This window comes from Cyclopterus lumpus, chromosome 21 (assembly GCF_009769545.1).
Source record: "Cyclopterus lumpus isolate fCycLum1 chromosome 21, fCycLum1.pri, whole genome shotgun sequence".
Taxonomy (NCBI): Eukaryota; Metazoa; Chordata; class Actinopteri; order Perciformes; family Cyclopteridae; genus Cyclopterus; species Cyclopterus lumpus.
This window is the reverse complement of record NC_046986.1, coordinates 16,561,518-16,627,355: the sequence shown is the minus strand read 5'-3', so window position 1 is coordinate 16,627,355 and position 65,838 is coordinate 16,561,518. Positions and strand designations below refer to the sequence as shown.

Genomic DNA, 65,838 nt, shown 5'->3' with positions numbered 1-65,838 from the left:
TGTTTGGGTTTTTTCTAAGTTTGTTTTAGGGATGTCCATGGCCACCCAAATGGGAGATGGCAGTCAGATAGTGCTGCCATACGGCAGAGTAAGTGAGCCACATTCAAGGAATGAAAGTCTGGAAAATCTTCAAAAATGTAGAAGATATATATATTTTTTTAAACTCACATCAGCCATAAGGTCAGGAGTCGAGCCATTGCTTTATCTAAGATGACTTGATAACAACAAAGTTTCTGTAACTGAAGCACCAGGTGTATTGCATATTTCACTGAATAGATTGCCTTATTTGCATACACCTGGCAACAGGCAACGCTCTAAAGAAAGCAATGTCAGCCTTGGGCAACAGGTTGCCTGACTACTGGAGTCATAATCATTTATCTGAAGGTGATGTGACGAAAAAAATACAAATCCTGGAAGATTAATTGCTAAGATGTTTAAAGACATTGTTCGATGAATACCAACGGAAAAACACAAAATCAGTGATTCAGGTTATCAAGGAAGGACGTTCACAGATAAACAAAAAAAAAGAAGGTAAAAAGATCCAGTTTAAATACTAAAAAAGTAAGATTATGAATTCCAGTCTCAACCATATGTTCATGTAAAACCTGCTCGGTTAGAACAGACGTACCTTTCTGTCCAGTTCAGTAACTGCAAATGAGAGACAGTATACTAATAAAGCTGTAACTGACATGAGGAAAGTGTCCAAGTGATGCTCATCCACTGTTTGTTTTCTAGCGAGAGCTTGAACTCATCTTCATGTGCCTGTCTGAGCTTCCCCTGGACGATTATACGTCCTGAAAAGGTTGACATTTACAACAATAGGGATGATCATCTACGTATCTCCCCTTGGTGCTTTCTCTTTTTTTGATGATCATTTTCCCGTTGGCACATTCATGTTGACAGTATGTATTTTTCCACTGGGGGCCTATTCATTACTGTCCATGCCCTGCGTCATGAACTGAGGCTGCAGGCGGGCAGAGAGATGGGCTCAATGAGAGGCTATGTTAATCATTAACTAAACATTAACCACTCACAAACACACACCAGACATCTGATATGGGCCATCTGCCATTTGGATGCAACGATGCAGCATTCATCAATCACACTTTTACAAGTCATTATATGCATTGTTCCTTATGTTTAGGAGTATATCTTCCTCTCAGAGCCTTATTGTGAGATTTAAATGAATACTGGTGTTTACCTTTTATCCAGCTCTCGGATGACGAGGCTAAGTGTTTTGGATTTCAGACAATAAATTGATGAAGTCTGTGTTGCAGCTACACGACTCCCCCGTACTAAAGAGTGAACTGCCATTTTACACTCCCAGTTTAAATTGATGATTTCACTCTAAAGTCTTTTTCATCTTGTGGAAAAATAGCAATGACATCCAGAGTAACATATGGTGCCCAAACACAATAAACACACACAGATTACTGTCCCCGACCAATTTAGCCATTGACTAATTGTTTTTCTAAATAATCAATGTATATGAAAAACTGAAGTTTCTAATTAAGACTAGGTTCAAACATTTGATATGAGCCAAGAAGGACAAAGCGAACCCATGCTCAAATTGTCTCTGCTTGAAAATGATAAATTACGAAAAGTCTCTGAAAGTCTAGCACTTTATGTTAAAGATGTACATATCTTTAATACCTTTGCTACCCCCTGCTGAATTGTCCTTGTGTTCATGTAGGTAGATCCCCTTCTTTTTTTATTATGTCAGAAAACATCTCATCATCACCTTAGAAGAAGAGACATTAATTGAAAGCCTGCCGCAGCATGTCATCCTTTTCCTGAAAGCATATTTGCCTCTGCTTTGAGCGTGAGTCAATATTTGCTTAACGTCAGAGGAAGGGGAAGCTCACACTCCTCAGTATCCTGGTTACCATGCCCCAATTTAAACTGACTCTCCCAACTGGTCCTGCTGCTGCTACACCCTCCTCCTAGCTCCCGGAGCTGCATGAGCAAGCGGGACATTTGTTAACGATTCACCGTAGAGGCTTCGACAGATGCTCTTTTCTGTCAAATTAAAAGGTCTGAATGTATATATTCAATAGAGGTTGATAAAAAAAGAAGGGAAAAAAAGGTCATTTTGAGAGACCTGAGGAACTTTCAAAGAGGGCAGATACTGTGTGTCATAACTTTAGGATCATTGTGTAGCAGAGCTCACATTAGTGATCCAAGACAAATATTTTCACTGAGAACCCTTTTCTTTATGCCATTACTGTCCTTTCTTTAGAACACACAACAGGAAAGAACCCTGTAGCTCTGAAGGCCAGATGATGCAAAACCACATTTTATATAAACACATTATATAAATGCTCCGCTGTCACAAGGACGGATACAGGAGAACATTCCTGCCAACTGCTATTAGACTTTAGAATAAACCATCTCTGGCCAGATCCTCCTCAAATTGAATAAACATCAATAACCTTTGCACCACTTCACTTTATATACTTTATACTCACTTATATACACGGAATATAGTTAGCATTTTTTACATTTTCTATATTATTTAATTATTTAATTTATGTCCTGCTCTGTTATTTTATTTTATTTTAGTGTATTGTATATATTGTAACCTTGTTTTCTGCTGCTACAAATAAATTTCCCCCTGGGGATGAAAAAAGTAACTATCTATCTTAGACTTTTTTATACTCTACCCTCTGTGTTAATTCAACTGAATTTAATTGTAATTTTACCTTTATTTTATATGGTTTCACCTGTTTAATGAGAACAGAGAAAGCATGAACAACAATTATATAAATATTGAGTTTGGAAAAGAGGATTTACAATGAGCAATTCATGTTAAAGTGCTATTTACTCTTTAATTAATAATGTCATTCTGACTATACAAATTATAATTCTACTACTACACGTATTGCATGTGTGTCTGACCCGGAAGAGGAATCCCTCCTCTTTTGATCTTAATGTGCTTTCTCCCTTTTTTCTTCATTAAAGGGTTTTTGTCCGTCTATATCAAGGGAACAATGACAGATGATGTTGTTTGTATAAAAAGCCCTCTAATGCAAATATTGGGCAACATAATCTCATTTCAAGACTCCTGCTGGCCCGTCCGTGACCCTAACTGTGCCGTACTGTATCAGTATCATTAAGACCACTGTCTGTATCTGAACTGCAGGGACATGATCACATTTGTGCTGCCTGCCAAACTGTTTGCTGCTATCTGTAAATGGTAAAGGGAGTACTTCCCACAGGCTGTGTGTGTTTGTGTGTGTGTGTGTATATGTGTGTGTGTGTGTGTGTGTGTGTGTGTGTGTGTGTATGTGTGCCTGTGGGCTGTGTGCTGTTTCCTTTGACAGTTACCGATAATGAAGAGTCATGCAAATGCCCGAGCCCCGTTCCCTCTCCTGGTTGGCTGCTCCTCACCTTCTCTCTTCCTGATCATATATGGAGGAGTGCTACTGGATGAAAGTGACGTCAACGTTTGAGAGCTCAGAAAGAAATGATCTCTCTAAGCTGTGTGAGGTACTCTTCACGAGAAACGAAAATGTAAGCATCTAACGTGAAAAATAATAACCGTTTTATTTTAGAAATGAATAAAACAAATAAGAATGTCAAATATTCTTGCTCTGTCTAACTATTTTAAGAAAACATGATCTGTCTAGGGTGTCCTCTGCCTTCGCCCTATGTCAGCTGGGATAGGCTCCAGCGCCCCCGCGACCCTAATGAGGATAAGCGGTATTGAAAATGGATGGATGGATGGATGATCTGTGTATGTTTGGCCAACTGCAGTGTGTGTGTTTTGGTCTGCGACTGTCATCACAACTCAATACTCATTGCCTTTCTCTGTGCCCCGTGGACACAAGCATAGAAAGTATTACAATCTACATGGTATTTCTCTATGTCTTTCCTGCAGGTAAATCTAGCTGCTTGAGGGTCCGCGCAGAGATCAGTGGGGACAAGTAGAGGCGGGAGGAGCAGATGTCCTGTTCGCATATCATCCTTACCTGGTTTAATCTCCATGGTAACCTTCCACCTGAAGGAGGGCATTTATTCAGTCCAATCTGTATGTCACGGTGTGGGTGTATGTATGTGTGTCTCTGTGTGTGTTTGTGTGTACGTGCGTGCGTGCGCTCTTGCATGCAAACACATGTGTGTGTGTGTGTGCAGGTGCATTCACTGACTATTCAAATATTTTGGACTCACCCTGACCCAGAAAAAGAAAAAGAAAAAATCTCTCCCAGCAGTGTTAACACACTTGGCTTGTGTGACATTGTGTGGGATTCCATTCAAATGTGCATTCCCTGTATGGGCTTGACAAATATATTAAAACAACAAACAAAAGCTGTACTATTATGATCATTAATTGGATGATGTCGTCATTTAACTGTGTCAAACTGAGTGGTGGAACATAATGGAAAAGCTTGAAAGACGAATCACATAACACTCACAGACGTCTGCACACCAGAACTGACCAAGGAGCAAAGGTATTAATAATGATTAATAATATCAACCAATGAAACAGTGTTTGCAGCATAGGGTGCACCCAGCAGTGTAACATGATCTTATATTCTGTGAACGTAATACCATGTAGTGCAATCACATAATAGATCCCAGTACATGGCTACTTGGTAAACCATTGCAGTGGCCACCCTTTGTGTATTGCATTTGACTGTCTGAGTCGAATGTATATAGATTGACCTTTGACCTGCTGCAAACGTCAACCCATCTGGGTGCGATAATAGGTAAATTACTTATTTTCTGGTGGATCATCCTCAACTTGTGATCCTGTACCTGTAAAGAAGGTGTGTCATGTGACCAGTGAGAATAAAAGAGTAGTTTTTCATACAGAAAGATAAGGATTAAAAGTAGAACAGTATAGCTCTATGCGGAACTACACTGTCCCTGACACATGCAAATCCCCCAGCTGTATTTAACTGGAAAATGAGCTGTGTGTGTGTGTGTGTGTGTGTGTGTGTGTCTGTGTGTGTGTGTGCGTGTGTGTGTGTGTGTGTGTGTGTGTGTGTGTGTGCATGGCCAAGAGGGTAAAGATATACTGCTGATCCATCTTCTCAGACCTGGTGAATAAAAATGAAGGACCTTTGCATGTGTGCTACCTGAACTACATAGTGTGTCTTCATACATACAAAGTGTGTGTGTGTGTGTGTGCATGACGCACACACTTACACACAACATCTGTGTCTATATAAACCTGTCCCTTCACCTGCTCGTCACCTGCTCTGGGGGCAAGCCTCTGATGACACAAACACACACACACACCCACACACACACACATGAAGAGACACATGTAGAGACAAGGACAATGATTGGGTTAACAGAAGACAATGAGAAAGCTGTTCATACAAGTGAACAGCTCACACATGCCCACAGGGGGACAGTACACACACACACACACACAAACACACACACACACACACACACACACACACACACACACACACACACACGTATGTTTACTTAGTTCACTTTTGGGGAGATTATATTGACTACCATTCACTCTCTAGAGTGTTACCCTAACAACAGTGTAATCAGCCCATTAGCCTAAACCTAGACCTCAACCTAACCTTACTTTACCTTTAAGCCAAGTCTTCACCCTGAATATAATGGTTTACATAATGGGGACAAATTAATGTTCCCAAAAGGCAGTTGAGTTCCCACAATGTGACTGTGTGAACGGGTTTATATCCCCACAAACGAGTAATACACAGCCACAAACACGCATACATGCACTGTCATAGTTGTTTCTGATACTTCCAAATAAACTCCATCGCAGTCCTTTGTAAGTTCTTGTTTTGGTGTACTGTAATGCTTGTGCTATAATAATATTGACCATTATCTTTAAGAGCAGACCAATTTGTACAAGTTTCTGCCAATGTTTGCGGTGTAATACACACATTGGCCACCAGATGGGACCAATGATGAATGAAAATACATCTCTAAAATCCTTGTGGTTTTCGCAACGCTGTCGTAACACTGGTGTATTCAAAATTACAAAACGTGCAAGACAAAATAACAGTGAAGTCATATAATAAATATGTGTTCACGCTGAAAAGAAAATCGTGCTTTTTAAACTGTAACTGTGGTACTGATGGTTTGCCAGTGTTGAGTCGGTGGAGTTACAGTTTGTCATTGCATAGCAAATCATCACATATTGAAATATGATGTTTATATTTTGTTTATTTTGTGAATACAATCATATACTGTCTGTTATGTTTGAAATCTAAATATTAATTAAATTAGAATTAATTTGGCTTCACACAAAGATAAATAAATGCAAATAACATGTAATTACTGTTATAAGCACACAAAGTTGTTTGAAGAAATGTAACAATGAAGGCAAATCCATAATCAAATGTGGAAGCAGTAACTGATGACATTCAAATTAAGAACACGGTATTTGAACATGATAACATTCACAATTTAAATCACAGGTCTTTAAATATAGGGACTAACACCATGCCACATTTGACTTATACTGGTGTTTTCTGAAGCTGTAACTATTTAAAATACAGGATAAGAAATTCATACAGACATGATTTGTTCAGAAAAATCTATCATATACCTTTATTTAAAATCATCATTGGAGATTTGAAATTGGTATAAAGCTTTAAAAAAAGATAAATAATAAACAGCAGACAAATTGTATTTGTATTTCAGCCCTTAAATTTCACAATTATTCTCCCCTAAAGATTATTGTTTCCTAATTCTTATATTAAAATACTTTACAATTTTACGTTTTACAATATATGGCCGGCGTGGTTGGAAGTGTAGGTTACCAAAGCTACAGTGCACACCAAGGTCTTTCCTTGGAGCATAACATCCTCCCACCCAGATGAACCCTATGACATTGTGTAGCATCATGTTTATTTGGGGGACGATGGTCCCCATTTGTTTCAAATATGTTTCAAAGCCATAAACAATAGTATAGACCAGTTTCCCTGACAGCCCTGGTCAGATAGTACAACTATAAGTAGCTTTTTACTAGTTCAGACTCAACCATTAGAGGAAGATGAAGACGCCCTTGAGATGAAACTGGCACATGTCCTTGTACTCTCTGTGCGGGATGCCTTGGGCCCTTTCTCCACCTGTAGTTTAGGATCCAGTGTACCTTCAGCCGAGAGGGAGAGAAAGAGAGAGGGGATCAGCTCCCAGAATGCGTCTATTATCCTGCCACACCAATCAAACTGTTGTGTCAGTGCGTTACCATTGTATGGTCCTGGGTCCGTTTGCCACTGACCGTGGCTGCCATATTGATGACTAAGTTAGTTTGGGGCTCTGAGGACAATGGGGCTCTGGAGCCTTCACAAAGCACGAGGATAATGCTCCCCTTTCAGCCGGCCTGCTCAGCTGCTGAGTGTGCAAGGCTGCCGGGCAAATGGAGTGGCGCAGGTCCAGCGGGCCCAGCCCTATAAAAACACAGGCGAGGGTCTCTCCCCTGACATTGAATTCACTGCATCTGTCCCACCTCAGTACTGTCTGTAAGTATCAACACACTGCCTCAGACTCAGCTAAGCAATGGCAATCAGGGGGCAACTATGTGTACTGGGGTGGAGCCCGGCAGCCACCGAGATAGGCAGCCATGCAATTTGATTGAAACTTTAATTTTGCTAAGAAGTAAAAACATTGTAGCCACTTTATAGATTTTCTCTTCGGGTAAAGTAGTTTAGCAGTCGTGCTCGTGGGAACAGCTGGCAAGATTATGCCTCACTGGTGTGCTTGTGTTTGGCATGCAGATATCAAACCAATATTTTGTCAAACCAGTGGGCTAATGTGCTATTTTTTCAAAACTGAAAGTATGCTAAGTATGGCTAGCAACTCCAGTTAGAAGTGATCCATTCTTCAAATGGTACTGGAGGCACATGCATGCTTTTAATCTGTCTCTTGCTGATATGTGATTTGCTGGTGTGGTATTTAATTCATGTAACAGTAGTACAATTTAAAGGGAGGAGACATGTCTGTGGTTCCAGATTGAATCTGTACTACAGAGAAATGGAACAATTATGAATGACATGATTTGTTCCCTTCTAGTTATACCTTTGGGAGAGATATTTCTTTCCAGAGTGAAGGTGCAATAATATACTCTAGATAGAAAGGCACTGGTTTACACCTAGCTAAAATACAAAGATTGACGTTTTGAGTTGATTTAGATAAATGCCAGTTTATTGTGTTATCAGTCTGATTTCTGTCTGATCAAAAAGGAGAATACGCTCTCTGGTAACATTTTTAGTCTATTCATTCACTTTTTCCGATCTTCTTGACACGAGCCATACACAGGACACGCAGGTCTTGTTGGGATTTTGATTTGATTTTTCCATCTATTAACACTAACTGTGTTCTTTAACCTCCCCCCCCACACCCACACCTTTGCCAGAGAGTAACCCCTAAGGGAGAAGCATCAGCCATGAACACTCAACAGATGGAGCAGATGGGCCAGTTCAAGATCACAGTCTGGGAGGAGGAGAACTTCCAGGGAAAGCGCTGTGAGTTCATGCTGGAGTGCCAGAACATCATGGAGAGGGGCTTCAACAAGATCCGCTCCATCAAGGTGGAGAATGGACCGTAAGTCCACGCTGTTGGTGTTCTTTTCCTTCTGCTCTCTCCATCTATCTAGTTCTGTTTTGTGCTGACATCATAGAAATCACTTCTCTTTAACCTCTCGACCTCTTCTTTGTGTGGATCATTACAACATTTGAACATAATTAAGTTATAACGTCTTTATGATAAGGTTTGATCTGAGTCAAGGATTTGTTAGGATCTGGATAGAATTGTATCTTTACTGAATACATAGATAATAATGAGAGTGAGTTTAATTTCTACGCTATGTTGGTCTGTAGTCTTGATCAAACACACATTGCTTCTTAAAAATATAAATTTCTCCAACCATAATAATCAGAATCCCATTATTTGTTATTTGCTTCTCTTGGAATTCTAATTTGATCTGCTTGAAAAAGTCTGATTAAAGCCAAACGACCCAAACACTGACTCAGAATAACAAAAAACATAAATTAGAGCCTAAGATGTTATTGCATCGCTACTTGGCATGTATCGTTTGCATGTGTGTGTGTGTGTGTGTGTGTGTGTGTGCATGCATTCAAGTGTATCCCTGTTGTGATATGAGTTGGATGTGTGCAGCTGCCGGCTACGAGCCAGGATGGCTGACTGACTGGCGATCAGATAAAGAGCCCTGGGTGCAGCAGCAGCAGCAGCAGCAGCAGCAGCAGCAGTATTTCATGTTTGCTTTGTGCTCCCTTTGACAAAAGAAGCCGCATGTCGCTTTCACTCTGGGCCATTCGCTGGGCGTTGGACTCTGTTGTTTAACGAAAAGGACAGTTCCAGTGTTGTAGCACTGGAACTGTCCTTCAACATTGGTTTTATTCTAGAGTTCGATCAATGAATGATTCATTTCTAGATATTTTACATATCGTCTGCTCATTTAATCTCAACATTTCAATTCCGCCTCTCCCCCTCTCATGTCTCTCCACCTCATCTTTCCACTCCAGTTGGGTGGGTTTTGAGTACCCAGAGTTCCAGGGGCAGCAGTTTATCCTGGAGAAGGGAGACTACCCTCGCTACGAGGCCTGGAGCGGAAACAGCAGCTACAGAACCGAGCACATGCTTTCCTTCAGACCCATCAAGTGCGCTGTAAGTTACCACATCCTGCCACTCATCCCGGTCTTGGTATTTTTACTGGTCAGGCTGGCTGACCGCCTTTCTCCTTCTCTCTTTTTCTGCAGAACCACAGTGACAGCAAGGTGACCATGTATGAGTGTGAGGACTTCCAGGGCCGTAAATTTGAGATGTGCGATGACTACCCCTCCCTCCAGGCCATGGGCTGGTGCAGCAAGGAGGTTCCCTCTATCAAAGTCAACTCAGGAGCGTAAGTTACACATCTTCCTCGGTTTATTGGCATCTATCTCCCTTCCATTCCCCCTCCCTTGCAGAATCCAATCACTACCCATAACACATGATAGAACATTATTTTTGTCATTTGTCAACCAAAAGTCTGTTGTAATGTTTTTGTAAATGGAATATTGTATTCTGGGATCTGACCTTGGTTAACTGCCTCTCTCTCTCTCTCTCTCTCTCTCTCTCTCTCTCTTTCTCTGTGTGTGCAGCTGGGTGGCCTACCAGTTCCCTGGTTACCGTGGCTACCAGTACATCCTGGAGAGAGACAGACACCAAGGCGAGTACAGAAACTACAACGAGTACAGCACCCAGGCTCACACCAACCAGGTGCAGTCCATTCGTAGGATCCAGCACTAAGCCTTCTTTCTGCCTGCCGGACCCAACCTGAAAAAAAAAAACTCTCCCGGAACCCCGTTCCTCAACTTGAACCCCGGACAGACTGCTGTCACAGAACAGTAGACGGACAAACTCTTTCTATCACTCTGTGACTCTGCATGTATGGATATAGGTACTACTTCTTCTACCATGCTGAATGACCATGTTCTTGAAATAGGAAATAAAGGCTTTTCTTCAACACTAGAGACTGTTTGTCGGTATCTCTTTTTCTTTTGACATTCTTTTTGCAATCACCAAAATTACATAGATCAAAACATAAATCTGATTGGCTACATTGAGCTGTTGATCAGTTTGCATCTTGGATATGATAGTAGTAGCACAGGTGCACAAACAATGCAACATCAGAGCCCCTTATTCTCTTTTGGCTTCATAGAGCAGGCTGTTATTGGAGATAGCTTTTGCTTTGTTTCTAATTAAAGGACATATTTAGCCTTTTAGATTTGATTCAAATGAATTGAGATGCCAGCAGAGGTCCTCTGAGAGACAAATGTCATGCATTTACAGCCTTTAGTCATTGATTAAAAGTATTTTTCTAACCCTGAACCCTGTTTGAATATTTATCAGATTTATCACCTTTGGACCAACTCTAAAGACATACGTCAAAGTAGGACACTTATGTTCACAAAAACAGTTTGAAAGTTGTGCAACATAAAGCACCAACTTGAATCATTCATATTCATGAAACCCATTGCCTTTTACTCCCAGTCCTTATACAGTGATGCTCCATTTTATATTGTAGCCGGCCTGTGAAAAACCCTTCATGTCCAAAACATCAACCTTCCATGAGTTACAAAACATTTATGTTTTACTACCATTTTATTATATATATATATATATATATATATATATATATATATATATATATATATATATATATATATATTATTATTTCTGATAATCCAATGTTGGTTTTTTCATAGATTATCTATTGATCATCAAAGATATGATATAAAACCCATTAAGTTTCGCTGAAAAATTCACAAAATTTGAATGTGAATTGTTATGACATATTTAAAATACAGTACTTTCACATAGTAAATTGATTAGTTTAACCTATACGTAAAAAACATTATCTCTAATCCATAATCCTTAATGATTCCCTTATTACAGCTTTACATATCCCAAAGATGTTGATATATATGTGGCATGTGGGAGGATTCTTAAGCTGCACCTATTGACACCCTGAGGCCCTCCGTATTCTAAACAGAATACAGACCATGAGGTCATAGAATTCTTCCACAAAAGTAGAAAAAACCTGGATCACACATTCTAATGATTTATCTCCCCGCCCAGCATCCTTTGCACACAACTAACTTCTAAACGCTATCTTAGCATTTGTTTGCTTATTGTAATGCGGCGCCGTCATGTTTATCTTACAGTCACATCACCGCACAGGGATCCTGGAGCGTGTTTACCTCCACACGCACTCCTCCTGTCGGTCCAGGACGTGGGATTCCGTGTCACACGCCCACGCGCATGCACCGGCACACCGTCCCACACCCAAAAAAACAGGATCTTTTAACAAATGTGTAACCATGCACACACACCTTTCTCAAACATGCATTCCTCTGCAGACTGATTAAAGCAGCTCTCACAGGGGCTTGTGGAGGAGTGACACTTGAGCAGCGCAGTAAGCTGCCCACTCTTTGGCCGCACAGCTCGGACCTCCCAGGTAAGTTTGAGGCTTTTTCAGCGGAAGTTTGCATGGATTCTTGATGACAGCTGTACTTTTATCCAGGGTGTTGTGATTTATTGCTTTGCAAGAAATGAATAGAGTTTTTTATTTTATTTTATTTTAAGAATGTGTCAAACAGAGGAAATGATCCCGTTTAGTCTGATTGTATACATCCACCTGGTCACAGAATGACGACACGCAAATCACCTGGTGACACACTCTCGAAGTATTTATGTTTGTTATCGGGATTTATGCAAGATTAAGATGCTTTAGGTTAAAACATTTACTATTTACCACCAGACGCTGACTTAATTTAAATTGCGTACATACATTCTGAATTATATATAGGCTACAAGTAACAACACATTGATGTGATGTGAAAAAAAGAAACAGAAGAAATTAATGCCTTTCTGTGTTATTTGTTTTCTTCTTTCCATCAGTGGATTTCTTGCCTTCTGCACTATTTGCCTCCCACTGCATCATACAGTCCAGCTTTCGAGGCTTGTTTTAAGTTGCCTGTGACTTATATTGGACACAGGCAGCTAAAGCAAGTCTGGGACGCCATGACACACCCACTCCCCCCGGGCCCGAGGAACCGCTGCCATGTGAGGAATGGACAATATATCTTCTCGTCCAGGACATGGGGGAATATTTTCCAATTAATTCTCCAATGATCGGTAGCATGATATTTCCTCCTCTTTGTCTGAGAGGAAATCATACAGTTACAATTTGTAAACTAATGGGACAATCAAAGGCCTTTGTAGTCTGATGCAATCTGCGTCTACAAAGCCTGATCATGTGACCAGAAACTTCTTTTGTACAAAAGTACAAGCGAAGAATAAACATAATAACCTGTCGTACAATATACACCTCATAGCCTGCAGTACATACACATGGCCTGTTTGCATATGGGCGTCACTGAGCTCAGTCAGTTTTCTGTTGGGTACTTGTAGTGTAATTTAATTCCAATGTATCATTTGTATCTTAAAAAAATTAAAGAAATTGTTTGTGAATTCTTCCGCTTAAAATATTGTGTACTTGCAGGATCCCATACATCTCTTTTGAAACTTAAAACAAGGCTATGAAGATCCATGTAATCTGGCTGAAATGATAATGAATTGTGTTTTAGATTCACTGGCAGAGATGTCGGAGTGTTAACCTAATCCTCTTTTTAAATGATTTTAAACTTACTCTGTGGCTTTTTGTTGATGTTGCCTTGATTATGTCCCTCTCATTGAAGGAATAGACAAGTCTTGTCAGGGTTTGTTGTCAAACTATAAATGACATCTATATTTGTGGCTTTTAAACACCCCAAAGTGCTTCAGAGCAGAGACATATGCAGATATAGTCCTGGATTGATCACATTGAACACGAGAGAGATTGTGTGTTAAAGATGATGATATGAATCACGTTACAATTATTCAAATGCCATAATCACAGTTTGGTTCTGTATCATCAGCCAAATGTTATGGGACTTGATATCAACATTATTTGCACCTGTCTTTGTGAATGGAAAAACTGATTGAATTCAAAATAGCACAGTTTAATGATAAGGCTAATAATCACAAAGGATGTGTATACTATATACCCAGACCCATATATATATATATATATATATATATATATATATATATATATATATATATATATATATATATATATATATAGCACACACAGCTTCACACAGTCCACTGCTATATATATATATATATATATATATATATATATATATATATATATATATATATATTAGTTATATTATATATATAATATATTAGTTATTTATATATATATATATATATATAAATATATATATAGCCTACGCAGCTTCATACAGTCCAAAGCCTCTGAAAAACACCAGAATTAGAAAATAAATGATGATAACGTCATGGGCATCAGAAGCCATGGTTTTAAAGTTACAACCCTCCGATTGAGGCTATATAACCTTAAACCCACAAACAGAAGGTCAGGGGGATGACATGTCCTGGCTTTCTCGTGTGCACTGAAGCGTCCCATTCAAGGTAAATATTCTTTTCCCAACATGAAATAGGTCTTCGTTGTTTGCCGAGAGGTAAAGAGGCGGAAAAGTGAGGAGGATCTGAACTGGTTTCCATGTCAAACACTTCAATTCACCATAGAAACTCAGATCTTAACGCGGAAACTTTATTAAACTGTGATGGTGGATTGATAAGGGCCCAATTTCTATCGGCCTCTTTTTATTGTGGGCACCAGGCGGGCTGACAGAGGTAAATTGCTCTTTTAATTAAAGCAATGCACCAGGGGAAATTGCTGTCTGAATATTGTCTCAGAGATGGGGGCCAGTGACAGTTGCCTGGAAACTTCAATCTGTCCACCCCGCATTTATTCCAGATCACAGTTATGAGATAAAGTTTAATAAAAATCTTTTCGTGCGCCACCAACGAAATGAAATCCAACCCATTCTGAACAAGCGAACACAATGAGACAGGACTGCGGAGGAAACCTCATGTTCAACATGTATCTCTCAGGTTCGTCATTTTGTCCAGTATAAAGAATTATAGAAATAGGCGCTTATGATTCTTTAAATTCTGCGGGGTGTCCGCGTGCCGAGGCGACGAGGCTCCGTCTCCGGGGAAGAGCTTTGTTCAGCCTTTTCAATCGGAAAAGCCCGTCTGCTCTTTTGTCGGAAATCGGAAATCCTTTTTCCTGGACGCGTTTCCTGCGTTTCTCGGAGAGGAGACCGCACCGGCGACGTGATTCTCGCATTAGACTGCGACTGGTTGAGGATACAATTAGGATTTTGTAATCACTTTTTTTAACCATTTGTAGAGATTTTGCCATTTTTTACATTTCAATTCAGTTTGAATCGTATAGGCACGGGTCTGGTCATTTGTACAGCATCGTTGTTGTTGTTTTTAACCAATTTGATATAAGTTGTTGTAGCATTAAATACGTTCTCACTGAAAACAGGTGGGAATATATCCGTCTTTGAAGTTTATTGGATTTAATTCATCTTTTTCCTCTCTTTCATTGTTCCTACTTGGGCGTGCTTGTTAAAGGATGCTCAATTCAATTTTCCAAAATAGAAACAGTGAAGTTGTTGTCTTGACCCAGCAAAGCCAGATTAGAATATAAGAGTATTTAGAATGGCTTCCTAAATAAATTATAGACTATTACAATTAAAATTATAGCTATGAATTAGATAACAGCTAATGGACAGCTGGTGATGCTGACAATGTGTCTGTTTTAATTTCAGATCCAACAGAAAATCTGTTGAAGGAAAGCAAAGGAACATCTTGGGGTCCACTAAACACAGGAGTACAGAAAGGTAAGAGAATTAAAGGACACGTCATATTTGTATTATTGCCATGTAGGGCACAGTTATTTAATATGAATGGTCTTTCTTGTTCATGATATAAGAGAAGTCTTACAATAGGCTACTCTCAAACAATATCTGATGAGAAACCTCGGAGGCTTAAAAATCTTGATAACAAAACTGACTGAAAAATAATTAAATAAAATTCCAAGTAATCATTTTAAGAATCAATTAAGCTTCAGTAATACTAAAAAGTATCCACATATTATAGCAGGATTACAATTGGTTAAGGGGTCATTTACTTTAACTATCTGTTTCTGTTGGAGGTCAAATTGATTTGTACTTTCTTGGTCTCAGTTTGCAGCTGTTTGTTGGTCACAGGTAATGATTTATTTTCAATTACTGACGCCATTCTTCTCAACCCTTAACTGGCTGAGCACCGCACAATGATTTCATCTCAAAATGTGTCTCCTCCATAGGCTCAGAACTGATATGTAAAAATAGAAATACATTAAATCACGAACATACCGATTGTTAAGCCCTCTGATGCAAATTTGGAATTTGTGATATTGGGCTATACAAAATAAACTGAACTGAATTGAACATTAATACGAGATACAATTCTAATTTAAAATCCCTCCAGAATCCGTCTGCCGTTCGTCACGGATTTCATTATATCGTGATAGAGTACAAATAGATCTGAACGGCTGTTAACACCTCTCAATGCCAAATGGTACAATAAAGGTGTTTCTGAGGTAAACAAACTATAATTACTATGAACTGATCTGATCATTTAAATGACATGTAGACTTATTATGTATTATTTGTATAGTGAATTAGTGGAGTAACATGTTGTTTAACAATACACTTGGATGATGCATTTAAATAAAGGCTATTCAAGGGGAAAAAAAGAAGTTATGCTCAATATGCGTTTATATTTTACAAATGGTGGAAAACTGGTGTGCTTAAATTACTAAGTGCACAGTTTATTTCTAAAGAGCATTAACGTTTCTATAAATGCATATAACTCATATTAGACTTCAATTTGCAATTGAACCACACTGCTCTGTCTCTCAAAATGTGCTACCAATGGCCCATTATTATTATTATTATTATTATTATTAGTTAAAAGTGACAAAATAACAAATCTTAAATCTTCCCCAAAACAGACTGTACCATTTATACATGTGGGTTTGCATGTGGTCCCATCCGATATGTTTGGTTATGTGTTCTGATTGGTCGATAAACACGTCTAATCGTTGGTCCTCGTCTCCCCGACAGGTAGCGGGCAGATTCAGCTGTGGCAGTTCCTGCTGGAGCTCCTCTCTGACAGCGCCAACATGTCGTGCATCGGCTGGGAGGGAACCAACGGCGAGTTCAAGCTCATCGACCCGGACGAGGTGGCTCGGCGCTGGGGGGAGCGCAAGAGCAAACCCAACATGAACTACGATAAGCTGAGCCGGGCGCTGCGCTATTATTACGACAAAAACATCATGACCAAAGTCCACGGCAAGCGGTATGCCTACAAGTTTGATTTCCACGGCTTGGCGCAGGTTTGCCAGCCGTCCACCACAGAGCAGGCCATCTACAAGTTTCAGGGTAACTTCTCCCCGATTCCCTTCACCGGGATTTCCAAACTGAACCTCATGGCTCCCGGGGTGGGGCCGCCGGGTTTCTCCTACTGGCCCGGCTCCCCTCCGGCGGCTCTGTATCACAGCCACAGCCTCCAGCCACCAGGGCCCTTTGGCACCGTGTCTCCGTCCCACATCAGCTGTGTCAACAACATCAGCAGCCTCACTAACATCAATAACCATTACAACTGACTCTTAATTCATCATTTAGACAAACACCGAAACGCACCGTAACACAGCAACGAACGAAAAGAGGTGACAGAGGCAAATATAATAATAATAATAATAATAATAATAATAATAATAATAATAATAATAATAATAATAATAATGCATTCTATTTGTAAGGCACTCTCCCAATATAATCGAGGCCTTTTAATCTTTAAACCAAGACATTTTTTCACGAATGAATTATTGAATCCATCAAGGGACGCAAATTACGCAGTGCGTTCAACCTTTACGCGCGGTATTAATACATTACATTAATACATGTAACGTAGAAAATACGAAATCCAGAAAAGTGACGAACAATGTAGATCATTATAAACAAAAGAAAAGACAATTAAATACAGACTCTGTTTTTATGCCTATCAGTTCTCATCCTTTCGTGTTTCCTTGCTGCCTCTCATCCTCTTTCCGTGGGTGCTGTGGTGATTGTACATACAGGTGGGTGTATTTGCTGCAACTTGGGAGCAAATCATCTGCTATTTTCTGGACTATTGGCGTCATCTAGTGGTTGTCGAATGGCCTAATGCCAGTTGGACGTTGTGTTTATTTTTTCCTTTACTAAATATCACCACATGAAAACACCCACTCAACTGAAATATATTGTCACTGTAATCACAGTTTAATTAGAAATGAAACTTGCAATAAAAATAAAACCAGTACAGAGGCACAGGGTTGTCATTTGTGTGAAATAAGACTCTTGAGAGAAATAGTCAGAGAGAAACTGTGAATTTATTAACTACTCTGTAAATATTGTTTCTTTTTTAGTGATGCTGGATTGAATTACACTGCATTCATTCACCCCGCTTCTTACTGTAGACAACACAACTGAACTAATACAAAACTAATGAAGTAAATCGAATTTACTTGAATAAGAATGTTTTAAATAAGTATCTTTGTCAGTATGTGTTTTAATCATATGTGGATTGGCATTTCTTTCAGTCTAAACAGTGTGTGCCCCAGCACCATCCATGCTCGACATGCGCTGTGTTCTTTCACATGTGTACTTTTAAATGTTTGTCTTCATATTCATTTGAAGGTAATAAATATACTGATGAAGATTGTGATGAACAGTGGTTATATGATACGATTATAATTAGTAGACAGTTGAAGCAAGCGTTTGATTTTGCCAGCAGTCAGCCCCAATTATTTGCCTATACAATAACACTCTTGCTGTAACAAAACAACATATTAGCTGTAAATGTGTATCTACTCTACTGATATATTTTGTCCACCCATTCTAGGAAGAAATTACATAATAATCCAATTATCCATCTATTATGTATTACTTTAAAACTGAACTTAAAACGTAATATTTAATAATTAATATTTTCTAATTTGCTTTGCTGGAGAAAAATATTAGGCTAAAGGAGGTAGTTAATGTAGCAAAAACAATACTAATCAGCTATAATATTTTGTATAAAAATTGAATTAAATCCAAACAATTCCCATTCATTGTGTATTCTGAAAGTACAAAGGAATGTTGTTAGTCATCATTACTTCTTATTGCGTAGCTAGGCTAAACTGTACTTATGGCGTATGCTGCTGATGATAGATATAGCATGGAGCGGTGACACACGGGACAGTAGATTTTCCTAACCACACAGGGGCGCCATAACTCTTCCGTCTGATCACTGTTTACATGACGACAGACTTCTTAGGTCCAATATCATAGAAGCATCTACAAATAATAGATTAACCACCAACTGTAACGGGTTGTAAATAGACCCAAATGAAACACACAAGCTTCCAGGGATCTTTGACTTTTATTTCGAACTTCCAGAAACAGCAGGCAGATTTAAACAGTCAGGATGAAAAGGCTGGGTTTACCGGGAGTCAGTACAGTGCTCTGTAGCGCCCCCCAGAGGGGAAGAGTTGGAACAGCTTGTGTCCAGGGTGTGAAGGGTCTGCAGTGATCTTTCCAGCCCGCTTCGTGACTCTGGAGGTGTACAAGTCCAGGATGGAGGGCAGGCTGGAACCAATAGTTCTCTCTGCAGACTTGACTATCCGTTGTAGTCGGTCTCTGTCCTGTTTGGTGGCCGGTCCAAACCACACAGTAAAGGAAGAACAGAGAACAGACTGGATGATAGGGGAGGAGAACAGGATCAGCAGCTCTGCTGGGACCTTTTCCCGGATGGTGTCTATGTTGGAGGCCCAATTCAAGTCCTGGTAGATTGCGGATCCCAGAAACCTGAAGGTCTCCACTGTAGACACAGTGATGGAGGAGGGAGTGACTGACAAGTAGAGTGAGGAGGGTGTGGAGCTGAACTGTGACACCAACTGCACAGTGCAAGTCTTCAAAGATTAAAGTATGTCTGGTCTGAGGATGATCAAACAATGAAATGGACATGCAAGACAAAAATAGTGCCTCCTCAGACAGTCGCCACCTGAGAGCAGTGCTCTGGCTGACTAAGTGGCAGGAGAGGAACAATAAAAAGGGCACATGCTTTATGTGGTGAGGCACCAGTACAAATACATTTTCCAGCATGTAAGGCAACCAAGAGAGCACTGCTTTACGGCAGCCATTATTGCATCATCATATTTGTCTCCACTGAAGGGCACTCTGGAGGCCACTGCATCACATACTCCTCATTACAGAAGCAGTGCTATACATTACATGTTCCCCAGTGGAGGGGCCTTGAATCACATTTTCTCCATTTTAAGGACACCCATTTGTTTACGAAGATCACATTTTCTCCACTGGAAGAGCCCCTTAGAGGGCCCTGGATCATGTTTTCTACATTTAAAGGTCACCAATTAGTGCCCTAAATCAAACCATCTGTGCCCTGCATCACATTTACTGGAGGGGGACAGAAGTGATCTCATTTTATCCATTGGTGCACTGCATTACATTTTCTTCACTTGAAGGGCACCCTAGGGGGCCATGCATTGCATTTGATCAACTGCAAGGGTACACATTGGTGCACTACATTTTCTCCACTGGATCAGTTTTCTCCACTCAAAAGGCACCCTGGAGGGCCCTGCGTGGCGTTTTCTCCAGTATAAGAGCAACCTAGAGATCTTTACACTTTATGTTTCGTAAATAAAAATAATATTTTTTCTTCTGTTTTCATGTTCTGGATGAAAATGAGTATGGATGAAGGAGTGGAAGTATATTCCCCCATTACAGATCCCACTTCAAATGGTTTCTTCTCACGTATCGTTCTGATGTAGAAACAGACAAATAAAGTGTTATGTGTGTGTTTGTAGAAGAAAGAGAGAGTGGGTCACTCATTCACAACAACAACATTTGTGTATGTGTCCTGCATATCAATAGCAAAGACTTGACTACTGGATCTCTCTCTCTCTCTCTTAGTGTGTGTGACAGGCAGGCAGACTTAGACAGCAGCGTGGGTGAAGCCGGAGGGAGAGACTGCAAGTGGTCTGCAAGGACTTGGGCATTAGGAACAGAGAAATGCAGGTGTGTATCCCGGACATGTGGTTCTCCCCACAGGGACTGAGTCACTTCCACTCTACATTGCAATTGTCACTGTCTTCTCTGCCAACCCCCCTGGCACTAATCTGCTGCGCCTTTTGTTGCCGCTAAGCACTCATCCTCTCCCTTCTTGCGTCACAAACTAGGTGGGTGTTTTTGCTGCAAGCCACAGGATTAACAGAGTGAACGTAGAGGACTGAGGAACGGGAAGAAACATGAGGAGGATGAAGAGGAGAGAAGAGGAGAAATATCTTAGTAATAATGTTACTTAGTAGCAGTTATGTTAAAAAGCCATCTGTTATGGTTATGTTAAAACCATCTGTGCAGATATATTTAGAGGAGAAGATTAATTATATGTGTGACTAAAATCAGACATCAGATCTGAGTCTTGGTAAATTAGAGAACATCCGTTTTTTGGATATATATTTATGACAAGACATAGGTTTTTGTTGTAACCAATATTCAACAAAAATAAATCACCATAGGTCACTTTTTCAAAGCATGCCATATTTTATGAAATACTTTTATTGTACATTATTGGCACTTTTTAAGATAAAGATATTGTTGTGTGGTCATGTAGTTTCAAAAGTGCATATTTCTGGGAGGAACATTAAACTCCAAAAAGTGGACATCCCAAAAAACACATAATTTCTTGTATTTCTTGTATATTTCTAACAATACAATGTTGTAACCCCCATACGAGAACATCGCACAGCATAAACTATGGGCGAGCCAGTTGGGTACGCTCACATGCACTAACATGTACTAACATGTAGGCTATGTCAACAAAGCAAGGAGAAGCTTGCATAACAACACACACAGGGATGGGCACTTGATTCTCTACTCAGGTATTATTACTCCACTATATCTTTACATGGCAAATAGTTGCTTGCTGCTGTCACGAATGTTCTGTATGTCGTATATTGTTCCGTTCAAAGGTTAATGTTTCTTCAAGCAACTTTTAAAAAATAAATACATTTGCTCATATTAAATGGGGTTTACATGGGACACATATTTAGGGAAGAAAGTCACGTATCTCCGTCATACATCAGTTTAATATTAGGAGAAAGGGTAACGATGTTAGTGGGCTTCGTGTAGCGATGTGAAGTGTTGCAGTCAGTGAGTCACTCTGCCAGCTGGTGAGAGTGGTAATGAAGGCTCCACTAAATTAGAACAGCACACCTACGTGGTGTTGAACTAGACTTGTGAATAAGAGAGAGAGAGAGAGAGAGATGAGGGGAAAGGTGAAAGACTCAAAGAAGTAGAGAACAGAGAGACAACAGAGGTAAAAGAACAAATTAGAACAATGTATGTTGCCCTCTGTGCAGAGACACCCACTTGTCTGAATATAGACCCAGATTCTGTGAGCTAAGAATAACACGTTTCAAATCTTTGTCTTTTAACCTTGTGAAAGTAAATAGCAGTCAACACTTGAAACCATGACACTATTATGACAATAGTGAGTGTTAAGATGCCACTGAGCATTATACAATTCAAACTTTTCTAGAATATGAAAGCAATATTTTGGTGCAAAATTCTTTGAAAGTGTATTAAATGCAGCAAATGTGAAAACTGGATAAACAGGAAATGGGCAACTGTTTGCTTTTGAAATGGTAATTTGTCAATTTAGATAATGGTCTGGGATTGGAGCAACTCTACACTTTGGATTTTCTCCGTTACATAAAACTAAATGGATGAATAATCATGCAGATTCTTATGATGCACAGTGATTCATTGGCAAATTAAGAGGAGAAAAATAACAATGAACACTGTGTAGGTGTCAGTATACTGGCCCGGGCTTTTATCATATTGGATAACAACTTAAATATAAAAAGTATAATATAACAGTATATATAAGATATACAGTAGAACGACAGTATATGACTCATACCACTGTTCAATGAACTGAACTATGAAGTGAATTGAAATTTGTTGGCTTAGTTTTACCAACTGAGCCTAAAGTCACCATGCGATGTAAAGCGAAGAGCAGTTTCCTCCCACTGGAGTAATCTAGTTAAAGAGATTAGCAGTAGGGTGGTTATGTAACAACAGAATATACCTAATCCCTACAGGAGCAACAGTACATCAGTCAGTCTAGTAAACTTTGGATTGTATACATACTGGTTATAATTTAATTATAAAACAACTAAAACTTCTATTGTCCTGGTCTTTCACCAATCCTTTACTTATTAAAAAATGCCAATATGGCGGCACCTAGAGGTGAATTTGCACATTGCAACCAACTGAAACTTCTTCCGAGTGCCAAGTGTGTGTATAGGTGGCCAACATTGAAAACACAAATGGCTCCATGCTGGTCCACTGTAGAAACATGGTGGCCGGCTCTGTTCTCAGGTGATTAGACATGCATTAAAAAAACATATTTATTAAAATGATATTACGTTTATGTCAATTAACCCTCCTAAATACACTGTACATGTAAGCTCAGTATTTGAGTAGATTTACTTATACACCCTCCACCACTGTCTTTCATTTACTGTCAATAGGAGATGCCATTGAACATATCTTTGTTCTACATCATGTTGCCACCTTTGAAATCAAGAACCCCAAAAGAAGAATATTAGACTGTATGGTATAATACAGCCTTAGGCCTTCACAGATAGTGAGAGAAACACTATCCTAAAACACATTAAGATAGGAGAGGTGTGTGGCTTATGTACGAGAACATAAAACACAGACTTTTAGGAATGACGTACTTTAATATGACAGCTTTAATATACTTTAATATGACAGTGACCTTGACACACTGAGTGTGATAAATGACTGATGAATGAACGATGAAAAAATGTGATTATGATGTTTCAATGGGAGTGAAAGTCTGTCATCGGTAATGCGGGCGGATGAACTGTGGTGTTGCTCTCCTCTTTCATTAATGATGAGAACATAAAGAGGACAAATCCAGAAGATCGGGAAACACATGCAGCACCGAGGCAGAGGTAAGAGTCAGAGACAGACGCTCTCGAGCACTGTGTGCATGTCTTCTATTGATACCCACAGTGTGTATGTGGTTTGCAGTGGTTCAGCCCCCTCACAGACCCACACAGCTCATTTTGTCCATGCAGCTCTCATTCACTTACCCACCCGTTACTATAGAGACACAGTGGAGAAGAATGCAGAAGGCAGGCTGGCAGACAGATATGCAGGAGACCTGGTCTGAATCTTAATAACAAAGAGGAGGCTCACAACACTGCCCTGGGAGGCCTTTACATAACGCCGCTGCAGGATTTTGAACCTGTAAATACTTGTGGAAAAGAGAAAACAAAACAACACTATTGCAAGAGAGCTAATTTGACCATCATGATGTGTCGTTTTCCACCGTTTCCCTAACTATTTGACCTTACAGATCATGTAGGTGAATGCTTTGCTATTTAGTTTACATGAAGTTGAATCTGGATGTGCAACACTAAAATTCCACTAAAATTGATCAAGTGACGATATGTCATGTTAGTACATCCATCCGTCATTGATAAGTCAACATACTGGTACACACTATGAATAACAATATAACAAATGGATTTTAGTATTTGATTAACATACCATTGAAATAGTTTTGATTAATACAATGTGGCTTTGATCATATTCTCTATTATCCCCAGACAGACATTAGATGGACATACATGAATGAAATAGAAACATCTCTATCTGCCTTTGTGTTTTCATTTCCCTTCTTTTTTGTTTCACTTTCTTTCTTCTCTATCCACCTAGCAATATTTTGCTCCTTTTCCATTTCTGTCATGATTTTCTGTGGTATTTTCTGACTGCCTTTCTTTACTTTTACTCTGTAAATACATACTGTATGCCCCTATAACACAGACAGAGAGAGAGAGGGAGAGAGAGAGAGAGAGAGAGAGAGAGAGGGAGAGTCACAGACGGTTCTGAGACTGCAGCAGATTCTAACCAATCACATGAAGGAACCCTCCAACCCACATGGCTTATTCATAAAAAACAGGAGAACATCCTTATCAATTCAGCACCATTCTCTCATCCAACATATCATCAATGTATCCGTGCTCTAAATGAAAGAAGCTTCTGAAACTTAAAAATATGTTACATTTTAATGTAAAATGTAACTCAAATAAAGGGGATATTAAAGTCCTTCCGCAATTTTTCATATCTCTTAAAATTCTTATTGATAATGTGCATTGTAGTGTGAGTTTTTATTACAAAGATGGATGCAGATCCCTTCGAACATATTTTTACAATCGACTTTCTCACTGTTGGGTCCCTGTGTTCCCATTTCAGTATGTGGCCCCGTTTACAATACCCAGGACACACAGACAGGAAACCAAAAATATCCTTCATGTGTCAGATTACTTTGCTGTGCTCCGTGTGCCAAACACATATATCAACTGCAATGCATTCTGGGATGAAATATCGCTGTTCTTACATGTATATATCTGCCATTTGCTTATACACCAATATACCTTTCCGGGTGAAACACCTAAGAAAATTGTATCTTTGTGTCAGTACACTGAAATAAAACAACATATTTTGCATATTAGAATATCTCTATCTTTTGAGTTTGTGTTTCATGGCAACCACTGAAAATCTCATGAGCTTCCATCCCATGGCAACCTGTAGTATTATCCGAGTAAGCATATTTGTCATGGACTTATTTCTGTCGCATAACCATGTCTCAAGGGTTCCTTGCAAATCAACGGATTAGTGGGTGCATGGAGTGAGTGGATAAGAGGATGTCCGAGTTAATTACTGCAAACATGGGCCATAAGTTGTCCGCTCATATATGGAGGCAAGATATATATATATATATATATATATGTTAGTGCACACACGCACATAAACATTAGGATGAAGTTTTAAATTAACAAAACAATAAGAGAGAGAGAGAGAGAGACAAGAGATCCTACAGAAGTTTGGATTTATTTGATCATTGTCACCATAAACAATTATTGTATTGACCTTTTATTAACATGTAGAGAGAGTGAATGCAACTGTGGTGCAACCACAGACAACAAGCACATTTAAATATAACTTTCCGTCGCTGACACAGGAAAAAAAACTACTTACAAAAGATCTAATTCCCAAATGATCTTTGTAGAGCAAAACTTGGTGACTTTAACTGCAAAATGAATGGAAAACACTTCCGTGCCTAACAGCAAACACTGGTACATGACCAATATGTTATACCACTGTTCCAAACATCACATGTTTGTCCACAGCTGTGCAAAATAGCAGCATTATATTCCACTTTGCAAGCAATGGGCTCACAACACAACATCACAATGATCACTTAGAAGCATAATACTGAACAATTACTGTCAAGGTTGCCCTATAAGCTTGGTTTCAGAGTTGGAGTCAAATCACATGTAGCTTATAGAAACTGGAATGATGTGTGCAAATGATAGTCACTTTATAACATTCAATATTTACATCACGAGGAAACATCCTCCCTGAATTGACCACACTGAATGTGAACCCAGCAAACTGAGGATCACAACACATTTACGAAGCAGGGCAGAAATACCATTTGACCATTACGCTCTTGAACTACATCATATACAGCCCCCTTCAAAAACGGGCAGATACAAATAAAATACAGCGCACATCTAAAATGTGGGATATCTACATGTAAACCACAAAGTTTCAGGCCAAGAGTATTTGATAGTTGGCACATATGAGATTTTAAAACAATCTCTTGAAAAACTGTACATTCAATTAAGTCTCTATAGATACGTTGGCCTCTACAATGTATTGGAAAACAATACACAACGGGGGCCTTGGGTTGATAACCTTGCTGTATGACCACCTAGGAGCCCATTTTGTGCGGTTTATCACATGGGAGATACATTTCTGCCACCCACCCTCATGATCAACTTGAACCAACGGCCCATTGAACAGGACATATATGTTGTTTGTCGTCGAAAAACCACTTATTTTAAATATGAGTTGGTTTATATGAATAAATTGGTGGTTTTGATCACAGAAGCTGAAAACAGTTACATTCTAGGCTTTTCAGCAGTAAATGGACTAAACTAGCTGTTCACCTCTGTTAACCTTAGAGGAATATCTACTAATGTGGTGTGTCCCCTTAACTCATGATCATCTGCTGCAAGTTGAACAGCTTACCTATCAGCTGGTAGAGAATCTAAAAAAGCACAATATGCTGTATATACTTGTACTTACAAGGCTTAGGCTTATGCGCTGAAAGTGTGTTGGGCTCACTATGGACCTTATAAGCCACGCTTGGCTCTGTTGTGGCGAGGTGACTCAAATAGCAGGGAGCGGAGGATAAATGGCTGCACAGGTCAGCACCTCGGACAGCTCCGCCTCTCGACTTCTCACACACACACACGCGCGCGCGCGCACAGACACACGCATCTATTCTGGCGCTGCCTCGAAGCTCACCACAATGCGACATCCAGCCGCACAGGAAGTAGGTTAATCATGAATGAAACGGGGAGTGGGGTGTCACGTAGGATGTGATCTGTACCACCAAGTCAATCCCTGCGTCACTCAAACGGGACAAGACAAAAGAGGACAATATTACCATTGGCATGCATGTATGAAGTCTCCTACACTGTATCCTAAACACCACACTGAGGTTGTGTAACATCATTAGAGAGAGAGAGAGAGAGAGAGAGAGAGCGATATTCAGCCCAGGCGCGAGAAGCCTTCAACGTTGGCCTTGTACATTCAAAACCACCGTTGTGTGATTTTGCAAAACATTCATCTTTTTTTAAAAAAAAACCCATCTTGTTTGGTTTGGTTCAGCGGTCCAGGTTCGCCTCGCTCGTATCTCGTTGGTTTTTAAGGTCCTGGAAGACCTGGGTGAAAAAATGCGGGTCTGCATTCAGCTGAAGCATTTTGGCACTCAGCCTGTTGATGATCCGGAGCGACATCTCCCAGAAAACGTCCTTGTTCGACTCGGACATGAACGGCTTGAGCGGGTAGGAGATCTCGTTGCCCATGTAGGAGTAGGCGAGGTAGAGGCACGTCTGAAAGGTGCCCTGCAGCTCGGCCGGGCTGTCGATGCTGTCCGCTATCGTGTCTTCGCACAGCAGGTACACGAACACCACGTTGGCCGGCGTGATGAAGCCTTGGTCCTGCCAGCCCTGGAGCAAAAGAGTCCGGTCGATGTTGCGGAACCAGAGGATCACCTCTCCGCTGTTAAGCTCTTTTAGTTTAAAACACCTGCGGCACATGAAGTCCCCCAAACAGCGAAGCAGCTCCCCGGTGGACGCCTGGATAACTATCCGCCTCGGTGACACCACAGCCAGGCCGCTGGGCTGCTTGTGAACGGTGGAAAGCCTCCCGTTTTGGACGAGGCCATCACCGTTTTTCGTGGGTACCGTGGGCACCGGCACCGGGATCGGCGCTTTGGGTTTCTTCTCTTCGGTTTGGTGCGTCTTCCTGATGTTGTCGCTGTTGAGCTGAGCCACCTGGTTGGACGGGAGCTCGCGCGCGGGCAGCGGGTTCGGGGTCACTTTCTTCGCACTCTTCTTGGCCGAATTCGATACCAGCTTCTTCCAGGAGAGAGAGACGAACATCGAGTGCCGTTTGAGGCTCTTGTCGTTTTTGGCGAGCTCGGCGTCCATAATAGATGCCTTCTTCGTCGCCGGGGATATAGAGAGGACGGTACCCATGTCTGCAGAGGAGAGAGCCGCGGTGGTATGTGGATGCTGCTGCACACTTCAACGCAGTCTTCTGCGGGGTGAGAGGCGGTGGAGAACAGTCACGACAACGATTGGAACTCCATTTACGCGTTTAGTTGCTCCGTGTGACGGCTCCCCGGGCGGCAGGTAACGAGCACGTCGCAGGTGATCAAAGTGAACGTGTCCTCCAACAGATGCTGTCGGCGCCTCAGCAGGGACACGCTGCGACACAAGCTTAAGGCTGGCGCATAGGAGAAAGATGAGTCGCCCTGCGTTAAGTCATGGGTTTGAACGAACCAGCAAGTGCAGCCCGGACTGACGGCCGAGCTAGCCAATAAGAAAGCAAGCCAATAAGCGATCCAATCACTGGGGCTGTTGTTTTTTTAGTTCTACGTGTTGTTTCATAGCTTACAGGTATAAGACGTGCTATTCTGGTTCCCGTGCGTTTCTTCTCCGCTGGTCTAGTTTGGAGTGCTATTTATAAGTAGTTTTCCTGTAATCTTCTCAGCGGTCAGAAAAGTAGGTCCAAACACTGACCAACACAGTGAAGGATCTGGTGTATAGCCCTCTCCTATTCACATTTGCATCTTATTATCATCCTACACTTGTATCTCCATCATTCATTTAAATAATTAATTAATGGTTAATATATCCACCTGTGAAGTGGCGCATTCACACTGGTCAGTCTGCTCTCTGCTAATTAAGAAATGTTGAGCAATCACAGTTATGTTAAAGACAGTCATCCTGGTGACACTCATGTATGGGTAACTGAACGGGGGCAAAGAGACACACCAGGACGAGGCTTAAAATGACCACAACGAAACATAAAACACCTAGAAAGAGACACAATGTAACTAAGCAAGGTAGCAAAACAAGCACAATGTGATAACAAATGACCAAGAAGAGAAACAAAAAAAAAACACAAAGTGACATCAAACAACGTCAAAGACACACAAAACAACAACAAAGTGTGTCAAACAAGTGTAACTAAACTGGTTTTAACAGATTTGAAACCACAAAAACACCTGTCTCCAAATTATCTATGTTTCCCGAAGAGTTGTTGGAAAGAAATCTGTACAAAGTGTTTTTGCCAGCTCTGGCCTTGAACTATGTGCTATGTGAGATGTGATTTTGTTTTGCTTTTATTTATTGTTTTTATTGTAATTTTCGTTTTTATTGTAGAGCTTTTAGGATGTTTTAAATGTTATGTAAAGTGTCTTTGAGTACCTTGAACAGCGCTATATAAATTAAATGCATTATTATTATTATTATTATGTTTGATGCCAGGCATGAGGTCATTTTCAAATAGAAACATCACCTGCATTGAACGAAATATCCCTTTTGGCTTGTCTTTCAAAGATTGTATTAATATTATGGCTAACATAACATCAAGCACTACAGGTTTGCTGCAGTAGTGATTCAATAGACCACAGTTTTAATCCTGCACTCAGCTGCTGTAGCATCACATGTGTGTCTCTGCATGTGTGATCCAATTACCTTCAGCAGGACTGGCACCCCTCCACTAAGTTACATGTCTTCTGCCTGATCTTTCCATTCCGTTTGTACAAACAAATACAAATAGCATTCAAAGTATATGCACTATTCAGAATGGGCTTCACCACTTTGCTGGATTGTAAAGCTTATTTTTTCCCCCTATTTTCCCAATCCCATGGGTATTTTTTTCAGTTTGACTGAATTTCAGTTTGGTCAATCACAGTGTGAATGTATTTAGTTACACTACAGCTAACATATAGGCAATGTGAAATAAAATCAGCTGCAACTCATCTACAAACAGTTATTAAAAGGTGAGCAAGGATCTAGTAATCTGTTAGCATCAATAAAAGCATATTGATATGTGTTCCCCGGGGCCAACTGGTAGGAGGCCCCGGGGAAGACCGAGGACACGCTGGAGGGATTATATCTCCCGGCTGGCCTTGGAACGCCTCGGGATCCCCCAGAATGAGCTGGAAAGTGCTGCGGGTGAGAGGGAAGCCTGGGTCGGCCTGCTGAACCTGCTGCCACCGCGACCCGACCCCGGATAAGCGGGTGATAATGGATGGATGGATGGATATGTGTTGATAAAAACAGACCCACCATCCAACATACACTTATTATGAAGGACAACATATAAACACAGTTTCGCATTTCGTGGAATAGTCACAACATTTTAATCGATTGATTTGTATACATGGACACAACGTTTCCAATTTATTTGTGCTACTCAGTATGACTTTCAAACTGTTGTATTCTAATTGTTAGTTTCCTTTGTGCCTGCACTACTTTTTGTCTGTCTGTTGTGACAACATTATGCAACAAAACAAACATTTGGGGTTGGCTACAAAACAACTTACAGTAGATAGGTTTCGTACAACTGTCACCTCCCAACAACACTTGGATCATCCTCAAACTCAGCTCAGCTCAGTGGTAGAGCAGGTTGTCCTCGTTCAATCCCTCAGCTCCGCTAGTCCATATCAATGTGTCCTTGGGCAAGACACTTATCCCCAAATTGCTCCCACAGGTGGATACAGCAGGCTATGAATGCATATGAATGTAGAGTCCTAATGGGCTGATGACATCTTACATGGTAACCCTTGCCATGAGGGTGTGAATGGGTGTGAAAGGGTGTGAATGGGTGAATGACATGTAGTGTTAAAGCTCTTTGAATGGTCAGAAGAACACATGCATTTACCATTCATCATCATCACTGGTACTTCAACAGACACTGTCAGCAAAATCAATTCATCATCAATACAGGCCTGGTGTCATCATCTCCAGAGGGCTACGAGGCGTCTGATGGTACAATCGTCAACCAAAACAAGTGTGACGGGAGGAGAGACTAAAGTAAGTAGGACATTTAAACATAACGCAGCAAATTCAGATGAAAGACAATGATGTCCCAAAACTGCAGTGCCTACCATTTCACACAAACTCGTTTGATCATGCCAACGTTTGATCCAACACAACATAAATCCCGAGGTGTACAACAGAACCTCTTTCATCAAAAATCAAACAAAACACAACAGGATGTTACAGAGGAATAATCTCAATGTATTAGACATGAAACATCAGGCTTTTCTGACTCAACATCACTGTTTCGGTATAAAGAAATGAAGATGTACAACAATGGCCGCTCCTAAAGCGATGCTGCAATAGCATCCGTTATATCAGAACTGGAGAGCATTCTTTAGTTAAAGAAGAGCAGAGGACGTCGACGAAGGCTTTTGTCGATGGAAAAGATGCACAAACAATTATGTCTTTTTACTTTATATTATGTAAGTTGTTGCTAGATGATGATAAATAGTAATGCTGCTAATTCTGTTTTGCAGAACATATGCTACATGTATGAGGCAGAATAACCAGAATTCAATGCAGTTACTGAAAATGCTGCTTATTTTGGCAATCAACATTATTGATAACATGTTTTCATATAGCACCCAACAGCAACCCTAAATCCAATATCCTCCCAGCTGACTTTCGTAAGCTTTTTGAAAATTAACACAATTCACAATTAAATTGACTTTGAGTTTCTGCTATCTTTCTGAGTTTTATATTCTGGGATTGGTGGCACTGGTGGGTCAAATAACTAAACAGCACATCAGAACATAATGGTCCAACAGGCACAGTACCTGTTTGAGGAGAACTTGCAGAATACGTTTTCATCCAATTACGCCAGACATTGTAGTGACAGGCTGGCAGTCAGACAGAAGTATTTGGGTTTTAAAAATGGCCTTTGCAGGGTAAGACACAGAGAGAAGGATGGAGGTAAGAGTGGAATTATAGATAGACAATACATTATTAACTCATTGTAAACATGTGATGTTGTCGCAGCAATGTCCCATAAATATGGCGCCAAACGAAATAAGTACATAGGAAAATATAGGTAATATAAATAGGTAAGAAAGAAAATGTTAAAAAGAAACCAACGCAGCAAACACTCAAGTACAGCAAATGGAATACGGATGCTAATGTGTAAATTAAGCAGACACAGAGAACACCCAGTGCTGTCAACACACCTGACAACTGAACAGTCATTTCAAAACAGTCAGAGTATAAATTGACAGAATATGCTGCTTTTTTAAATATTGGTATCTTATTGTGGGCTGCACGGTGGTGTAGTGGCTAGCACTGTCGCCTCACAGCAAGAGGGCTGCGGGTTCAATTCCCGGTCGGAGCGGTCCTTCTGTGTGGAGTTTGCATGTTCTCCCCGTGGCAGAGTGGGTTCTCTCCGGGCTCTCCGGCTTCCTCCCACAGTCCAAAGACATGCAGCAGGTTAATTGATCTCTAAATTGCCCATAGGTGTGAATGTGAGAGTGAATGGTTGTATGTCCCTACATGTGCCCTCGATGGACTGGCGGCCTGTCCAGGGTGTCCCCTGCCTTCGCCCTATGTCAGCTGGGATAGGCTCCAGCGCCCCCGCGACCCTAATGAGGATAAGCGGTATTGAAAATGGATGGTATCTTATTGTCATCTTCTCCTCCGTTACATGCACCCTACAATATGCATGTGTCTAATATAGGGTGATTCATGCATATTCCATCACAGCAATATAACATTTAACATCTATGGCATTTTGCCTTAGTTATCAAAGTCTACTGCTAAAACTCTAAAGCTACATTTCAGCTGCTGTGTGCAAATTCTGCATTATGTAAGAAGATACCTAAATGAGAACATATATACATTTAGCTCTCTCCATTTCCTGTGGCAAGTTTGCCTCCTGGTGGTGATTTAGTGGACTTGTAGCAGCTGCAACAAAGGCCATGGTCTTCTTCATTACCATGTTACATTTTTAAGTATTTTTAACCTGATCTGATCATAACACATTGATTCACAAAGCATTGCGCTCTCTCTGAGCAAGTCATTGGGCTATGTGACTATTGTTACAACATGTGTAATTATATACTGTTTATCTAGGATACTTGCTTGATTAATAATACCAACTTGAAAGTTCAAAATAGTCTTATATTGTAAGCTTCCATTTTCAATTGAACAATTTCAGAATCCATTTAGCCTTTTTTTCTGATTCATACTGGAAACAAGGTAATGTATTTTCAAACAGCCAACCAACACTAATACAAACACTCTCCACCTACACACTTGGAGAGGACAGGTAACGAGTTGACCACTAGAGGGCGCTCACATCCAGCTGCAAATCAACCCAGGAAACCCAGTGGAAAACATTATCGTGAAGGGCTTGCTGGTGACATTTCCTGTCAGCAGGCGTCTTCACCACCTCATCCAAACATTTAATTAGTTCTAGTGAAACCGTGGGATGACATATCAGCAGAATAACTGAAGAGAGGAGGAGTGAAGGTTTCTGAGACCTCGGACTGATATTAACTTTAATGACAGCTGCAGTTAGCTGTCTGCCAGCAGGACGATGGGAGTGACCAGGGAAATGCTTTAAAGCCCTTTTGTTTTATTGGTGTACAGATGCAACATAATCACATGTAAAACATGCAGAAGGGGAACAAATAATGGTTATATGTAATGAAAAAAATACTAATTAACATATGTGAGGATGTTAAGTTTACATCAAAATGCGTACCATAACATCACTCAGATAAACTTGACTGACAAGGAGCAAACGTGAGTACAGGGGGAAACAGGTTTATCAAACAGGTTTGTTTTAAAAGTTGGACAAGTTATTAGTCTTAGAAACATATTGATGAAAAATAAAGAACCGGAAATATTTTTTTATGACAGCTGCCTTTTGAACACATTCAAAGGGGAATCTGCTTCTGTATGTATGTATGTGTGTGTGTGTGTGTGTGTGTGTGTGCTACGCAGATCAAACAGCAATGAGGGGATTGGGTGTCGTGTCTTATCGCAGACGTGTCTGTCAAAGCCGGTGGGAGGGATTAGCATGGCCGATGCATGCAGGTGGGGACGAAATGCAATCTAGAGAGGATCGAGTGAGAGAGGGGCAGGTGGGATCACACAGAGACAGGCAGACACACACACACTCATTCACACAAACACACACACACACACACACACACACACACACACACACACACACACACACACACACACACACACACACACACACACACAGGTGGGTCACTGAATGCTGCAGACTCTCTCCTCCTCTCGTCTACAGCTGAGTGGCCATGGAGTTGCTGATAATGGTGCGGTCGCGCGCGCACACACACACACACACACACACACACACCTACACACACACCTACACACACACACACACACACACACAAGCACGCACACACACATACACACAAGCACGCACACACACATACACACACGCACACACACACACACACACACACACACACACACACACACACCTACACACACACACACACACGCAAGCACACACACACACACACACACACACACACACACACACACACACACACACACACACACACACTTACGAGATATTCACATATTTTCCTATCCATGACAAAGCAGGATTGTTCACACCACTGAATGGAGCAGTTCATATATCATAACGAGTCATCCTCTCATTGAGAAATATGCAACTCTCTGTGCAGTTCTTCGTCTACTTCCCAACTGTGATGCTGGGTCGGATGGGTGACATTCAAATAAGCTGTCATTCAAAATGGCAAAGGAATGAAAAAGCACAATAGTGGACTTCTTATGTGCACAATAGTGGACTTCTTATGTGCAATTGTTGATTATTTGCATATTTTGCAGCTCATTATTCTCTGCTACTTTATGCTTCTCCTCCACTTCACTCCAATTAGTTAGTACCTTTTACTCCACTACATTAATCAGCTATTGTTGCTACTATGCTGACAATTAGCTTCACCTCCACCATTCATTCTTTCTTAGTAATAATAACACAACCATCCACTTCTGCAGAATGAATCTGCATTACATTTTATTCTCTGATATTCGGTTGTACTTTTGCTTTATTCCTTTGATCTTTTACAGCATTGCTGTTACTTTTACGACTTAAGTAATGATCTAAAAGCTCCTTCTGTCACTAGAAAAGGGTAATGGTGTTATGTAGAATCTTCATAATGGTCATATTCTGCAGCAGCAAGAGCTCTGCTGGGATGATGCTTGATCTTCCTGTGAGAAAACACATGTATAATGTGGACTGGTTCTGCTTTGAAAAGACTCTCATTGCCCGTGTCAACGAGGACGAATGCAACCCGGAAAACCACCAGACACAGGAACAGCTTCTTCCCACTGGCCGTCACTCTGATGAACAATTAATCGCCTCCATCTGCACTACTTGCACTATCACCACTTTCTGCACTACATCCCCATTTCACTGTTGTTGTTGTTTATATTGCACATACATGTTGCTATTGTTTTTTTAATGTCTTTATATTCATCCTGTTATTTGTAATTTAAATATGAATGTACAATGAGATTGTACGTGCAACCGGAGTCAAATTCCATGTATGTGCACACATACAGTACATGGCCAACAAAGCTGATTCTGATTCTGAAAGAAATACAACTATGGCATGACGAGCAGCTCTGATCACTGAAAACATACATGTTCAGGTTTGTGTATTTAATACACAGATGGATATATTACCAACACCAAATGATGTACCCTAGCTTTGAAGCAGGAGCTGACCAAGTGAATGTGGCCACCCTGTTCAGGCACATGTTACATGTAACGAGACAAAAGCAGCATCTGTTGTTAAACAACCCCACCTGCTGCTTCCTATTGAATCATGGAACAAAAGACAAGAAACAAAGAAACAGCGATACCAAAACAGGGCTTTAATGCTGCAACAATTCAATCAAACAGCAGGTGATCAAAGGCTATGATCTCTCTCTCTCTGTCTCTTTCTCACGCGCACACACAGACACACACACGCACGCGTGCACAAACACATACAGACACACACAGTTACGGGTGGATGTAGGTCTTTCCTCTTGCATAAAACCAGCCTGCAGTTCTGTCCTGTTTTGTTGCGGCTCGCTGCTATAATTAGAACAAGGGGGCGATAAGCATTCGAAACGCTTTGATGATCTTATCTGGAGCAGCCAAAAGACAGATGGACACACACACAGTTGTAAGCTCCATCTCACGCACACACACACACACACACACACACACACACACACACACACACACACACACACACACACACACACACACACACACACACACACACACACACATGCACACACACACACAGGAGGAGGAACATATTCACACGAAGAATTAAACAGACGTGCTCATCTGGAAATAATTTAAAACAATATCTTACTATATTGGGGTCTGATATGACGAGTATGAACTACTCTTGTCTCTTACTCCTTAATGTTCCAAAGTCTTTATCTAATTAATATGGAAAGGGCCTCTTTCTGTATGACTGTCTTTCGACTTTCTTGACAGACGTTCATCCGGTGAGGTCCCGAGGCGGCACAGTGTCGAGCAGGAAGTCGAGTGGGATGAGTGGTTCTTGAGAAAGCTGCCAGCAGCAATACAACAGGCAAAGGTCAGATCCAGACAGGTCACTGTACTAGTATATTATATGGACCTTTCATATGAGTATGATGAGGTTTCTTGTCTAGACATGCTCATTTTTATTAGAGTACAGTATGAAGTGACCATTAATTGAGTCAATCAAATAAAAGAATGACTCAAGAAAGCCTGTTCCTAAAAAAGTCACAGAATTGATCCTTGAAGCCGTCCTGTGATGATGATCTCTGTTGTGCATTCTTTCCGCAAGACCCCAAACGAATAAAAAGTATCCAGTCCTGATTTCTTTGCTCACACCACATATGTGAGAGTCGCCTGATGGATTGCCCTGACAGACATAAGTTGGGGCCAAGCATTGTGCGAACGCGAACTTTAAATTCTACAATCTAGTTTCTGAAGATGCTCTCAATGTCATTTGATGGTAAATGTGTCTAAAATGATGTACAATTGAATGCATCATTTACCTGTAAAAGCAGAATGGGAGTTTCTGTCACAACATCACCTTCCAAAGGGCGTGGAGAAGGTCAAAAGTCTGAAGAGGTCAAAACTCCAGTTACACATGTAGTATACAGAATAACTTAATTGTGCATTTACCTACAATGAAGCGCAGATGGAGACACATTCCATACTGAAATTGAAATTGAAACTTGTGCACATGTTCGTTTCAGCCCCAGAGTTCATAAAATGCAAATGTTGTGATACATTAAAAACATACAGTTTAGGTAACACTTCCCTTTATACCCACCAGGCTGCGCCCTTGTCTGCCTGTTAAGCAATATTCAACAGGATAATCAGCCTTGTGAGTGTGTGTATTGCAGTGTGTCTGTGTGTGTGTATGCGTGTGACAGGGTTGATCCTCAATGTCCTCGCTGGACAAAACCCACACTTCATAAAAGTGCCCAAGTGCTGTAGATAGAGCACATGTGCACCCCCCCCCCCCCCCCCCCCCCCCCACACACACACACGCACACACTCTCTCTCTCTCCCTCTCTCTGCTTGTCATCGACCCCCTGCCTTTGATGGCATGCTGTCTAGTCCCACCAACCCCTCTTTGTTCTTCCAAAATAAACCCTTCTCGCCTCCCCTTGCCCTCTCATTCTCTCCTCTGTGTCTCGAAGACCTTGGTCTCCCAGACAATGAAGACACAATAGATTAAGGGAGGATAAAAACAGCGACGAATGGAAACATATTACTATCCACACAGTTTCATGATTTATCTATTTAGATCTACCCAAAATACTGTAGAGTTAATTGTTTGTACCTGTCCGGCAAAGCTAAACCATTACATAAACACTTGAGATTGATACCATCTCAAATCCTCATCCTAAAAGCTGGTAATCATTCTCCATCAGCTATCTTTGTGCATGAGGTAAATCAGACCCAAAATAGGAAGATTCTCTTTTCGCTCACACCCTAATTTACCTTTGACTGAATATAGTATCGATATTAAGGTTCACACGCATGTTCAAATTCAATCTGTTTCACAGTAGGGAAGGACTGGAGTGCTGTTTACACAGTAGGGAGATTCCTGCTCCATAGGACCAGCGTCTTGAGGCTTTGATGCTCAATAGGAGCTACTGAAAGAGAGCATGAGGAGGACGGAGAGAGAGTTGGGTTGGAGAGAGACAAAGATTGAAGTGCTGACCTTCTTAGAGTAACCTCGGATTGCTCCTCTTGGAAGGTTCACAAAATATGGATAACAGATGTTTTATGTTTTTGTCTGTAGGCTTATCATGCCCACGGGGCAGAGACACTGTGATCTGTCCTGGAGTCTGTGAATTTGTGTGTGAATTCAAAATAAAACAATAGGCATCAGGCAACGCATTTATTAAAGTAAATCTCATTCACTTGGATTGTACTTCAAACAATTATTAAGAACTCACGACACAAAGTAACGTGTTTGCAAAGTCGCAGGTGCAAGTCCATCTCACAAACTTGAAAACCATTAGCTCTCTCGTTGTCAACTGTCAAGAAAAAGAACATAGGCCAATGTAATGTTCATTATAACTGCAACAAAGCACAACGACCCTGTGAGCTGCAATGCAAATAAACGTTTCAGCCCCCATTTAGCCTCTGGCTGTTGTATTTTCTCTGAGCCAGAGATCAGGGAGAGCTCCACAGTTCTGTGGCTGCTGGCCAGCTGGCTGATACATTTCTATCAACTGGTGGCTATCTAACTTCCCCTCCCTCCTACATCCCACTCCCCTCTTTTTTCTCTCTCTCTCTCCATCCCACCATCCCATCAACACACAAACACACACTGAGTTGTCGTGGAAGAACAAAGAACAGTGCAAGTAAAGAATCAGAACCGAAAAATTGTCCTCATGTAAGTACGATGCTTGAATAAATGTATTTCATTATTTTTGTGGTTTGTCACTACGACTAGGCGGGGGGGGGGGGGCAATATTTGGTGAAAAGGCTGTCTCTAGAGGGCCAGAAGTCATATAATCATGTTCCTACGCAACAGTACAGGGCAGCATTGCATTCCCTCAATCTCTCTTTGTGTATTTTTTTCTTTTTCCCGCTCTTAAAGCTGGAACACATGACATCAACCCCTACACTCTCCCATGTGAATGACCAAAGTCCTCACCCAGGGGTAAGGAGTCATCCAAGGAAAACAAACCAAAGCAACCACAAGGCTCTATTACTGGAACGTGGGGTTGTTACACCCACAGGGATCTCGCATCTCTTTAACAGGTGCTGAAAAAATGCGAAAGGCAGTTTTCATTAGTTTGATTATGCTTAGTGATGATTAGTTTTCAATGCAGCTTCATATAGCTGTCACCAAAAATATGAAGATGGAAAGGAAAAAAAAGAGCACTTAAGTCGAAACATTTACACTAGAGTATCAGCTCTAAAAGATGTGTGGTCAAGTATTTGACCTCCTAAAATGTATTTTCAAAGCAGCAAATGCCTGCCAGCCCCTGATATACAGGTCTGTAGATGACCCTGACCACTGACCCATCCTGTTTAAACAGAGAGCCTCCAAACACCAGCATTAATTTAAGCATTAAAACATATATTCTCATATCAGATATCACAGCAAACTACATTCTACAGCTGAACATCACTTGCTCCAATCATGTGTGATTGTCATTGTTTTTCTGCAGTAGCGTCACACATCACACGGTAGGCAGCATAACAGCCTAGCTTAGCAGACAGATCACACGGCTACTGCTAATGTGGATCTTGTTATTGTGAGGGCACCCAGAGGAGCATTTTAGCCCCACACTGGGCCTCCCTCGCTGGGCTGCTATCGTCCCACATCAGTCTCTGCTCCTTGATGTGGTTTGGGAGGACATGACGGGGCCGAGCGGGGCCCGAAGTGATCAGTCGCGCTGTAACATCTGAAACCCATTTCCCCACAATTAAAGAGAGAGAGAAACTATCAGGACCAAACATCGCCCGTTTCCATGGCATCGAGTCAAACATTTGCATGTGTGTCCGTGTGTGTGTGCGTGTGTGTGAGCAGTACCTCTCCGCCACAATTACTCACAGACACACTCACACACTTCTTTCCCACCCTAAACAGTGACATAGCATTTCCAAAAGTGTTTACTTACAAAGAAAAACACACCGATATTAAGACTAATACAGACAGATACATAAATTAGGAGAATAGAAAGCAAGGAAAGGCATGATATGATATGAAGGTTCTAGCAGACAGTGTCAGGCTATTTGTTTATTTCACCTGTGCTGGGAACAACTGAGAGAAAAGACTCAGAATATGGCAGTTAAATGGTGCCCTGTCTGAGATTCCTCTCCATTGTGTGTGTGCGTGCGTGTCCGTGTGTGCATTAGCATGCTATGCGCGTTGAGTTGCTCCGTCTGGATGCTCGTCGGGTATCAAGCAGCGAGTGGTATGGAGCTGATTGCTATCTCCAAATGTAATCAAACCAATTCAACCCACTAAAACACAGGCACACACTCTGCCTCACACACACACAAACACACACATCCTCTCCTACTCCAAACCAAGAGTAAAGGCCATGCTCTTCCACTCCTTTCTCAGTGCCTCCTCCCCGGTTCAGATCATTGGTCATGCTGTGCTCGCCATGTCCTTGGCCCGGGATGTACGGCACAGTCACCGAGTGCTGCTCTTTGCTGTGGTATCAGTGGTCGGACATTTTACAAACATCCTCCAAGAGAACCTGTCAGTGAAGTTCCTATCCAGTCGAGCCAAGAACTGCAGCTTCCCATGACCCTCAGCTTTCATGGGTTGGGTTGGCCTACATTGAACCCCAAGATGACCTTTTGGAGCAACTCAAGGTTTTTTGATCAGTTTATCTGCTATGAATGTGGGATGAATATGATAATATCTGACCACCGTGTAAAGACTGCTTATCATGCTCTTTGGGTTTTTGGGGTTAAGTTGCCCTGTGTTCTCCATAATGTGAGTGTGTGCGGGTAAGAGAGACAGGGAGAATGATTTCTGGTTCGGGGACCTTGGATCTTCGATGTAGGTTTGGTTGACAGGTTCAGATTTTTTTGTCAGTTTAGCCTTTATGAAAATATCTGTGAGAACATCTGAACTTGTCAAATCCCATTTAGCTCTCTGATCAAGTTTGTATCAGCAAGTGTGACTATACAAGTATGTGTGTGTCTGTGCATGCATGCTCTTAGACAAGTAATGTTTGGTTGGCTCTCACATAGTCACAGACTCCTTCAGACAGAACAATCTGTGAACGCACACAGCAGCAACCGACCAGTGACATATGAGGAGGTTAGGAGGACATGAAAGAAACAGAGGCACACAGACAAAGCCAGGGGGAGACAGAGACAAACCAGCAATTTAGTTAAAGTCAAAAAGTTAGAGAGCACTGAGATGAAATGTTGAGAGTGTGAGAGAAGGCACATACCGAGAGACAAGAGCCAAATCATCATTGTTTGACTCCTTGCTAAGACAAGCATGTTCTGAGTATCCAGGAGGGAGCGGTGCTTTCACTAGCCTTTTCTGAAAACACCATCACAGGGAGAGGCATTCCTTAACCTTTCACCTTTTGTATCCTGCAACAATCAGCTATCCTCCATTTGCCAATTGGTGGCGTGGGAAATAAAACCCCTGAAAACAGACAATCTAAACTAACGTTTTATGGGTTTGGATGATACGGTTTGCCTGAACTGGTCAGGCAAACCGTATCATCCAAACCTGTACTGAACTGTTCAGGCAAACCGTAGGTCAGACATTTTGGGGATGATTAAGACTGGTTGTAGTATAGCTTAATCAAAAGAAAACATATATCCAAAGTGTATTTATTTGTACCTAGTCCTTTCTGCCGAGTCAGGTCGATACCACTCTTGTACATCTGTTTATTGCAAGCTACAGCCAACCAGCGTATTCTCATCCCAACTCATCCTGTACTGACCCTTGATTAGGACCTTTGGCATTACTTTATATTCAGTAAACACATGGTTAACATTGTCAATTCAAACAAAATCACTTAGGTTTAGGCAACAGTTAGGTTGAGTAAAAAGTAAGTATTATGGTTGGGCGTAAACAAAGTAAAACAATATAAATGAACAAATAATGTAAAAGAAGTACGGAAAACATCAAACTTCAAAATGACTCAACAGCAGTTCTGTTGTTTCCTTTGGACAGACAGGCTAAACATATATAAACAAATATTCTCTTTTACGTTACATGGTTATTCATTATTCTGTTTTTGTTTTTTTCAACTAAGATCAAATACAAAACTTGCAGGAAGTAGAGAGACATGGTGCTACACCTTTGGTGTTGATCTTTGCAGAGGGCCCCTTTTGCAAAGTCATATTAAACAGATTTACCTGGCCAGAGCAGAGAACTGGCGAGAGAGGAAAAGAAAGAACAAGACAGAGAGGGGAGGGAGGGGAGAAAGAGAAAGGGTTAGAGAAGATCCTCTGAGGGCAGCAGCTCTGGTTTCATCCAACCGCTGATGCTGACTGGCAGCCATGTCAAAAGCTAAGGAGTCAAACGATGCTGATTTGCAAGTTCATCTTAAGGGCACGTCAAAGTAAAGCTTATTAAACATGAGTTTGGAGGGCCAGGAATGTGCAAACACACTAATTCACATACACGAACACACATATGGAAGCACACACACATACATAAATGTGCATACACTATTTGCAAACATATATAACGCATAACCTCAAGTATTTTTTACATGTGCTTGTGATTCGTGTATAGATGCACACACATACTTTGTCATAACTTCATGGCTGTCAGTATTTATTGAGCTGTAAAAACTTTCAGGGTTAATATCCACACATACAGAAGAGCGGATTAAACATAATCACTGTTAAGACATTTTCATGTGGAGATTATCTCTGTGATGTATAGTAAAAAAAGTCAGGCTTATAATGATGTAAGGACACAAGGCTCATAACACAGTAAGGATAGTCACATGTCCTTGTTTTCTTCTGTATGTGAGGTCCAACTCCAAATCTTTAAGTTGGCCACATCGTTCACTTGTAAATTGAGGACAGCTGTCACCATGAAAACAAGGCATCCTCCATCTTCCACATCATTATCAGTCTAAATATCCATATTCAGACACCGACAAAACAAAAGGCCAAACCTTTGGCTGGTGCGTCTTGACCGAAAACACCATCACAAATTGAATAGAATAATTGGATGATTGCATTTGCTGTTTTGTTTGGGGGACAACACATGCACAACAAAAAATACCAATGAAACAGTAACGTTGTATGTTGGAATGTGACAGTTTGATTAAATGTTAAACGTTTCTAATTGAACAAATGGTTGAACTTCAAAGTCCTTACGACCGAGTGACTTCGCTCATACTTGATCAATGCCTAGCAGGGCCTAAGGCACACCATGCTTCATTCAAGGCCTTGATTTACCTGTAACTTTTATTTTTTCTAATTTGGCTGTGATCATTTCATTGTGGTACGGCTGCAAAAGACAAAACTCCCATTCTTTGTGAAACAATTTAAACATTTTAACATTCAACATAGTGATTGACTCGGTTTGTAAAGTAAAGGTCGACGCTTCCTTTGTGACGCTTTCTTTTACGAGGTGGCCGGCTTTGGTACACAGCGGGGGTGTCTCCTGGTGACATTCATCCCGTCCTGATGAACAGCACATGGAGCTCAGGGTCAGCAGGGGCCTATGGCCTTGGGAGTTGGAAAAATTAAGCTCTTCGTGCAATACATGTTTTAAGATGTACAAATAAGGGTTAGTCAGGAATTGTAAATACATACAGAAGAACATCTTTCTTTAAGAGTATATCAAGATTTTGGAGTATATACTTTTAAAGGTTTATTTAAGTGTTTTTTACACTATCTGGGTCACTCCTATTAAAGGTTTGTCTGATGATTTTTTGCCACTATAATACATGATACTTACTATAATACTTATATTTTCTGAATATATAATTTTTTTTCATTCAAATGCTGTATACTGGGAGTTGTATAGAAGAGGAACAACACACACACATGCACACGCATACACACACACACACACGCACACACACACACACACACACACACACACACACCTATAGGACGGGGCAATTTTACTAGATAGAATAAATCTTCAACCGTTGGTATTTTTACTCAGGACATACTGTGTCATGCTGAGACAGTTTTTCTCCATGACTTTAATGTGAATTGCTTGTGTCTCAGCATTGCTGCTAGGGCAACTGGACATGTTTGTATTAAAGAGAACAGAGCGGGGGAAAGGTTCATTCCCTTTTCCAGAGGCATTAACTGTACATCAACCAAATTCTGGAGTGTGTCGAGAGCACATGTCCGCAACATTGAACTATTTTTCGATGAAGCCATAACATTTTTTCATTGTGTTTTACAACATTGCACTCCATTTTATGTTAATTTCCCGATTGGTGGGATGTATAACACTGGCATTACGTCCACTGGGAGCAGGCTGCAGACATGCTTCAATTCTCCAACAATGCTCAGCTTACTGGTGGCTGTGCTCCACGATTTAAAGAAAATATTTGATCTTCACTGAGGTTACTCAAGGTAGGTGATCAGTCTTTGGATTGTATAGTCCTCGTCTGGACATGTCCTGTTCCTTTCATCAACACTAAGCTGCAGTGCTTCAAAACGACCTATAGAGGGAGGAGTTCTCTATGCTCCTCCACCACCTTTCTACGGCAGCTGGCTCTAACACCTGCTCTCCAGATGTCTTCTTCTGCAATAGAAGAAAATGAACTTGATTTTTTTTTTCTTCCTGTCAGCCACTCTCTCTCTCTCTTACTATCCTTATAAAGTGCCCTCACAAGGGCAACCTTCTTCATGAACTCCCCTTATACCTTTCTTTTCTCACCTCTCACTTTCTGTCTCACACTGCCCTACTTTTTCACGCAGGGATTTGTTTACAGAACTTTTTATTACACCCAAGCTGCAAGACACAATGGTAAAGTGAAGGAACTGAAACATCACCTGGTGACAGAATGCAAAAGACACAAGGGGACCTCTTCACGTCACTCCATTATGCCACTGCTCCCATATGCCTTCTCTACGCTCAATATAGCCTCTTAAACCGACAGTGATGAGGCATTTCTTTTTAATGCCTCTTTTATTCACTTCAGCACCTAAGTGCAGTGTGGCTAAATTAGTATATTTTTCTTTGGGGATGATGAGAAGGAGAGACTCAAAATGGTTTATGAGTCACATAACGATTCAGCAAGAAAATTAGTCTGAACTTGAACAATGGATTAAATACATTTCTTCTCAATGTTTCTGTCAAGCCGGCAAAAGGTAACAATGCAACTTTTGCAGCAGTCAGTGGAGTGTCCTGTGATGCTAAGTTATTGGAGTGTAAATCCTTTGCCCTTGGTGCAATTATCCTGTGTGTTTGTAGTAAATCTGCACGCATATGCCCTGCCTTTGAAGAATCAGCTACTAATCCTGTAACCCTGTCAGAGTAAGAGAGGGAGGGAAGACAGATAGAAGCAAGGCCAAAGAGAGGCAGAGATACCTCCACAAGAGAGCACTCAGTTGTAGCCAATGATGGAAATATATGCAATGATTTCTGTCTTTCAGAAAAATGTATTCTCATATTTGAATAGTTGAGGAAGCAGCCTATAACTGGAAAAAATAAATAAAAGGGAGAGTGGTTCCGCAGATGTTGATGCTTCAATGTGTTTTGTTGTATTTTTGGATTTCAACAGATTCTTAGATTTACACACTTTCGAGAGCAAGATTATATATATATATATATATTTTAATTTTTTTATTTACACCACCACGAAATGGCATGCCAATAAAGGATAGCAGACATGGCCAAAGAGGAAGGCCAGGTCTTTAATATTTGTCAGAAGAGGGAAGCCACAGGGAGGGTGTTTCCCTCTGGCCCAGGGGCCGGTGCTGTGGTGACCGCTGCCTGCCTGTTAGCAACGATGTTTGATCCCGGGAGCTCGAGATCCCTGGAAAAGCTGAACTCCAGTTGCCTGGGTTGGTTGACTTCTGGAAGCAGAACAATCAAGTCCGCGGCGGATTGGCCTCAATTCTGTGCAGCTGCTCGGAGAGCGAACACCACGAGAACCGCTCGGGGAACCGCTCGGGGAACCGCCACGGAACCGCGCGGAGAACCTCGACATGTGTCATAGCCACAATTTACAGAGTTGTGTGTTGTGAAACAGATATATGATACCACGACACTTAACAAAGTTATTTTGGAAATGGTATATAAGTCCTACCATCTACGGGCTCGACTGCAGCAATGTCGATTTTATCATTATAGCGTGCGCTCTGCTTTCGCACACATGCTGTTGCAATAATTAATTTCAATGTATACTAAACACTGCAGAAACATGTACACCATGACATACATGGGACTGCTCTGTCTAGACAACCACACTGTAATGTGCAGTGTATTAGCACACACAGGGATGCTAGTGCTCGCTGAAGAGCAGTACGTAGTCAAAAGATGAGCTCAGGGTCATGTTTTATTAAGTTACATTTTTATGTATTGTATGTGATGGTTTCTATCCACCATGGAATGACCAATACTCCTCAGTATCAGTCAATCCCACCGGTTTGTGGTAATGCGACGTCTTTTTAGAACACAGAGACGACAGCTGTTATGTAGATATCTGTCCAAAAACAGGCCATCTCCATTGTGATTGTTTCTTCTCTATTTATGTGGTTTGCTGGTGTATTTGTATCAATAAACAGCACATTCATGTTCCAAAAGGCTCACCAAGGTGGTTTGCATATGTAATGCATGAGTCAAAACTTATAAAACTTTGAAGAAAGAGGAAACAAGTCAACCTAATATTACAGATAGTGTGTTACACGGAAACATGGGATGGCATACACCCCACCGCCACAATGAAAACAAGCTGGACTTGAGTCACGCTGTTGCTACATAGGAAAACACAACACGACTAAACAAAAGGCAAAACAATGGAATGAATTAAGACATATTACTGACTAAAATCAAATCACTAATGTTGTAAGACAATACGACACTGATTTCTTACAGGACCCAGACACACTTCTGCTAAGTGTATGTCCTGAAGGACAGAGACAGACAATGAGGAACCAATGTCTGTGAAATTGTACCTCCACATATAACAATATATATGTTGTGCATTGTTTTATTGTGCTGTGTTGTTTCTTTGATATGCAGAGGGGATTGCTCCTCGTGTGAAAACATGACAAACATATGAACACAGAAGGCAACGTCCATATGCATGTAGTAAAAAAGAGATACATTTCCAGAGAGATTGATAGTGATGGCGGTGTACCATTGGGGGTTAGAGGGAGCACATATTCCCATGAAATCGTCATGACACACAAATATATAATGATCAGTATGGCCACATCGGCCCGTCAAAAATCATAGTGTACATACAGAGGATTCCCAGACATTCTTGGTCTCATGCCCCCGACACCATGTGTTGAAGTAGCGCAGAGGCAACCACATCAGGGTCCTTTGCCCCACCCTGCTCACCCACAGCATCTAACACACACACACACAAGCACAAACACACACACGCCTGTGAGCCTTTTGTAACATAAATGTAACACGAATGAACACTAATATGCAAGTAAAACACACACACACACACACACACATACATACAACTGTATATGCAAATACACACACGCACACACACGCACGCACACACATGCACACATACACACACACATGCACACATACACACACACACGCTCACACACAGATGCATGCTGAGGCTTACCATGGACATATGGAACCATGCAGGGGTTGAAAGCAATAATGTTTTTTCAACTAAGATCTTTTTGCTGGTTGAACCTGGTTGATGTTACTGTGGTCTTGGTTGGTTTTAGAATTTTTGGGAAATCTAAAAAAGATGTTGTGGGAAAGGAATGCAGCAAGAATTTGAATTGTCATCAAAGACAAGCATTAAATACCATTTTGTTTATCGAATGTTGATTCATGCAGCTGGTTTGGTGACTGTGTTCTATTTCTTGACTTTGTCACAGAAGCGCTGTAATGCAGGACTCTCCAGATTTGACTTACTTTATAATTTCCCTCAAGACACAAATACGATTTATTTGCTATTTCATAACAGAACTCATATTTGTTCTTCATTAGCACACGACTTAACTCAACCAAAAACATATCTATTACAGAACAAATAAGGTATGATTTCATCCTACAGACCTCCTAGGGTCTCCTGACCCACTATTGAATACAACTAATAATTATCTTCAACAACAAGTATATGTATATTGTGCTACACCTGATTTAATTTGTATCTTGTACTCCCTATTTGAAGTTCAAAGCTTTCATTTACTCTCTACAAGGGAGTCCAAGCAGCTTCAGTATTTTGGCCTAATAAGTCATTTTGAATAATGTATCATTTTTGGATAGAAGAGCAAACTTTTTCAATATCACATGTTGCTTCTGTAGTTTTCACCTCAAACTCAAACCTGTGACGCCTTGAATTCGCTTCATATTCCCAGGCCCTGACCCCGTTTAGTGAAGAGTGATGGTGACCCTCTTTGACCCTGCAGGGGTCACACCTATTAGAGTGGTAATAAACTCTTTCTGGTATTCTTTCTGTCTGTAATTAAAGCAATAAATTACCTGCTGATGGTGGCAGGGTGTTAACGGTGGCTTTATGGAGCCAATAACATGCAGGTGCTGCCTTTGGGCAGCTAGCTGTCTTATGGACAATTGTTTTCATACACATTATGACATGATTTTTACATGATCTTTAAATGTGCTGTAGTTTATTTATAAATTTGAGTTCCACATGGACTTAAAAAAAGCTATAATGAATATACACAATTTAAAATATTATTTCATTTTGATTAATTCAACTTTTTATGGCATTGATATTTCTACTTTATTAAATATAAGTATAAGTGCAAGAAAGATTGAAGCGAAAATGGGAAACACGTAATAGCTGGAATCCGTAATTCTACAGAACAATAATGATTGTTAATTTTGGAATTAAAAAACATCTTTCAAATAGTTCTTGACATTAAAATATCTAACATTAACACAAAAAGCAGATATTCTTGATTCATAACAGTACAATCTCTATGTAAAGCAGTGATAAGTATGCATGTTTGTGTTGAATATAGTTGTAATTATTAAGAAGTAATTTGTTACACGTTCCTGCAGGTATCTGTCAGTGTTAGCTCTCCAAGGCCAAAGCTACACTACACTCATGGAAGCTAAATGTCAGGCCAGTGAAGTAACCGTTTGACTTAATGGAAATATTGACCAACTTTTCAACGTCTCACCCCTCAGTCTGGACCTCTAGCCCGCTCGATAAAACCTTCCCATGATACCACATGTGCGCACACACTCCGCACAGCCAAGATCCCATTTTCATCAGCGTCCCTGTCTTGTATGGCTGCCATGTCTACAAATAGCCCTGATTTCAACCCTAACAAAACCTCACAGAGATCCAAGACTAAAACAGCATTGTGATAACCAACGACTGTATATTTGAGAGACGGCCAGCTTTGTTCTTCTTTCCAGTGCAGTGATTTATTCAAGTTCAAAATAACACGAGAAAATGGGAAAAGATGGAAGTTACGCTCGTGGCTGCTGTGTTTCACTCCAAGTTAGTGTTTCTCAAGAGAAGGTCTTATGTCGAAATAAGTTGTGAAATCAAATCAAATCAAATAGAAAATGTCATGATAATGCTCTCCTCCCTTGAAGGGATTATGTGTTTATGAATTGGACAGTCCATTTTCAGCTCTTCATTATGTGTCAAGCATCCATTTAGGCAATACAAACAACTTTGGTTCAAGGTGTTATTACGGTTAGGAACCTTAACTTAAACAATTTGGCTGAGGTTAGGGTTAGGGTCAGCACACATCTCGGAAGAAAACAAGCAACTTGACTCATAAAAAAGTCGCTGACTTTAGTTTGTCTTAAGATGACAAACTATTTTAGCAAGATTTCCCCCTTTTCCATGGTGATTGTTAAGCTTATTTTGTTTTCTTTCTTTCTCTCTTCATGAAATATAAACAGGTAGCTTATGCTTATCTCAATCACATTTGTGTGTATTTGTACATTCCAGTAAAAGAGTTCCTGAGAGGACTTTAAGGAGATCCTCCCCTCCATCATGATCATCTGGATACAATTGTGTCATTACAGCTCTGACTCCTGTCTGCGAGTGAGGGCCTGTTAAACACCCTGATGATAAGGCTTCAAAATGAACTTTTATTTTCTCAATCCATTCCTTGCTTGACTCCCTCTCTCTCTTTCAATGTATCCAATCTCAGGCGCCACACAAGAACTGGGGAATAAAGGAAATACGGTCGCTCCCGTCACGGCAAGTGGGACCTCATTTGACTTTTGACCCCACTTTGTGACTGGTTTAAGAATGGTGACTCAACACAGACACACACAAACACTTACCGTAACTCGGGGCTCTTGTTCCCGTAACATTTACAAATAAGTGAGACAGCTTGCAACTGTGTACTGCTAGAAGCACTGGAAGTCATAGAGCAGCTGCAGCACTTTTACGGGAAAGACTCATGAAAAAGTTTGGTTTGTGTAAAATCACTTGGTACTGAATAAATCAAAAACACTTAACAAAGCATGATCTTCCCTAACGTGCAGCATAATGATTCCTGGAGTGCAGATTTTGAAAATATTTCATGTTATACCAGCCGGTTTGTACCAAATTCCTGGTGAAAAGAGAGAGGGTGACCTCTATTCTTACCAGATTTCTTTGCAGAAAAAATGGCTCAATTAACATAACTATAGAGATTTTCTCATTTTCCTTCAGCATGTTATGACTGTGTGCTGAAAGTGTTGCAGTCATGCAAATGTGTGTAACTATGCGGGCACGCAAACATGCACGTGTGTGTGTGTGTGTGTGTGTGTGTGTGTGTGTGTGTGAGTGTGTGTGTGTGTGTGTGTGTGTGTAAGTGTGTATCATTTAACAAATAATTTTCTCTTGATCCTCAAAAGTGACAACCACTCATTCACCTGATCTTGGAGCCGGCCTCACCCTATTATTTGGCTGCAGCACATGGTCTTCCCCCTCAAAGCGGGTCAGCACTAACTTCTTCATCTAACGACTCCCAAGTCATTACTTAGTCTGCACCGAAAATCAAAGACATCATCCCACATGGAGAGCAATTTATGGGCATCTTAGACATCTTAACGGTCAAAGAGATTTATACTGGCGACACAGTATAAGTATAGTTCATTTTATTGAAAAAAGGCAGTGGCTGGTCAGTCTGTCTGTTTAGTAAATAAATGAAGAGGAGGATTTTCAGTTTGGCACCTATATTTGGGAAACACAGTCTCATCCTGGCAAACAGGCCTTTTGGATCATACAGTGCATGTGGTGACGCACCAGGCACAAGCCTTTGACTCCTTCAAGGTCTTGGGTAATGGATTCACATCCATGAGGTAGCTGATTGTTCTTTGTCTTTTTATCAACATTAAAGTAAATTCAATCTTTAGATGTCATGAAATCTATATTTTGCTTTAACGATGGTCTTCCTTGCTCTCCATAGTAGTGAATGCAGCTCAGGGTGTAGCGTTGTGAATGCAGCCCTGCAGCTCCTCCCACAACCAATTCCCTAATCAGGGACAGCACTTGTTTGAAAGGCCTTATTGTTTTTGGCACCTGTCCTCTGTTTCTGTTGTAGCTGTATAGTGTTTAGTGTTACAAGTATTTATTTAATATAATCAGCTGACATGCCTTTGCAACCGTCTACTTTAACTGTGGTCTGACTTGTTGGCTGTAAATTGTTTCATAAACTCCATTGTTGTCCTGCCTTCGCTGAAGCCTGTTAATCCACGCTTTTCATTCGTAGGTTCACCTGCAGCTGTTTCGCCCCTGTTGTTTTGTTTCTCATTGTTGTTTTGTTTACTTTACATTGTTAAATCAACTGTGTTTGTTTTTTTATTCTTTTTGGTACTCGTTCCCTTTTTCTTTAGGTGAAGTAGAGTATTGTTGGAAGGCCCGTGGTGAGGTCCCTATACCCTATGCATGCATGTATACACACTGTAGACTGCAACCATTTCTGTTGTGTGGATTTCTATGTTGCACCTATCTGAGGTGAGTTACCGTTGGCACTCCCCCTCCCCACCATTGGCCTCAACTTTAAGCCCACAGTGTTGCTTATTTTATGTTGTACAGGACATTTTAGAATATATAAGACTGGGATGTAACACATTTTTAGCTTGGCATGTAATCAAAAAATCGTTTTAATCCCTTATTGGTTTCCGTAATTTTGATTTGTCCATTAATATTATTTCCTCCCCAGCAGCTTGCGACCTTGCAAATGTTATTATTTTTTAAACAGCCGTAAAACAGCCATGTGAACATTAAATGAGAACTTTTTTGTTCTCTAGTTCTCCTTCCTTCCCGGCCTGTATAGCTCCCACTGCTACTGATGAACAACATCCTGATGTCGGTGTGCGAGTGTGTGATCAGTTCTGGTGTGGGATGACAAGATGACAGCTTTGATCACACCGTCACCTCCCATGAACAGACACAGTCTGGTCACGGTGCTGTAAAGGGTGTTCCTGTGTGTGTGTGTGTGTGTGTGTGTGTGTGTGTGTGTGTGTGTGTGTGTGTGTGTGTGTGTGTGTTGTGCATGTTCCACTTAAATGACATCTGAGTGGAAGTCCAATCCACATGTGTGACAACGGCTCGTAGTTTGTTTCTACAAAAGTGTGGGGGGGGGATTATTCAAATGCTGCAACGCTGAAATTGAGGTTATGTTACAAAAGTATTATTCAACACAACCTTTCGGAAACATTAAGGAGCATTGATGCATCTTGGCATTTGTGGCATTTGTTTCATAAACCACAAAAGCCTCAAAACAAAGCATATTTCAAGCAACTCATTATTATTATTAACGCGTACCTCTCGGCAAAACGTTTCTCTGCTTCATTTGCTTATGGCCACTGAGCTGTTTTGTTAGTCTTATCAAATGGTCTGCTTGCATTTTGCCTGAATGATTCAACTTCTACTAAAGCACACATTGTTTCTCCACAGATCTGACTGTAACATGACGCAAAGGTCTCTGTTGCATTGTAAACACTGTCCTCAATACACAGTTTAGAACAGACAGAGCAGCGTCCACATACTACTGCTCTACATGTGGCTCCAAGGCCTTGATGTTTAGCTTGAATGCACTTCATCAAGAACCTACACGATAAACCATTCATCTAGCCTCTTTCCATTTAATGAATATTGTCTAAATCTATGATCACATATCTGATTACTCTGTCTTGTTTTTCACTGGGTTGCAGGAAAATCAGGGTCGACCCTCCTCCAAGAGCTGGCATACACACCCAAGGTTTACTTTTGCAGTTTAGTTACAACCCACAAGGAAAAATGGGTAACTCTTTCAAAGATGGTATCCCATTCATTCCTATGAAAATTGCTCAGTGAGCAGATATACATAAAAATTGTCCTTATGCTTCTGCCTTTTTGTGCCCATTGAGAAAGCGCACTAAAGTCCTTCTTAAGCCATGTTGAGAGCATTTATGTCCTCTGGCCAAGCCGGATTCCTGTTGGCTCCCCACACACATACATTAATATAATCATATGGCTCTAATACTTTCCAAATGTTGGACCAAATGGATCAAATTAAGAGTCATTTTAGTAACGCTCAGACACATTTAACCTGCTAGTATAACCAATTGTTCATTAATTAACACATGGATGCATTGCATGGGTATGAGAAAGACAATAGTGTTCTTCACATGCTCTCAGTAATGGTATGTAATGGTGCTCCTTCAGAAAATAGCCATATATTTGAGAAGAGAAGTTTAAGATGGATATTACTATTTTATATTATACTAATATACTATATTTCACTTTGTGGACGTCTAGTAACCAGAAAGCAGTTCTCACAGTTCATCCATGATTAGAATTTTAGGCCTCTGTTTTGCTGTCACTGCTAACCCATGGCGATGGAGAACATGTGACAGATAATACTCTGCTTTCTTTATATAGACCTAATTCTGCCCAGAGCTTTTCTCATGGCCCAACCTGACAAGCAAAAAGAGGGAGACACACAGAGAGACAGAGAGGGAAATGAGTTAGAAGATGGAGTAATAATTACATGTTAGAATTACATATTCGCTAAAGACAGCAAACAGGAAGATAACGGAAGGAGAGATCAAAAGACAGAGTGAACGGAGCTCTGTAAAGGAGGAAACCACAGAGAAAACCTCTCTGGCCAAGGCATCCATCATCCTCATGTTACTGCGATGAGAAGAGATTGCTGAGCTCACCAGCAGATGTGCAGCCTGCTAGCTGGGCTGGGCTGGCCAGGGTTGGGCAGGGATGAGTTGGACTGATCAATTTACATGGGCATTCCCATCCAACTTTTTCAACAGTCACCTGGTACACTGATGCTGAAGGAAATAAGGGCTGGGTCTGAACATAACAACTGGGTGTTTTTAATATCTAAGTGATTTTGTATCCTAGACCATATGTGGGATGCAGGACGCAAACCCGAGTCACCTCGAGCTATTTTTTTAATTTAGCCCTTTGTCAGAGATTACAAATTTGAACGACATACAACACACTCCATTTGTCCATCCCAAGGCAAAGACCCACAGTAGGCATTTCAATGTGGGACACAAGTTAATCGCTCCCCAAAGCATTGTGGGATTCCAGGAGACGCAAAAACATAATTTAAACACAAGTTTAAATTTTTTTTACTTTATCGCCTATTAACAACATTTTTGCTAATGCGAAGCTTCGGATAAAAATAAATAACATTTATCAGGAATAAAATGGAAGAAACCTCAAGAAGCAGAGGAGGGATCCTTCTTCCAGGACAGACAGACATGCAATTGACGAGTGTAGATAATTGACTAACATAGTACAATTGCAGTCAGGACTATAAGGACGACAAAAATACAAATTGATTGGAAACACATTGTGAAGAATATGGATCCAGGAGGATGTTGAGCAACTTCCAGGTGCCGTTAAAGATTTAGCACCTAAACCAAACAATCTCCACTCCACCTTGAAAGAGGACATACTACACACACACACACGCACACAGGCTAAACTCAAGTGTACCATTAGTGGAAGGACACACATGCGGAGAGAGAGAGAGAGAGAAAAGAGCGCAGGCTAAATCTCCTGGTGGACGAAGATCGAGATCCAAAACATCTGGATTGAAAAAACCGACAGCCAGAGGAACGTCAGTCCTTTGCCTTGTACTGCAAATGTCTATGTGACAACTAGCCTATAACAATGTGTATATAATGTGTATTAGAGGATGTAAGCCTGATTTACAATATGGGTTACAGCATCACTTCTGCCCCTTTCTTTCAATCTCAGCCTCTTTGTCTCATCAGCTCTCATTTCCCACCTTCCCTACTCACACTATTGCTACTACTTTCCTCCCTTGTTGTTCTTTCTCTCATTGTTTGTCTTTAGGCCACCTTGCGCTCTCTCCCCACTGCCTTTACTTCTCTTTATCTCCACCCATCTCTGGGTCCCATGCAGTGCTCTCTGTCACCTCTCCACTGGAAAGTCCCCTGTGTTTAGCAGTTGCACCAGGAGCTGCAGCAGCAGTGTTTGGGTCACACTGGTGAGTGGAAGGCACGCTACTGGCAGCTGGCCTACCACATTAGAGGACTTTGGTGCATGCATGTTTGCGTGTGCGTGTGTGCGCTTGCATGCATGTGTGTGTCTGTGTGTGTACAATAATAAGAGCCCTGCTGCCTGTCAGCCACAAGGCAGCAGCTGCTCAGGCCCACAGATTAGAGGCTTGCACTGCACTGGATGCCCTTAGTGAGTGGTTAGATGGATGGATGAATAAACGGATGGATGGATGGATGGTGATGGTGAGAGGTTAGGAACTGACCGTTCACTAAGATCCTCTTAGTTACAGTTACTACACCTGACAGATTTTGCCTTTTAGCACGGCACGTATACAATCATAATGTTTTATCAACATATTCAGACTGAGGTAGAAAAAAGTAGACAAAACACACAGATTATCCACCTCAAAATGTTGAGAATTTCAAAGCTTGTTAGACCTGACTAGTGCTGTTAGAGCCGCGAGTCAAGTCAAATAACACACAAGAGAAAAAGTAAAAGCGACAGTTGTGGAGACAAGCATCTTTTTGCAGTTCAATCAGGAGAGACAAGTCAGATGAAGATAAGATAATAGTTTATTATTAACAGATACTATGTGATGATGAAGTCTTGACAGAGTCTTTGAAGCTTGGTCTCTACAGGGAGATTTGTAATTGAGAGGCGTCGGCCCTGAACGGCAGCAAGATAAATCCCCCCAGCGCATAACAGCAGCATGAATGTACTGAGAGAAAGTCGTATTTAAAAGAGACAGCAGCAAGATAATAGGCTCACTGAACAGCTGATATCATGATTGACAGCCCCGAGCAATGATAGCAAGGAATTATGATGAGTGAACATGCGTGAGGAGTGAAAGACAGTATGAGAAATAAACTACAAGCCTAAGCATACACGTGTTTAGTCTTCCTACGCTAGAGCTTCGAGTGTCTAAATCACTGTCCTCTGACCATCAAACTAACTTTCAACATTAAGAAACTTTGAAATGAAGCCGGGGGCGCACAGTTGGCTCGACAAACTCACGTAAACCATAACAATTATGTTTTCCTAACCTAGAGCATTGTTATTTGAGTCATTGCTGGACAGTCAATAGTGAAGAGGCAGACAAAGAGAGAGGGGGGTGACAGATGCAAGAGGTCCCTGGAATCAATCTTGGGACATTGTGGTTACAGGGCGTGCACTGTAACTGTAATTTTGCTACAAGTGTGCCCTTACCACAAATGTTTCTCTACAATAACCCACGCAGCTTTAGTTACCTAAACTTAACCATACGTTTAGCAGATCTGAATGGTCACGTGAGCTGTTCATTGAAAGGTCAGTTGGTGATGAAAGAAATCACAGGAATCACAGAATTATTGCCAAATGACTAAACTACCCCACAGAAGTTCAATGAAAGACTAATTTATGTTACATTAGAGCTCCGCAGATCCCTCAGGTCAAAAATAAGTTTTAGCTGAAAAAGAAAATTCACCCCGTCTGACTCATGACAAGTGTAATTCAATAAAGAGTCTTATTTACCCTTGCTCTGAATAAAATACTGTAACTGCAAACACATTATTACAATGCCAGTTAATAGGAGCTCAGTAGCTCATCTGGTATTATGGCTTTTCCACACAAATGTTTTCTTAATTTGGTTTAGTGCTTAATATTGACATGATAAGACCTGATGCAAGTACAATCATCATCATAACTTGCCATCCACAAAGACCTTTCCTCACTCCTCTTCCTTTGATGGAATAGTAGAGTTAAACTAATAACTCCTTTGTTGATGTATAAAAAGTCTGTTCTTTCCAACCAATAGTTACAACTTCAATTGTATAACAATGATTTACACTAGCTGAGATCAGGTTGACTCTTGGAGCACCATCGGAAGTCAAGCCATACATAAGCTGCCCAGCGCAGTGACGTTGTCATGTATTCAAACTGAATTAAATCTGTTTGACAGCTGTACCAGGACCTCTTTAAAAGACTAGGTGACGGCCACCTATCCCACCTGTGCATAAAATCTCATTTAGGGTGGAATTCCCCTTTAGGCGGTAGCTATCTGTCTTGTGCCAGTGAGGTATCCCCCCTGATCCTCTGTTGTGGTTTCTCTGGGTGAGATGAAGGCTATTGCTGTGACACTGGGAGGTAGGCGAACTCTTAAATGCTCCCTCTCTGTGTCTGATCTCTTTGTTCCCTTCATACTGGCACACGCATGCATGAGTGAAAATACACGCACACACACACACACACACACACACACACACACACACACACACACACACACACACACACACACACACACACACCAAATAAAAAAGGATCCAAGTAACTGCAAGCACACACACATACTAGCAAAAACCCACACTCATGCACGCACATGTAGTTAGTCGATCCCTGTAAGAGTATACCCTTTATGTCATAACCCCAATAAAAGCACAGCCCTCCAGATGTCTGGTGTGTGTATCATTGAATTGGGCAGATCACGTAAGATGAATGCCCACTCGCTACTTCAGAAACAATTCTAAATTTCCCTTTGACACACACACACACACACACACACTCACGTCATCCATAAGGTGTGTTCGTGCCGGTGGTAGAGAGGTGGTGAGACACCAGCAGTGGCTGCCTCATACTAAAAGGAATGCTGTTCATGAGACATCTGGTGCAGGTAAGGATGTTAAATGGTCAAATATTATGTCATCATGTTCAGGTGCTGGTGATGAAGAAGGGGGATGTTTCGTAAACCTTGGGTATCACACTCAACACACAATGAAACATATTGTCTCATTCTCTTTGACACACAAGCATAATACATTCTGTGGATCATTTTATACGTGACATTTCCGTAATAGTAATAATGTAACACATGTACACATGACATCTATTGCTTCTGTCCATCCGGGGAGAGGGATCCTCCTCTGTTGCTCTCCTGAAGGTTTCTTCCCTTTTTTCCCTGTGAAATTTTATTTTTGGGGAGTTTTTCCTGATCCGATGTGAGGTCCTGGGACAGGGATGTCGTATTTGTACAGATTGTAAAGCCCTCTGAGGGTAATTTGTAATTTGTGATATTGGGCTATACAAAATAAACTGAATTGAATTGAATTGAATTGAAGTAAACACATGTACAATACAATTAAATGTGATAGAAGAACAAATTCACGTGAGACAGCCTGGATCACAAACAACATTTCACACATCTTTGAATAGTGGTAAATGTAAAAGTAGCATACACAAATATAAACAAAATATTGATTGCTAGCATGCTAAACTAAGATAGTTGGACGCAGTTAACATTATACATGCGTAACACTGTCATTCTGAGTATGTTAGCATGCTGACGTGAGCGTTCTAACCCTAAGCACCTTTGCCCATAAGTACAGTCTCAGAGAGCCTGGCTGTTATGTTGGTGTACAATTAACCCTGGAGCTATAATGGCATTTAAAGTGGGCAATAACAATTGGAGGGCACAGAAAGTTTGTTTCTTAACATTTATGCTACACAGCACCCACTCTGGGAAGGCCTTATGTCCTTCATGTCCCACACTAGAGACCAACATAGGAATTTCCCTAATTTTAAATATTAAAAAAACATCATTTTATGATAAGCTCAAGGCCAAAATTATGTAGACAATAATGACCATCATTATGACCAACCGATAGAAAACAAAAACTTTGCATTTGGATGTCTCTGTCTATTCATCTACTGAGAGGTCCCTGGTCTGAAGAAATACATACATATACATGTGCACTTACACACCAGCCTTCAGCGAGGGGCAGGTTGGAACACTGCGGTAGCAGTGAAGCCTCGGCACTCCCCCTCTGACATGTTTAAATCTGTCCTCATCATGGATTCTTATTAATCTGCACTTGATTGCCTACATCAAAAAGTAAAGGGAGGAGCAGCAGAAATAAATGATGCATTCTGTGTGCACTTCTACAATTAGTTTATTTACGTTAATACAGTATAATAGAGGTCAATAAAAGTCACATTTGAGTTAAACTGGAAGAAAAAAAGTATAGCATCTGCTGGTTTAAGTGGTGGTGATGATGGTGATGGTGGCAGGGGTGTGGGGGCTGGTGGGGGGTGGGGGGTGGGGGGGGGGGGGGTGTCATGAAATAGGAGTCGTGAGCTCCAGTCACACCTGTAAGTTCCTCACACTCTTCCCTTTGGTTAAACACTTGGAATGTACTGTATTTGCTTTATGTGAGCAAAAGAGTTAGAAACTGTGTGTGTGTGTGTGTGTGTGTGTGTTTAAGAAGGAGCAGTTAAAGGCACATACATGTAGGCTACATTGTAGACATAATATGTTGTCTGTTTCTGTTGCAATGCAAATTGATACCAAAAGTGAGTTCATTTTAATTGGAAAATTGGAAAGCTACTGTGAGAGACAGAGATGTGCACTCAGACGTCAATTACTGAGTGCTTTGCTATACAGTATATACATACAGTTCTGTAGAACCAGTGTCAGTAAGTAAGGCCAGGTGTGCCAGCATGTTCCCCGTATATCTGCCCACGTTGTACCACAGTCTGTAAACAGGGATCAGGGAAGAGAAATATGAGGGATGGACAAGAGGGATCGGAGGAGGGAAGAATGTGAGGAATGAAGGGTGAACTCAGCCCGGCAGGTCTGTGCAGAGACAACATGTGCCGTTAACTTTATGTAAGGTACTAAATATGGCCTAAGGACACATCTCTCCGGCTCGGCATAAATAGCTTGCTACTGATTAACCTTCATCGCATCAACCTTCACACCCAATCTTTGACACTGTCTCCATCCGTAGAGAAGAATTCAATTCAATTCAATTCAGTTTATTTTGTATAGGCCAAAATCACAAATTCCAAATTTGCCTCAGAGGGCTTAACAATCTGTACACATACGACATCCCTGTCCCAGGACCTGACATCGGATCAGGAAAAACTCCAAAAAACCACAGAAAAAAAACTTTCACAGGGAAAAAGGGAAGAAACCTTCAGGAGAGCAACAGAGGAGGATCCCTCTCCCCGGAAGGACAGAAGCAATAGATGTCATGTGTACAGAATGAACAGTGTTACAGAGTTACAACACATTCAATGAATATGACAGAAATGTATGAATAATGAGTAGTAGGCATGGACCCCGATCCAGATTTCCACAATCCATGAAACAGAAGGAGGAAGAGAGGATGGGGGGGGGGGGGCATCAGCAGGGCCATGGCAGGAGGCAGGGCCATGGAGGCAGGAGGCCAGCCCACCAGGCACGAGGCATCGCGAAAGAGGCCGGACCAATGAGGCAGGAGGCACAAAGAAGGAGGCAGGGCCATTGGGGAGGAGGCCAGGTCTAGGCCAGAGGCTGGATGCAGGAAGCAGTGGCAAGGAGTCAGGACCATCTTCAGACACAGCAAGGTCCAATGGATCCTATGAGAAGTGAAGTCACAAAGACTCCGGGGAAGAAGTAGAGTTAGTAATGTGCAATGGAGAGGTGTAAATTCGTCCATAAGGAGAGAGAGAAGGGAAGATAGGAGCTCAGTGTATCCTAAAACATCCCCCAGCAGCCTATAAGCCTATAGCAGCATATCAAGGGGCTGGACCAGGGCAAACCTGATTCAGCCCTAACTATAAGCGCTATCAAAGAGGAAAGTCTTAACTCTATTCTTAAATGAGGTGACTGTGTCTGCCTCCCGGACTGAAAGTGGAAGCTGGTTCCATAAAAGAGGAGCTTGATAACTGAAGGCTCTTGCTCCCATCCTACTTTTTAGGACTCTAGGAACCACAAGTAGCCCCGCATTTAGTGAGCGCAGCTCTCTAGTGGGGCAATATGGTACTACAAGCTCCTTAAGATATGATGGTGCATCACCAATCAAGGCTTTGTAGGTGAGGAGAAGAATTTTAAATGTGATTCTTGATTTTACAGAGAGCCAGTGCAGAGCAGCTAATACAGGAGTAATGTGATCTCTTTTCTTAGTTTTTGTGAGTACACAAGCTGCAGCATTCTGGATTAACTGGAGGGATTTAAGAGACTTATTAGAGCAGCCTGATAATAAGGAATTGCAGTAGTCTAGAAGTAACACACGTGTAAAAATCAGTCTGTATTCTCAGTAGTGTACTATCAGGCTTGATAGATTGTGACACATAGCTAATAAGTTACAATAGCTTCCTCCATTTTTGACTCAATTAACTTTGAGGTCACAACCATCAATATTGCTTGCTTTAGGTCATTGCACGATTTTAAGCACTACTGGACAAACATTCTCATCGCAATCCGTCAAATACGCATCCCAAAACGTAAAAACTTAAAGGTTGGACTGACACTACCATCTATCCATCCATCCATTTTCAATACCGCTTATCCTCATTAGGGTCGCGGGGGCGCTGGAGCCTATCCCAGCTGACATAGGGCGAAGGCAGGAGACACCCTGGACAGGCCGCCAGTCCATCAAGGGCACATGTAGGGACATACAACCATTCACTCTCACATTCACCAATAAATTGTAATTAAACTATTTTTTGTGAAAACCGCCGCTGACTACATTGATGACAAGAAAGATACCTCTATTAAGTCCTCATCAATGACCATGAATGAGGCTCAGGCAATTACGACAATGGATCTTTTCCTGTATTTCCATGGATAACTGGAATTCCTGTTGAATCTCCAGCAGTACTGCATCACAATATCTAAATGGTACTGTCATAAAATGATTGATATATTGGTGTCCTTCCTGATATAATGGTGTCCTTCCTGAAGAATACCTGTATCCTAATGGGGATGTGAATTAATACAATATAAAGTGTATTATGATACAATGAACACAATGTAAGCAAAGGACCCATATTGTCTATTTGCATCTATAATGACAGCATAATAAAGATTGCACAGTGTAACTCTTGTTACACATGCACAGACAGCTCACTAACTAAAGCTTGCTTAATCAGCCGAGCAGGCCGGACCACCAACAGCACCACTGAGTTACTGAGTTCATGACAATCCTTTGATCCACAACAGGTCAAAGGAGAATATCTAAGGAATTGAAAGAGTACAAATGAGAAATTACCCACAAATTGTCGAACCACTAGTTTTTAGATCTCTCTATAGAACCATACACACACCCTTTCTCTGATGCTTAAAGTCTGCTTTGGTAGAAGACCGTGGGTTGCAGTGCACCATGGGTCAATAAAGAAGATGGTAGGAGGTGGAAAGTAGACGGGCCATAAAAACAAGCTTCTAACAATCTTAAGATTAAAGGGTACCAGTGCTTGTCCCTCGTAGCGTTATTAATGCCAACATTCGTATGCTGTCTCAGATGTTTTTCGGGCTTGGTTGATGATGCAGCAATTTAAGTTTTGGGCAGATAACTGATCAAAGCATGACACCAGCTTGGGTCTAAAAGGGGAGGGCTGAGGTCCAAACAAGACAACTACAGTATAAGAAAAGATAGAAAAAGAGAGAGAGAGAGATAAATTAATAAAGACCCTGCACATGCCTATGAGACAGTTAAAGCAAATAATGTCATTTATACAGTATATTGAATATGAAGTTTAATAAGAAAAGTTGTATTTTATATTTTTTAAGCTACCTCAATTACAGATCAAAAAGTGTGGTCATACAGCTAAAGACAAAGGGGTGAACATTCTATATGTTATAGGAGATTCTGGCATTGTCCAACCACAGAATTAATTGTGGTCAGTCGGACTAATGTGGCTTGCTAACTCTGCACTCCCAAAGGGGAGGCGCAGTACCCCCTACCCACTGTAATCTTGATCAGAGCAGCACATTCATTTTTTTAGCAGGTGTTATCACTAGAAGTCTGGCATCAACGGGTTCTACTCTTTGCAACAAAGTTCAGTCAGCTTTGGAGATCAATGACCGTAGAAACACCACCAGTTCCTGAGGTATGTTGCCTCGGGGGACGGTCCTCTGTTGCCTTTCTGCCTCTGCTTCCATTCTTGGTCTTTTCTCTTCCATTTGATTTAACTCCTTGACTGTGCATTCTAGTTCAGTGGTCAGAAAGAAATTATGTTTTCTTGAATTACCTCAAAAGACCAAAATACAAATAAAAAGACAAAGGCAAACGTTTTATATTATAAAGGTGAACCAGTTTATTTGGAAAGCTTTTAAAGGCTTGTGCTGCTTTCCCCAACATCCTCATAGTTTCAAGGATTCATGGATAACTTCATCATTTTGCAACACAGGGATACACAACAAAATGCCCATTTGCTACACAAGACAAACATGATGAAACAAAATATTATTATTATTTTTTTCATTTGCATCAGGACATTAAACGCCAGCAAGAAAAACAATTAGCTTAGCAGATAATATCCTGGAAATGGAAATTTGATTCAGGGAAACATTGTCCATCAACTTTGATGATGTTAAAGCACTAAGCATTATTAATGTAAACAGTCCGCCTCATTTTCCTGCGACAGGACATTTGAAGCAGACAGGGTGGTCGAAAAGGGTGGTGGAAAAGTCTTAACTAGACCTAACTAGCTGTGCATAGCCTCCATCCGGGCTCTCCTCCCTCTCCACCTGGCGCAGACGATTCTGCTCTTGGTAGCATTTGGTGGGTGTCCGGCAGGTCTGGCTGGGTGGTCTGACGTGGGTGCTGATCGTCTGAAAGTCTGCACCCTATGAGTTAATCCAATCCCCACCCTTCCTTCTCCAATGCTGATGAGTGTATTCAGTCATATGCCACAAGTGCTACAGCAATGATAATTGCTGAAGGAAGTGGCAAGTGCAAATTTAGCGTGACGACTAAGACCTTGAAGTAAAAAAATACAAGAATTATCCTATCACTGCCAAAGTACTTCCCTCAGATCCATTTGTGCTGTATGAGTATGCCTATATTGTTTAGCTGTCAAGGGCGTAGGACGCTTGAGGGTGCCTTGGCCTGCTGAGTCACAACTCTAAAACATCCAAGATTCTTGATGGACAAAGCATGAATAGTATGAGATTAATTCAGGCATTTCAATTCAGCATTTTCTTACATAATAAAACCGGTGGAAGGATGTTGATGAAGACTTCCATGTAAGCGGTACTACTTTATATGCCGTGGTTGGGATGGTAGATGTGAAATGGTTTCCAGCAATTGAAGAGAATGCATGACAGATGAGGGAAGAATGCAGACACAAAAGACCTAACATTAATGCCACATTAGGTAAATTCCTTTGTCTGGAGGAAATTACAGTTTTATTGTTTTTTTTATTCAGCTGAGGCCAGTCTCCTTGAAATACACTTATTTGAATTTGCATTCAAAAGTTAGATGAAAATATTTGTCAGACATGCAGCTGCAGCCAGCAGGTAGTTGGCTTAGCTTCAAATAAAGAGTGGAACGGGGAGAAGCCAAGCTCTCTTCCAGCACCTCTAAAGCATGCTTATTTAATTGTCTTTATTAAAAACGTAGTGTAAAAGTGACATCCTCAGTACTTAATGTTTCTAAAAACAAAGATCTGTTTGTAGTTGCCATCAGGTAAGGTAATTAGTATATGCAAGCCAGTGAATGCCGGCTTAGCACCACAACACCACTGGGTGTATGAACACTATCAGCCCATGTCATGCAATTATTTATATCTTAAGTAATGTAATTATCTATATTTACTTACGTTTGGTCATCCACTTGTAAAAAGGATTGTCATTTGGAATCATTTCACAGGAAATGTCGTTGTTAGCTGGATCACTATTTACAAATGTTTTAAACTGCAGAGAGGTGAACTGAGCCATGCAGTTTATGAAATAGGCCTTTCTCAATCTGCATTCTTATCTGTACTTTTGATTTCACGCACATTTGAAACATCACCAGACAAGTACTGTTCTGATTCAAAGTTTGCATTTAGCCAAGCATGGACCAAATACCTGCAAACATATTGCTGTCTTCTACTTGGTTGAGCTCAAAGTTTCAACCAGTTCTAGGGGAATCAGTAAAGCTCAAGGTTCCTCCTGGGGAAAACCACTGGACCAGAGGGGTTGGCCTTCTTCCATATTTAGCCCTTCTTGTGAGGAAATGTTTGACCCTCGCTGATCAATATTTTAGGAAATGGCTCCTTATGTCACTCCCCATCTCCCTAGCTGACAAGGACGTGATTGCAGTATGTGTGTGTGTGTGTGTGTGTGTGTGTGTGAGGCTTGAGTTAAAGTGAATGCGTCAGCAGGCCCATAGCATTTCTCCCCACCATCTCATTCCCTTTCAGGCTTCAAGAAAGTGGAACGCAAATCCAGTGGAGCAAGTGTCAGCTTAGGTCGAGCGGAACAT

General features: G+C 41.0%; 3 protein-coding genes across 3 annotated transcripts; 2 read left to right on the top strand and 1 right to left on the bottom strand.

Annotated features, from left to right (window-relative positions):
• Positions 1–8,386: 8,386 nt before the first annotated feature.
• On the top strand, positions 8,387–10,248 carry cryba2b (crystallin, beta A2b). The gene is made up of 4 exons (XM_034561854.1): positions 8,387–8,544; positions 9,486–9,627; positions 9,720–9,862; positions 10,101–10,248. The coding sequence occupies exons 1-4, from the start codon at positions 8,387–8,389 to the stop codon at positions 10,246–10,248; spliced, it is 591 nt and encodes a 196-aa protein (XP_034417745.1).
• A 4,172-nt stretch (positions 10,249–14,420) lies between these two features.
• fev (FEV transcription factor, ETS family member) lies at positions 14,421–17,080 on the top strand. The gene is made up of 3 exons (XM_034562209.1): positions 14,421–14,469; positions 15,198–15,269; positions 16,539–17,080. The coding sequence occupies exons 1-3, from the start codon at positions 14,421–14,423 to the stop codon at positions 17,078–17,080; spliced, it is 663 nt and encodes a 220-aa protein (XP_034418100.1).
• An 8,356-nt stretch (positions 17,081–25,436) lies between these two features.
• Positions 25,437–29,957, bottom strand: cdk5r2b (cyclin-dependent kinase 5, regulatory subunit 2b (p39)). The gene has a single exon (XM_034562181.1). It carries the CDS (start codon positions 28,169–28,171, stop codon positions 27,296–27,298), a length of 876 nt encoding a protein of 291 aa, XP_034418072.1. The 5' UTR covers positions 28,172–29,957; the 3' UTR covers positions 25,437–27,295.
• Positions 29,958–65,838: the final 35,881 nt, after the last annotated feature.

Coding starts and splice junctions, on each gene's coding strand:
- cryba2b (XM_034561854.1), top strand. CDS start 8,387: ATGAACACTCAACAGATGGAGCAGATGGGCCAGTTCAAGATCACAGTC. Junction 9,628..9,719: donor TCAGACCCATCAAGTGCGCT/GTAAGTTACCAC, acceptor CTTTTTCTGCAG/AACCACAGTGACAGCAAGGT. Junction 9,863..10,100: donor ATCAAAGTCAACTCAGGAGC/GTAAGTTACACA, acceptor CTGTGTGTGCAG/CTGGGTGGCCTACCAGTTCC.
- fev (XM_034562209.1), top strand. CDS start 14,421: ATGAGACAGGACTGCGGAGGAAACCTCATGTTCAACATGTATCTCTCA. Junction 14,470..15,197: donor GTTCAACATGTATCTCTCAG/GTTCGTCATTTT, acceptor TTTTAATTTCAG/ATCCAACAGAAAATCTGTTG. Junction 15,270..16,538: donor AAACACAGGAGTACAGAAAG/GTAAGAGAATTA, acceptor TCTCCCCGACAG/GTAGCGGGCAGATTCAGCTG.
- cdk5r2b (XM_034562181.1), bottom strand. CDS start 28,171: ATGGGTACCGTCCTCTCTATATCCCCGGCGACGAAGAAGGCATCTATT.